A 71,774-nucleotide genomic window follows, 5' to 3' on the forward strand; every position below is an offset into this window, starting at 1 on the left:
CCGTCGCTTCAGTCCTGACGTCGCCATAAATGGGGACACGTGGCTGGTTGCCATTGGTCATCGAGCAGCTAACCCGCCGTTTTTGCCAGAATTTTGAATTTGGGCGGCCTCCCTCTTGTCTATACATACAGGACCTCCCAAACTTCACCTCCTCCTATTGTCATTCCGTTATACGACCCCAGTGCTCTAGCATCCTTGCCTTGGCCTCGTCTGCCATTCTTCGTGTTCGAGGGAATAGATCCTGCCCTTCACTGGTGAGTCTTTCTACCCCTATTTTGTTGCTATTCTCTTTCATATTACACACATTAGGGCACAAAAACGTAGCTCTTAGGGCATAGGCCATAGAAACCATCCCAAGCCTCCCACTGTTCTTGGTGTTCTTCATCTTCCTGAAGAACACTGAAGAACTGGGGCGAACCGGGCTCCTGGTCTTATTTTGATCCAAAAGACCAATCTAACCGAGCAAATAACAAGTTTGTCTTGACCTCAGCAAAAATCGAGATAATAAAAGGACTTGGTCGCTCAACCGGGCTAATATCTGGTCTGCTTGGGCGACCGGGCTCCTTAGTTAGAATAGACAACCGAGGTGGTTTGGCACTCTTGATGACCGAGCTAAAGTCCAGCTCCTTTTGCGCGACCGCGCTTACACTTACACTTGCCATCCTTTTCCTGCAGAGTCCAAGGGGACCACTGTCATTCCTGAGGCTCTTAGGACCGAGCAGCAACCAAATACCATAGTGCCAAACCCCTCAGCCGGGCTATACTAAGCCGGCCACAAATGGGGAAATTCCGCTTCCTAGTGGATACTCCGGCCGCGCTGGCTGCGTTCAGGGAGGAGTACGGCGTCCCAGCCGATGTCCACCTGGAGCTCGCAGAAGAAGAGACCACGCCTTGGGGAAAAACAGAACAATGCCCCTTCACCGTGCTGTCGATGGTCGAAGGAGGGCTCCGCTTCCCTCTGAACCCACTCATCACCGAGTTTCTACGCCGAACCGGGCTGGCACCCACCCAAGTGTCTACCAACACTTACCGGATAATAAACAGCGTACACGAGCTAAACAACCGGTTAGGCATTAGCCTAGGTTTAGCCGAGATCCTGCGCCAATACACCCTAGGCCACACCGGCGACGGTCTCGCCTATTATCTCAAGATTAGACCGGGCAGAGAGAAAATCGTGACCGGCACACCAGACAAGGATCTTCACGACGATGATTTCTTCTGGGTGTCTGGCAATTACGAGACAGCCGAGGTACCGGGCTAGATGATTAGCAAAAACTTTGGCAGCACATGTAAGCCGCGCAAATTACCTCGGTTAATACACTTTCTTGATATTTCTGTACCTTAAATCACTCTCTTTTTTTGTTTCTTTTGCAGCCATCCAAGCCTTGCAAGCCAACTATAACTTCCCCAACGTAGAGGCAATCAGGATCGCGCTTCGCTACCGCGACCGAGATTGCAACCAATTGCTCGGCTACAGTCCCACATATAGATACTCCGCTCCCCGCTGGAGTAAAGTTACTGACTTCCTCCGAGCTCCCACACCTCCACCAGATCCAACTCTGCCAGACGTTCCCCTCATTCGCCTGACAGAGGAACAAGAAATGGCCAAGTGCAGCAGAATCAAGAACCTGCTCACCGCCACATCCGCCGAGATGCCGAGCGTTGTAACTTGCTCGCCAGCCGCCAGTCAATCCAGTGGCGCTGTGGTCGCCCTTGCCTCTCAAGCGACCGGGCAATCCAGCCGAGAACCCGCTGCACGACGTGCCGGTAAGAGAACTCGGGCAGACCCCTCCGCCGAGCTAGTCGCCGAGCTGACTACCGAGCTTCAATTGTGGACGCCAGGCCAGCTGGTCAAATCATCAGTGAAGTCTATGGCTAGGGTAAGTCGATGTTCCTCTGAAAATTTCACAAGTGTTTGCCCGGTTCCTCTTCTAATCAACTTTGCTTCTTGCAGGCCATTCAGAAACAGCATCTCGTATTAGAGCGCATCCATAGGCTTCGGCAAAAAGCCAATGACACAGCCAGCCAAGTGGAAAGCCTCCAAGCCGAGCTCGGCCGAGCAAAGTCTTCGCTTGAAATTGCAAACGCCGATAACAACAGACTGCTCGGTCAACTGGATGCGGCCGAGAAAAAATGGGATGAGCTCCAAGCCGAGGTAGACGCGCTCAAAAAGTCAAAGAAGAAAGCTTACCGGGCTGCCAACAACGCCGGCTTTAACGAAGCCGAGCAGAGCTACAAGAAGCAAGTCTTTGCAACACAAGACATCTACTTCAAGGCTGGCTGGAAGTCCGCCTGCGAACACCTCGGCCAGGGCTCTGACACCGAAGTATTTGCCAACCCTCCTCCAGCTTCGCTACCGGTCTACCTCGTGCCTTATGCAAACGACGTCTTCAGCGCTTTGCAAGCTGAGGCCGAGGAAAGGCTTGAAGAGGGAGACTTTGAGACAAAATCTAAGGGAGAAGAGGCCGAGGTGCAAGAGCAGCCCGGCAATGACGAGCCCGGTGCCCAAGACATAAGTCCAACCATCAACCTTGATGCCGGTGAGGACAAGTTTACCAATCTCTCCCCCCTAGTTTAGTTTTCTTTTCTTTTTTTGTATTTTTGCTTTCAACGCTTCTGATATAACCGGGCTCTGTCCCCACCTTTTGTATTGATTTTCTTGTCAATGAAAAATTCAAATTTTGCCAAGTGTTTGCACGGTTGTCATCAATTCCATCTTCAGCAAAACATCTCGGTATAAATCATTGTTTGAACAAAACACCTCATCAACCGGAATTCATAACTCGGTTGAAGTACTTAAGCAGAACAAACATCAAATTCATAAACCGAAATAACCATCTCGGTTGGTAATAACAAAGTTGAACAAATCATCAACACTTCCAACCGGATTAGATCATCTCGGTTGGGAATCCGAAGTTGGACAAAACACCAACTCTTCCAACCGGAGTAAATCATCTCGGTTGGGAATCCAAAGTCGGACAGAACACCAACTCATCCAACCGGAGTAAATCATCCCGGTCGGGAATCCGAAGTTGGACAGAACACCAACTCATCCAACCGGAGTAAATCATCTCGGTTGGGAATCCGAAGTTGGACAAAACACCAACTCTTCCAACCGGAGTAAATCATCCCGGTTGGGAATCCGAAGTTGGACAAAACACCAACTCTTCCAACCAGAGTAAATCATCCCAGTTGGGAATCCGAAGTTGGACAATACACCAACTCATCCAACCGGAGTAAATCATCTCGGTTGGGGATCCGAAGTTGGACAACACACCACTTCTTCCAACCGGAGTAAATCATCTCGGTCCTTAGCATTAAAACAACAGTCCAAGTGCTAAAGCAAAATTACTTCTATAAATTGACAAAAAGAATTACATGCTGCAGTGAAAGCCAAAAAATTTCTTTGCACAAGAAAAGAAAGCAAAAGCTTAAAAATAATACAGTTTCAAGTTGGCCGCATTCCATGGCCGGGGTATTGCTCTTCCCTCTAAATCCTCCAAGTGGTAAGCCCCCTTGCCCGCCAGACCGGTGATCTTGTAGGGTCCTTCCCAATTTGCCCCTAGTTTGCCTTCTCCTGGCACCAGGGTGTTGCCCATAACCTTCCTCAAAACCCAATCACCAACCTTGAATGGTCTGGGGTGCACCGTCTTGTTGTATTTCTTGGAGAGCTCTTGTTGGTAGGCGGCCACATGGATGAGGGCCTTCTCCCGACGCTCTTCCACTAGGTCCAATTCCAAGGCAATAGCCTCGGCATTCAGTTCGGGCTCGAAACTCTCGCTTCTTAGGGTGGGCATGCCAACTTCCAGGGGTATGACCACCTCCATGCCATAAGCCAAAGCATATGGAGTTTCCCCGGTAGAACGTCGCGGGGTTGTTCGGTATGCCCAAAGGACGCTGGGTAATTCCTCAGCCCATTTTCCCTTTGCCTTCTCCAGCCGTTTCTTCAACCCATCCAGTATAGTCTTGTTTGATGCCTCGGCTTGACCATTAGACTGCGGGTAAGCCGAGGTGGAGTTGTATAATTCTATCTTCAAATCTTCGCAAAATCCTCTGAATAGGTGACCATCAAACTGGGTGCCATTGTCAGAGATCAACATCTTGGGGACGCCAAACCGCGTGACCACGTTCTGTCAGATAAACCGCTTCACGTCTTTCTCTTTGATGGTTGCCAAGGGCTCAGCTTCAACCCATTTCGTGAAGTAATCTGTGGCTGCGATGAAGAATTTCCGGTTGCCCAGCGCCGTTGGCAGTGGTCCTACTATATCTAGCCCCCACATGGCGAAGGGCCAAGGACTAGTGAGGGGAAGAAGTTCCCTAGTAGGCTGATGGATCTGATGGGCGAATTTTTGGCATTTTTCGCACCTGTGGACGTACTTTTGTGCGTCGGCCTGCATGCATGGCCACCAGTATCCCTGCGAGATAGCTCGGTAGGCCAAGGACCTGCCCCCAATGTGGCTGCCACAAATGCCTTCATGAATTTCGTACAAGAAGGCCTCCACACTATTCGGGTGCACGCACTTTAGATAAGGACCAGTGAAGGACTTCTTATACAACGTGCCAGATGGGAAGAGCCAAAACCGCTCTAACTTCACCCGGATTTTGTGCCCGTCTTTCTTGTCAGTTGGAAGAGTCCGGTCTCTGAGGAACAAGATCAAGGGGTCCATCCAGGAAGGACCTAGCGCGGCGCAGAGTACATCCGTCTACCCGGCGTCTTCAATGCTTGGCCGCGGAAGAAAGTCAATTAACAGGGGGTTTGGAGACGTACTATCCACCATGGAAGCGAGACCGGCCAGTTCATCAGCTCGGCTGTTTTCTTCCCGGCTAATCTGTTGGACTCTGGTTGCCTCAAACTGCTTGATATGTTCCCTGACCAGAGCTTGGTACTTCGCCATCCTATCGTCCTTTGCTTCATAAATCCCAGAGACTTGGTTAACCACAAGCTGGGAATCACTGTACACCAGGAGCTCGGCAGCCTTCATTTGGATTGCGCTCTTGAGCCCGGCGAGAAGTGCCTCGTACTTAGCCTCGTTGTTAGATGCTGGGAAGTCAGGCGTGATAGAATGTTCAATGGTTAGGCCATCCGGGGAGATAAGAACAATACCTAGGCCGGCACCGTGACGGTTGGACACGCCATCAACAAAAAGTTTCCACATTTCCCCCACAAAAAGCTTCCAGCAGTCTGATGGGTCCTGAGAGTTGCGAAGGGTAGTGGGATCACCACTGCTCGGCTATGCGGTTTCAAGTTCTGTGTTGACCGGTTCCAATTCAGTCCCCCTTGGTGATTCGGCAGCGGACTCAGCAAGTTGTTCTATAATGCTCAAGTCCGTGGGCGAATCATCAGGTGGCGGTGTTAAGCCGGCCGCAGGTTCTGAGCTGTGTGGTCCATTCCTTCCCCCCTTGATGATTCAGCACCGGACTCAGCAAGTCGATCTGTAATGCTCAAGTCCGTAGGCGAATCATCAGGTTGCGGTGTTACGCCGGCCGCAGGTCCTGAGCTGCGTGGTTCAATTTCTTCCCCCCTTGGTGATGCGGGACCGGACAGAGTGAATGGGTCGGTGATACTCAACTCCGTCATCACATCACCGGGTGGTATAACTGTGCAAACTGAGGGTGCTTCACAGGTGCGTGCAAACTCCGCGTCGCTACTCCCACCAACTCGTTGTATCTCGGATGGTCTTGCGTGCACCTCATCATCTGCCACGGTAATATCGATCGGGCACACCGGATGAGTGTCAGGTGAGAACTCGGCGACGAAGTCGGCCAAAGTCTGAGCTTTGATAGCAATGCGCGGCTGGAACTTTACATCAAACTGGCCCAACTCGACCGCCCACTTAAGAATCCGACCGGAGAAGTCTGCCCGTACGAATAAGGCTTTGAGGGAAAACTCGGTCAAGACGATGACGGTATGGGCGTGAAAATAATGCGCCAACTTCCTTGAAGCCATCATCAATGCCAACGCAAGCTTTTCTAGCGGCAAATATCTCGTCTCAGCCGGCAGCAAGGTCTTGCTGACATAAAAAATTGGGAAGTGCTTGATTCCTTTAGCGCGGACTAGCACCGCACTGACCGCGTGCTGGGAAACGGCGAGGTAAAGGTAAAGTTCCTCTCCCGGCTTTGGTGTTACCAATAGTGGCGGAGTAGACAGATATTCCTTGAGCTCAGCCAAAGCTTGGTCACACTCTGCATCCCACGAGAACTTTAACTTCAATGCGCGAAAGAAAGGGCAGCAACGATCTGATGACCGGCTTATAAACCGATTAAGCGCGGCGGCCATCCCGGCCAGATGCTGCACGTCCTTAGCCGAGCTGGGCTGTTTCAATTCTTGCACGGCTCTGATCTGAGTAGGGTCTGCTTCGATGCCTCGGTTCGTGACTAAGAATCCCAAAAATTTTCCGGATCCCACGCCAAAGGCACACTTTGACGCATTCAAGCGCAGCTTGTGCTTCTTTAGGATGGCAAACATCGCGGCTAAGTCGGATAAATGGTTTGCTTCGTGTCGGCTCGTTATCACCATATCATCGATGTAGGCCTCCATTGTTCGGCCAAGCAAAGGAACAAACATTTTGGTCACCATCCTTTGAAAGGTTGCCCCGGCGTTCTTTAAACCAAAAGGCATAACTCGGTAGCAGAAGAGTCCCCTTGGAGTCGTGAAAGAGGTGATCTCTCGGTCAGGCCCGTGCATGGCAATCTGATGGTAGCCGCGGTAGGCATCCAAGAAACTGAGCCTATTGTGTCCAGCCGTCAAGTCCACTAGCTGGTCAATGCGCGGCAAAGGGAAGCTGTCTTTGGGACAAGCTCGGTTGACTGTCTTATAGTCGACACAAACTCGTCACTTTCCATTCTTCTTTGGCACCACTACTGTGTTGGAAATCCACCGAGGGTAGTGCACTTCCTGAATTGCTCGTGCCTCAAGCAGGTTCTTAACCTCCTCTGCAACTACCTCAGCGTGATGCAGTGCCGATCTCCTTGTTCGCTGGATGACTGGCTTTGCTCCAGGGAAGACGTTGAGGTGGTGGCAGATAAAACTTGGATCGAGGCCAAGCATGTTGTAGGGCGACCACGCGAAGACTTCGATGTTGGCCATTAAAAACTCAACCATCTCGGTCCTCTCTATGGCCGTGAGACTGGAGCCGAGCAAGAAGAACTTGTCCGGCTGTTCCGTATCAATTCGCACCTCAACCAATTCCTCAACAGCCTTGTCTTCGGCCTTGGTGCCCACATCATCCAAGACACCCTGGTCCTTCGGTCCCTCAATCATTTGAACGAATCCTTTGGCAGCCCAGCTTCCATTGATAGCCACGAAGCACTGCTTGGACATGACCTGATCGCCCCAAATCTCCTCGATTGCCCCCATAGCCGAAGGGAATCTCATCACCTGGTGATAAGTCGATGCTACAGCTTGCATGGCGTGTAGCCATCCCCTTCCAAGGATAAGGTTGTACGTCGAAGGCACTTGTAGCACCCAAAACTCAACTTGTTTGACCACGGATCCTGCTTTGACCGGCAGGATAATCTTTCCCAAGGCCACTCTGGTTGTGAGTTGAATCCGACCAATGGCGAAGTTGCCGGAGCCAATTCTGTCTCCCGGAGTTTAACCTGCTTGAACGCATCATAGTACATGATCTCGACCGAGCTTCCCTGATCGATCAAGATCCTCTTAACCTCAAAGTCCTTGACGCGTAGTGTTACTACTAGGGCATCGTTGTGCGGCGTCTGGATACGCTCTAGATCCCTTGAGGTGAAACTAATCACGTCTTTTTCTTCAGTCTTCCCCCTTTTGATGGCAGGCTGTACCGACAAAACTTCCCTCATATGCTCTGCCTTTTTTATCATGCCCCGGAGTTCGCAAACACGCTCCGGTTCCACGATGCCGTGGATGACACTAATAACTCCCTGTGGTGGTGCGTCTCGGTCATCCTGTCCCCTGGGATCAACCGAAGCCTGATTCGGCTTCACGCCGCCATCAATGTAAAGGTCTAGATGCCCGGCCGCAACCAGCTCTTCTAAATGTTGCCACAAAGGCAAACAATCCTCAGTCCGGTGGCCTCTCTCCCGGTGGAACGTGCAACGATACCGCGGATTGTAGCCCTTTTGTCCATCGCCCAACTTAGCAGGAAACCGGACATACTCCTCGTCTCGGATTTCACTAAGTATGCGATAGATTGGAATCTTGAAGACCGTGGTTATGCCAGTCCTTGCCTTCATCCTTCTGTTTGCGTCCGCTACGTCATCTCGGGGGTAGTCATCCCGGTCATTCCGACGTCCTCTACCCCGGTTTTTATGGTTCGAGCCATGGTCTGATTCCTCTGCTCGGTCACTTGAGCGGCTGGACTCTTGCCCAACTGCGTGCACTTTGCCTGCTGTCTTCTTGTCTGTTGCTACCGGAGTGGCCTTCACGGTAGAAGCTGACGCGTCATCCTCTACTCGGATGTGTTCATTGATGCGCTGCATAAGCTGGCCCATGGATGTCGGCTGGTGCATGGTAAGCGAGTCCCGCAGTCTATGTCCGACCGGGAGACCACGCTTGTATTGCGTGATTGCAAGGTTGACCGGGCAGTCCAAGATCTCGTTGAAGGTTTCCCAGTACCTCGAGTTGTATATCTTTAGTGTGTCGCTCGGTTCCATCTTGACACTCAGCAAATGATCGACTTCCTTTGGTGTCTTTGTGTTGGTTTTGAAGGGTGTAACAAATGCCTCAGCCAGCTGATGCCACCTTTGTATGCTCCCTTCCGGCAACCTCTCGAACCACTTTAAGCCCAGTTCGCCCAAACTTGACGGGAAGATTAGGCACATAAGTCCGTCATTGCGCCTATGTCCGGCCATAACCTGTCGGAAGTGGCTCACATGCATATATGGATCGGTTTTTCCGTCGTAAAGTGTGAACTTTGGCTGGTGGAAGCCTGTCGGAAGCGGTGTTGTTTCTATTTCCAGGGAAAAAGGGGTGGCACTCAGCCTAGCCAAGTCTGTATCTTCAAAGAGCGGCACTGCTTGGCGGGGTGGAGGCATTCTGACCTCCTCGCTGGTGTAAACCCCGTAGGATAGCCGCTGGAAAGCAGGTATTCTCTGGGCTTCGTGCCGACGAGCCCGCTCCTTTAAGACCGCCCGTAAATCCTCTGACTGAGCGGAGTAAGAGTACCTTGACGTCGTCGCCGAACGTGAGGGTTTGTAGGTGCTGTCTTGCGCGCTAGACTTTTCTGCATGCGCGTCGGAATCACCAACCTGGTAACTTCTGGTAATAGATATGGACTGAGTACGTCGCTGACTCTGGCCGCCTGAACGACGGGATGGGGTACGCTCACTGTGGTCTCCCACTCCAGCTACTCCCTTCCCTTTGACATGCCGCTTCAGATCCTCCATCTCCGCCGCCATTCGCCGGATGACAGCGTCTTGATCCCTCAACTTATTTTCCAGACGTCTGGCGTGTGAGTCTCTCCTCCGCCGGTGACCGTCTGAACTCCGTGAATGTCCATGACTTCTTCCGCGCTTATCCCGCGCGTCTCCTGACTGGCCTCCAGTGGGCGTCCCCAAGTCCGCCATTGGATGGATGGCGGGAGGGCCTTCTCTCCTTCGGGTGAACTCCGGGGTAGCTCCATCTATGGCAGACAACGGAAACTCATCGTTGTTCGCCATGGACGGCGATCAGATGAACCTGGAAGACAAGGTTTTGTCTGTCAAGTTTCCCACAGACGGCGCCAATTGTACGGGGAGCAAATATTCCGGCAAGCCCGTACTCCTTTCTTCCGAGCTCCGTTTATGTCCGATCACCTGCGCACAAACAATGGTGAGCTACCCGGCGGTGTGTGGCCGGAAAAACCCTCTGACGATCAAGTTAGCACACACCTTAGGATAAAGAGAGAGAGAGAGAGGTATTTGAATGTAAGAAATTCCTTACAAAGTGTTCATCCGTCGCGTATGGGGGGCGCAGACATACTTATATACCCTCTGCGCCCCATATCCACTCCCAGTCATCTCCTGACACGTGGCTCCGCTATCCCATCCGTCAGCATAAACCTTGCCGATCATCACCTAATCACAACTGCCTGCCTTCTCAGCTGGAGCTCGGCAGCCGAGCTGCTCTATCCACGGCCGTGCTGTGCTTCATACCCAAGCTCTTCACTAGCTAGGCCCAGGAAGGACCGGGCTAGGCGGCATCTCGGCAAAGCCAAGCCCGGGGCATCTCCTGTGGTCGGCCTTTCTGCCGATCAAACGGTTTCCTCGGTTGACCATGCCTTTCCGGGCGCCAGTCAATCAGCTTGTCTGGCTTCAGCCATCCCCTGATCAAGCAGCTCGGTCCAACCGAGCACTGCCTTTCCGAGCTTCTTTACGGTCCGGGGCGGTACACACTTGGCCCAATTCCACCCGAGCCAAGTTCTGGCAGCCCATCTCCGGGCGGATAGTCAATCATCTCGGCCCCATGCACGGTTAGGCTCTCAACCTGCTCGGCCGTTGCCTCGGCCCAATTCCAGATCATAAATCACCCTCTCAGGGGCGCTGCGCCTCGATCCCCGTACATAGTTAGCGAAGTGACAAACGTAAATGCCTCAAGATCACAAACTCCTCTACATATGCACAATTCAGGTTAGATTCGCATCTAAACACTTATAGCCTTACTGAAATAAAAGAGCGAACAAAATTACAAATAAAATGAGTTTTGTCAAACATGATTGCCAATTACAAAAACCTAACATACCATTACAACAAAATGCACCTTTGGCGACCAAAATTGGCGATTAAAAAAATTTAGTCGCCAAAAGTTGTGGAATTGGCGACTAAAATTTTTTTTAGTCGCCAAAAGTACAACATTTAGCTACTAATTTTTTTTAGTCAGGATATATTAATTATTGCCGACTAAAAAAAATTTAGTCGCTAAAAATACTAGAATTGACGACAAAAAAAAATTTAGTCGTCGTATATTGAGTTTTGGCTACCAAAATCATTTAGTGGCTGAATGTAAAATAAAAAATTATTTTTTATCTTTGGCGACCAAACTTTTGGTCGCCAAAAACATATTTTCAGTGACAAAAAATTAGTTTAGTCGCCGAATGTAAAATTAAAAAATTATTTTTTATCTTTGGCGACTAAAAGTTTGGTCGCCAAAAACTAAAATATTTGGAGGGATTTATTTCAAATTTTGGAGGGATTTTATAAAACTAATTGGCGACTAAATGAGATTTAGTCGCTAATGGTGTAATATATATATATATATATATGTGGGGTTCTATACCACAAACAGCGCCTCTGTCTCTCTTCACGTTTCTCTCTCCCTCTCCCTCTCCCTCTCCGCTGCTCCTCTCCCCCTCTCTCACCGCCGCTCACCAGCCGCACCTCCGCCGCTCCTCCTCGCCGTCGCGGGCTACCGGAGCACCGATTCACCTAGATTTGTCCTATTTTCTCTCTCTAAACTCCATAGCCAATCCTGAAATTCAGATCTACACGACACTACCCATTTCAAATCTTCCATTGAACTGAGCTTCAATGGCGAATCTCGTGGTTCTGGTGGTGGTGATTTTGGGTCTGATCAATCGTGGGTATTGCCAAGAAACGGCTCAAGAAGCTCCATGGAGAATCCACACGTTGTTCTTCTCTGCGGAGTGCAACAACTACTTGTTCAGGTTTAGTTCAATTCTTCAAAAAGTGGTGCTAGATCTTTATATGTGTTTTTATTCTCATCAGTTTGGTATGTGATTATGTTTTGTTGTTCTTTTCTTTGGTGTTTATCCCTATCTATTTATAGAAAAGAAGGAATAAAGCATATCTGATATCATGCCTACCAGGTATTTGACAAAATGCCTCAAACTATGGTGGTATTGATTATATGGTGTTTCTGACTTGGTCTTTTTTTCTCAAACAAAGATGTATATTTCTGGAGTTCTGTATCTTTATTACAGTCCTGTTTCTTGAATGATAATAGTTCTTTTTCCTCTATAATTATTCCTTAAAATGCACAACAGGTTCAGTTCATTGACTGAAGTAGAAGAATATTTATTGATTTTAGACTTGAGGCGAGGTTTATCTGTCTAGTGAAAAGAAGGCCTCACAATGGATGCTCAAGCCAGAAAGAAGGCCTTGTATCGTGCTAAACTGAATACAAATAAGCTGGAGAAGCGCATAGAATCTCCTCTTGTGAGGTAATTTGCTTTATCCTTAATTACTCTTATGACATATAGCCCATGCTCCAATGCCAATGCACTAAAACCACAAAATACCCTGACTTCTTGTGTCTATTTGCATTATCCCTCTATGTTGGTATCAATGTCTTGGTGTTGTGTGTAATTGTGTATTGTGCCTTGAGTAACTATTATGCTTCCTAATTTTATTTTATTTTTTAGTTTAGTGGGAAATGATTTGGTAGAGCTGAGTTGTTGGCTTCAAGTATAATTGATGTTTTAGTATTTGTACCAAACGTGTGTGTCACGGAGTTTGTGCTAGGTGTTGAAGTTGTCAATAACATTAGCTTGAAGAGTCAGGGAAGCTCAGGTAATAGGCAAAAAATTACCTCTGAAAGCTAAATCAATAAAGCATGAGAAGATGCACTGCTGTGTCAGAAAATGGGATGCACACACCCAGAATTTTATAGTTTTAAGCTTAAAATGCATTATAAAAACAAAGAAAGCATTTTTTAATTATGAAGGTTTTGAGTCCTTGTTAGGTGAATAATATATATATATTTACATCTTCACAAAAAGAGTGGTTGTTTTCTGGCAAAATATAATGTTAGAATTGGAAAGGCATCAGAGAAGATGGAAGAACAGGTGGGTTAAAAGAAGGTCCTAACTAGAGTTATTTTTCACTTATAGTGGAAACTACTTGTGTGAATAATTTGAAGACTTCCCTGGGTTCATTTTCATGTGCTCATTAGTGTTAACTGTAGCCATTACTCAATGATATGCTAGAAATAGTTTATTTTGCAGGGATTCAAAAGAGTTCTTTAATATTTTCTTGAGAACTAGAGTCTCAAATTGAGAATGAAATAAAAAGTAGAAAAATAATTTCTTAGTGATGTTAAGTGGGAAGTTTTCATGCTTATTGTTTAGTTTCTATGTATTAGTCTTTACTTAACGCATCCCAAGCAACGCCCAAAGACTCTGATGGTTCTTTCTGTAGGTAGAAGTTAGAACTACTATGATTGGTCTAAACTTTGACCCTTATTTCTTCCAATTATGTTATGTGTTCTGCATTGCCATATGCCTTATATTCCCTGGAATGTGAGACTCATGATTTTGTTTATTGGATGCTGTCCTATGTTGTTCATTAGCCATTATTGTCATCACTATTTTTGATCTAGTTATGTTGACCTCCTTGTGTTCTGGAAATGATGCCAACCTTTCCAGTCAGTGTGGAGACTATGCTAATGGAGGGAGCTAATTAGCACACTTTTTAATTAGCTCCAATTGTTTGCACTTGCTAATTGATGCATAGGAATGACACTTTTTATTGATGCATATCACCTCAAGCCCATAATGAGACAGACAATGATGGTATAAATCAGTTTTGTATTTTTAGATTTTTGATGCAATAATATTTGAAACGTTGTCCATTTGTTTATGTTTTTTCAATCTTCTTTGCATGAGATATTCCAATTTGATTTTCCCTAGTTTGGTGGAGTTGTGTTCATTTGGAGAGAATGATTAGGGAAGAGAAGAGATTAAGAAAAGAGAGATCGGAGAAAATGAATTAGTAAATTTTCCCTTGTTTTAGTTGAGAACAAAGTAGATAAGAGTTGAGGGGAAAATATATTTATTTTGTTGTTCCTTGAGTATTGTTTGTACCTAAATTAAATTGAATTCCCTCCAAATTTGTGTTCAATGACACGTGGGAATAATATTTAATAACTTTCTCAATTATTTTTTTCTCTTTTCGTTTTCCTTCTACCAAACAAAGCATAACATTGTTGAGTATTGTTATTGCAGGAAATTTCTGCCCTGAGATGGAACCGTTCTGGAGAAAAGATTCCTTGATAGATAAAAATGAAATTTGCTTGTGTTTAATTCTAGTGACTTGATGAACCAATTTATGTTGTGAATGCACAACTGTCCAAAGTAAAAGAGAGATTTGTGCTGGGAATACAAGTTACGATCACGAGTTTGTTAGTTTGGATAGTATATGTATTTGTTGGATTATACTATATTTATGGATTTTTATTTTGTTGATATGTACGGTTAATAGTTAAGTTTTGTATGTGGTTGAAAATTGAATGGTACAAGTTGTGAAGAAATATTTTTATTGAATGGTTAAGAATTGAATGAATGAATGAATAGATGAATAATTTTGTATATGCATAGATTCTAGATGGCGCAAAAAATATTACAGAATAAATTATAAAAACTAAATGAGACCTTTTGGTGACTAAACAAATGTCACGGGTTGGCTTTTGGCTACTAAAACTTTAGTCACCAATTGTAAAAAAGTAAAACTTTTGGCTACTAAGATTTTAGTCGCCAATTCTCAAAAAGTAAAATTTTTGGCTACTAAATAATTAGCCGCCAAATATACATGCTTAATTGGCTACTAAATAATTTAGTCGTTAAAAGTAAATATATTTATATATTTAATTTTTTTTTTAAATATATGGCGACTTAAAAAAAAATATGGCGACTAAGGTTTTAGTCGCCAATAGGCTACTTTTGGCTACCAAAAAAATTTTAGTCACCGATTGTTTTCCCGACAAACTATAGGCGACCAAATATATTAGTCGGCAAAGCGATTGGCGACTAAAAACAAGACTTTTGTCGACTAAAATTTTAGTCGTCAAAAGTGAAATTTCTTGTTGCGTACATATATGATCTTTCTTTCTTTCTTTCAAAAGTAGAGCCTTTCATTTTTGTGTCCCTTTTTTTTTTTTTTTTGTCTTTATTAACTCCATAAATTGCCTTTTCAGTTTATTTGTATTTATTTTCTTTTTTGATAGAGATGTAAATATATGAATGTGAGATAGATGAAAAGAAAATGGGACATTAGTTTTTCAATTCGAATATAAATTTCAAAAATTATCTTCTATTCTTGAATTTTTTAATTAAAAAAATTATATGAAAACAATGTCTAAAATGCATTTATGATTTTTTAATGTGGTGCCTTTGCCTTTCATTTTTGTGTCTTTTTGTTTTCTTTTGTCTTTGTTAACTCCATAAATTGTCTTATCTTTTTATTTGTATTTATTTTCTCTTTTGATAGAGATATGAATATGTGAATGTGGGATAGATGAAAAGAAAATGAGACATTTGTTTTTCAATTTGAATATGAATTTAGAAAATTGTCTTCTATTCTTGAAAATTAAAAAATATATATTATATGAAAACAATGTCTAAATGATTTATGAATTTTTTTTATAAAAAAAAGTAGGGCCTTTCATTGACATACTTTAAAATTGTTTCATGTGACATACTTGAAAAGAAAAAAGAAAAAAAAAATTTGTTGTTGTCCTTTTGTGTTCTTTTACCTTTATTCAATAATAAGTTTCATGCATCTATTGTCTTCATTTGTATCTATTTTCTCTTTGATGAAAACATGAATATATGAGAGGGACGAATATATGAGAGGGAGGAGATGAAAAGAATTTCCATTAATATTTTTATATTTTTAAAATTTTATAGTGTGTTTTTTGATCTTTTTCCACGTGTTATGAGACAATTATAGTTAGAATTTTTAATTGAATATCATTTCAAAAATTGGGGGAAACAAATTAAATCAATACCTAACATGCATGTGTGGAACTATTTTAGCAAAATGTTTTTATAATTTTTTTAAATAACCTATTTTTTGAAAATAATTTTAAACTATATTCAAAGTTTTATAAAAATAAAAATAAAAAGAAGAAGAAGAAGAAGAAGAAAAAAAAAAAAAAAAGATCAAACTAAAAATAAAATTGCTAAAAAATTGAAAAAGAAAACAAAAATTGAAACTAATATTATGTGTTTCAATTGCAGAAATTCATAATAATTTGTATTCATATCGTTGCAATTTTGATAAATATTTGTTTACAATAATAAGTTAATTTATTATTGTTTTGAATGTTTTACAAAAAAGAAAAAAGAAGAAGATCAAATTAAAACTAAAATTGTTTAAAAAATTGAAAATGAAAACAAAAAATGAAAATAATATTATGTGTTTGAATTTAGGTCTCTTCCATCAAGGATGCTTGTAGAAGAAGAAGAAGAAGATCAAATTAAAAAAACAATGTTAAACAATTGAAAATGAAAAATATATATATATATATATATATATACACATACATATATTATGTGTTTCAATTGCAGGAATTCATAATAATTTGTGTTCATATCATTACAATTTTGATAAATATTTATGTACAATAATAAGTTAATTTATTGTTGTTTTGAATTTCTAATTGAATGTTTTTCTCTCAATTGCAATAACAAATTAATTTATGTTTTCTTTTTGCATGTGTTATGAAAATTAATTTATTATTAAATTTGCTAAGAACATAACTTTTGAATTTATTTAGCTCGGAGTCATTGGATATATGACATCAAAAGAGAGAGTTTTTATACTGTTATTAAAAAAATCATATGTACATAAAATTAAATTTTAAGCACATTCGATGTGACATGGGTATAAAACTAGAAATTGGGTCACTGTTGTGCTAAAGGTACAGTAGTGACTGTTGTGCCTCAATTTGAGATCTTATTTTATTATTATGAGCTTTTAAAAAAAAACTTGATAGAAATTAAAACTTGATAAAAGTTATTTTCAAACACACAAACTTATTTTCAATAAAACTTGATAGGAATTAAGTCCAATTATTAGAAACTATTAATAATTTACCTTTTAAAATAAATTAAATTCAGTTTTCATATAAGGAAAAGGATTAGGAATTTTATTACCATTAATTTTTTCCAATTTTTCTATTTTAAGTTCTCTCCTTCAAATTTTAGAAATTAAAATTTTATTTATTGTTAAAGGCATTTAAATTAAAATTTCATTTCACACACTCTTACTTTTAATTTCAATTTTAATTTTAATTATATGTTTTTTTAATATAAATTTCTTTATAATGATTACTTTCCACCAATCTATTTTAATTATTTTGAAGTGTAATAGTATTTAGGTGAAATGCAAATATGTAGCTAAAATTATTTTTAAAGAACATTTGCTACCCAACATAGGTCTATTGCTAGTGCATAAATAAATCGAACACACAATTTATTTTCTATAAGTAACACTTTATTTTTTGTCAAATTATATAAAGATATATTAAATAAGGATCTTACTAACAATTGTCTCTAGAATACAAGTAAAAGATAAGATATTTGTAGAACAAAATATACTTTTGACTAATTTTACTTTTTAACATTTTTACATATTTTTAAAAGATTTTTTATACATTTCTTGACATTAAATAATATATGAGGCACTTGTTAGTATTTGTCATTAAATAAATGTGATCACCTATGTGTAAGTTTATTAGATTATTAGTAGGTGACCATGTGATATACGAGAATTTATGTTTAAAATAAAAAATTAATTTTAAGTCATAATACTTTGTGTAAAAAAATTTAACAATTGAAAGTTTAACAAAAACAGATTTGCTAATGATTGATAAAAAATTTTGTCACTATATGTAATTTTATGTAAAAGGCTCATAAAAATAATTTTCAAAGTTATAAAAAAAAAAAATATGTATTCTCAACCTAAATTCAAATTCTCAATTGTGTTAATCAAATTTATCAAAATCGTAAATTCCATTTATATCAAAATATTTTTTTCTGAAAAAATAAAAAGAACAAAAAATTCCATAATATACAAATTATGACTTGGTCATGACCCATGGTGTATTATATTATGATACTAGCGTATGCCCGTGCCTGAAGGCACGGTATAAATAATTGTTATCGCAACACTATTGAAATTTAAGATTAAAATGCAATTATAAAAATCTATTTAATAGACTACACTTTACAATTTCAAACACATCAAATATAAAAAAAAAATTAAATATCAAATAATGCACACCAGCCAATACTCTGCAATTTAAAAGAAATTAAAATTAAAATGCACATCAGTTAGTGTTACGCCACATACATTAGAGCCAATGGAGACCAAAGTTATCATGTTCATACTCATTCAGAAACTGATTAAAGATACAATCTGTTCTTGAATGGGATTAAAGTAAAATTGAATCAGTTTCTGCAGATTGATTTTTTTTTTTTTTTTATAAAATATTAAATTAATTAAGTGTAATATAAATAATTTTTAAAATAATAACCTGTAAAAAAATATCTTATCATTCAGAAACTGATTAAAGATACAATCTGTTCTTGAATGGGATTAAAGTAAAATTGAATCAGTTTCTGCAGATTGTAATAGAAATCCAAACAGTAGGTACCCTCATAACAACATAAAAAAATAATAAAACAAACCCATTTCCCTATCCCCATTCCCTGTCACAAAAATCTCTATAACCCTCTTTGTTTTGTGCTTCTTAATTCTTTCTTTTCTCCATTTTCTGATGAACACAACAGGCTAACAAAATCTATTCGGTCTCCTATTATTCATTTGCTTCCTTTATTCTTTCTGTTAAAGGAGACCAAAGTCAAGTATGAACATGTGTTAAAGGAGACCAAATTATGAATATGTGTTAAAGGAGACCAAAGTCAAGTAATGACAATTATACCGTGTAAAGGATGTTGAGTATGAACATGGAGACCAAAGTCAAGTAATGATAGATTATGAATTTTCTGAATTTGGCTGGGTACGGCAGTGGAATAACAGCAAGTGGAGTTTGCAGCAGGTAAGGATGTTGTTGATCAATCAGAATTTTGGAGCAGATAATTGTCAAAACTCGAAGAAGAGAAAAACCCTAAAGCAGAGGGAGACCAAAATTACCTTGCGAAGGGAACAACCAAGGGTGGGAGAGAGGGAAGCTTGCGAGAGGTGATGATGAGCAGCGGCCGTTTCTGCAAATCAGTTTCTACAATCTGATCTGTTCTTGATCATTCAAAAAATACAACATAGAGAGGGAGGAGGACAGGAATACCTTGCGAGTGGTGATGAAGAGGAGCGGCTGGGTACGGCAGTGGAATAACAGCAAGTGGAGTTTGCAGCAGGTAACGATGTTGTTGATCAATCAGAATTTTGGAGCAGATAAAATTAAGGGAACAAACTGATGAGAACAGAGAAGGGAGAGGGATAAACATAGAAGAGAGACGTGTGAGAAGAGAGAGATAAAGATGGAATAGAGGGGAGACGTGGGGAAGGAGGAGGCTGAATCTTTGGGCGGGAAGATATATATTTAGGATTGATATAAAATTAAGGGGGTTATCTGAGCCATCCATGTGAATATACAAATGGATCATGGCCCTTGAAATGTCCTAGTAGGACAAATGTCTCTAGGATATTTTCAAAATCCGTTCTGCTTTATTATATAGATGTGTTACAAAAAATAATATTAATTCTAATTTAAAATAAAATTTTAGTTTTAATTATTTATTTTAATAATCTTATCGTTATCATTCAGCAAAACTGTTACTTGAATACTTATATATAATAAATTTACTTAAATAATTTGTTTATTTTGATAATTTTAGTTCTATTGTGCTATAAAATTGTAATTATCATATAATAAAATAAATTATATCATATATCATATAATTATCATATTATTTATTTTAGTTCTATTGTGCTATATATATATTAAATTATAAGATAGTAAAATAAACAGTTATTTTGATATTAAAAATAATGGTTAAATTAGAAAGAAAAAATTAATAATATAAAACTAAAAGTGATTTTAATTTTTTATTTTATTTTATTTTATTTTTATATTTATATTTATTTAGAAAATAAAAACATGTAGAAGTATAATTATATAAAATTTATTTAAAAGATTAAATACAAATATGTTGTGATTGGATTAAGAAGAAAATACATAAATTAATTATATAGAGTATTAACTTTTGGGATATTTACCAATAAATCTCATCTCATAAATAAGTACTCCAATTAGTTCCAACTTTTTTCTATTGATCTGTTAAATCCTATTAGTGGAAAGTTTCTTTCTGTGTGGTCTTATTTTTTATTTTGGTAGACAATTATACCATTTTATTAATGTGACAAGTATGATATGATACTCTGATATGATAGGTATTAATATGGCATTCCAACAATGTGACACTCTAAAAAAATTAAAAATTTCTTAATATACTTTTTCTAAATGTGACAACATGATGGGTATGATGTGACACTCCAAAACTTTTACTCCAAAAAAAAATAATAACTCCTTAGTATACTTTTTTCAAACATGACAACGTGCCAGGTATGATGTGAGACTTTTAAAAAAAATAAAACTCTTTAGTGTACTTTTCTGAAACATGACAATATGACAGGTATGATGTGACATTTAAAAAAAATTAAAAATTCTTTAGTACTTTTCCCAAACGTGACATATGACACTCAAACATGGCAGGTATAATGTAACACTCTAAAAAAATTAAAAATTCTTTAGTATACTTTTCCTAAATGTGACACTCTAACGTGATAGGTATGATATAATACTAAAAAACGCTTTAGTATACTTTTTCCAAATATGACACACCAATATGGCGGGTAAATGAGCCATTACATATTCAAAATGACTAAATGGATCACAAGAAAAAATATGAGACTATATGGATTACAAGTCCAAAATATGAGACTTATTGGTCAATCTCCCTTAATTTTTTTCAATAGTCTTTTTGAATTATTCATACATATTGTATTTAAATTAAATATAAATGTTTTGTAATAAATAATTTCATGTTAAATAAAAAATTAAATATAAATTAATATTAAGACATCAATAAGATAGACACACACAAAAATATAAAAGAAAATTAATTTTATCAATATTATGCATATAATTAAGCATATTCTGTCGTATTTATTTATTTATTTGTGCATTGAGATAAAAAAAAATTTCAAATGTCATAATAATTAAATTAAAATATCAACTATAAAAAGAAGTCTAATGACAAAACTGAATACACAATGAAAAATAAGTATTTATTAAATAAAGTCCATATAAAAGTTGACTTGAGCGATGCATATAATTAAAAACATTCTATCTTATTTATATAGCAACATAATTTTTTTTTCAAATATCATAATAATTAAATTAAAATATCATCTATACAAAAAGAAATCTAACAACGACAAAACTAAATATACGACGAAAAATATATGAAAAATAAATATTTTTCAAACAAAATTCATATAAAATTGGTTATTATAATTGAAATTGAACTTGTATATAACTTTATATATAAATAGAAAAAACATGCTGATATGGCCTTTTTATAAAAATAAATAAATAAATAGAACAAAAATTAAACTTTTAAAATGTGCCACATAAAATAAAAAAAATAAAAAAAAACTACTTTTATATATCTATATATGATATGGCTTCGTTCGAGAAGTGGGTTGGATTTTTTATTTTTTGATTTTTTGACTATTTTAGCCTAGTGTTAAAAATCTTGTTTGGGTTAGATTTTTTTATTTTTTTGACTTTTATGAGAAAAAAAAGTAAAATAATTATAATTTAAATGTAATATTTTATCTTATTAATTTTTTAATTTATTTTATCTTTTTATGACTATTTTAATTCTTAACCTTATTTTAGATCCATGTCGAACAAAGGCTATATATATGATATGGTAGGGTGACGTGAAATATTTATTAAACATTTGTTTTTTATATGTATAAATTTTAAATTTATTAGTATATTGTTATTTAAATAATTGAAATAAGAATAAAGTTCAATTAGAGAGTTGTACGTATTTGATTCTCAAAAATCTCAAGAGTAAATCTTTCTATATTTGTATACACCTATTTTTATAGGTTGATTTCGAAGTGGATTGACTTTTTAATTTTTTAATTATTTTATTTTGAAATTAAAAAGTTTTATTTAGAATAGATTTTTAAATTTTTATAAAAAAAATAATTATGAGTTAAATATAATATTTTATTATATTTAATAAAAATAACTTACTTTATCTTATATAATTTTTTAGCCCAAACAGGACATATATATATATTAAGAAAATGAGTGGGACATCCTTTCTTAGAGATTCCACAACCTCCAAACCTAAACAGGACATATATATATATATATATATATATATTAGGAAAATGAGTAAGACTTCCTTTTTGGGAGATTCCACAACTTCCAAAGTGGATACACTATTTATGTATGTATGGGCTCACATCATGGTGTAAATCATTTTAGGAGTTGGTCTCTCAACCGTAAATCTTCCCATATTTGTATACACCTATTTTAATGAGTTGATTTCGAAGTGGATTGACTTTTTAATTTTTAATTATTTTATTTTGAAATTAAAATTTTTTATTTAGAATAGATTTTTAAATTTTTATAAAAAAAATAATTATGAGTTAAATATGATATTTTCTATATTTAATTAAAATAACTTATTTTATCTTATATAATTAATTTAGCCCAAACATCCCACCTAAGCAGGATATATATATATATATATATATGTGTGTCTTGTTTAGGTTTGGAGGTTGTGGAATCTCCAAGCAAGGAAGTCACACTCATTTTCTTGGAGATTCCACAACCTCTAAACCTAAACAAGACATATACATATATATATATATATATATATATTAGGAAAATGAGTAAGACTTCCTTTTTGGGAGATTCCATAACCTACAAAGTGGATACACTATTTATGTATGTATGGGCTCACATCATGGTGTAAATCATTTTAGGAGTTGGTCTCTCAACCGTAAATCTTCCCATATATGTATACACCTATGTTTATGGGTTGATTTCGAAGTGGATTGACTTTTTAATTTTTTAATTATTTTATTTTGAAATTAAAAAGTTTTATTTAGAATAGATTTTTAAATTTTTATAAAAAAAATAATTATGAGTTAAATATGATATTTTATTATATTTAATTAAAATAACTTATTTTATCTTATATAATTATTTTAGCCCAAAAACCTCACCTAAACAAGACATATATATTAGGGGTGCAACTCGGGCGGGCTCAACCCGAGCAACCCGAGCCCAGCCCGAGTTTTTTTAGGGCTTGGGCAACTATATCTTGTAATCTGGACGGGCTTGGACAGATTTTTGATGTCCGAATTGCAATTCGGGCTAGGCTTGGGCAGAACCAATAGCCAACCCGAGCAACCCAAACCCGAATTGAATTTAATATATTATATAAATTATATAATATATAATATAATATATATATATATATAATTTAATAAATTATATAATATATATAAATTAAGTAAAAGAGTTAGTCTTAATTTTTATTTTTTATTTATTTTTTGGTTAGTCTTCTATTAAGTAAAAGAGTTAGTCTTAATTTTGATTTTTTATTTTTTTTTGGTTAGTCTTCTACCATTAGATTAGCATCTTTTATGTCTACCCTTAGATCTTGTAACACACGGATTTGTTCTTCCCAGTGGGTCACCCATCCTAGAACTACTCCAGCCTAAGCACGCTTAACTGGGGAGTTCTAATAGGGATTTCACCACTGGGGAAGAGGCCTCGATGCTATATAAGGGTCCAGGTTTTTACTTTTATAGCCCAAGAATTCCCCCTCCATTCCTGATGTGGGACACCGGGGCCTTACAATTCACCCCCCATAAGGCTGCACGTCCCCGTGCAGTAGCCTGCCAGCTCGCAAGCCCGCCCACATGCACCGAGAGACGCCAGGGGCCCACACTCGGTACTCCGGAGAGTCGGCTCTGATACCATTTGTAACACCCCGACCCTTCATACGTCATCGATATTGTCCGCTTTGGGCCACGCCCGCACGGATTTGTTTTTCCCAGTGGGTCACCAATCCTAGAACTACTCCAGCCTAAGCACGCTTAACTGGGGAGTTCTAATAGGGATTTCACCACTTGGGAAGAGGCCTCGATGCTATATAAGGGTCCAGGTTTTTACTTTTATAGCCCAGGAATTCCCCCTCCATTCCCGATGTGGGACACCGGGGCCTTACAGATCTACCTACAGGTTTCTGGACTCAGGCAATTCGGGTTAACCCGAGTTCAAAATACAAAGCTTGGGCCGGGCTTGGGCAGCAATGCACGGGTTCATGGTCGGGCTTGGGCGGGCTTGGGCACTGCCAAATACAATTCGAGTCGGGCTTGGGCAGACCCCCAACCCGACCGAACCCGCCCGAGTTGCACCCCTAATATATATATATATATATATATATTAAGAAAATGAGTGTGACTTCCTTTCTTGGAGATTCCACAACCTCCAAACCTAAACAGGACATATATATATATATATTAGGAAAATGAGTAAGACTTCCTTTTTGGCAGATTCCACAACCTCCAAAGTGGATACACTATTTATGTATGTATGGGCTCATATCATGGTGTAAATCATTTTAGGAGTTGGTCTCTCAACCGTAAATCTTCTCCTATTTGTATACACCTATTTTTATGGGTTGATTTTGAAATGGATTAACTTTTTAATTTTTTTAATTATTTTATTTTGAAATTAAAAAGTTTTATTTAGAATAGATTTTTAAATTTTTATAAAAAAAATAATTATGAGTTAAATATGATATTTTCTATATTTAATTAAAATAACTTATTTTATTTTATATAATTATTTTAGCCCAAACATCCCACCTAAACAGGACATATATATCTATATATTAAGAAAATGAGTGTGACTTCCTTTCTTGGAGATTCCACAACCTCCAAACCTAAACAGGACATATATATATATATATATTAGGAAAATGAGTAAGACTTCTTTTTTGGGAGATTCCACAACCTCCAAAATGCATACACTATTTATGTATGTATGGGTTCACATCATGGTGTAAATCATTTTAGGAGCTGGTCTCTCAACCGTAAATCTTCCCATATTTGTATACACCTATTTTTATGAGTTGATTTCGAAGTGGATTGACTTTTTAATTTTTTAATTTTTTTTTTTGAAATTAAAAAGTTTTATTTAGAATAGATTTTTAAGTTTTTATAAAAAAAATAATTATGAGTTAAATATGATATTTTATTATATTTAATTAAAATAACTTATTTTATCTTATATAATTATTTTAGCCCAAACACCCCACCTAAACAGGACATATATATATATATATATATTAAGAAAATGAGTGTAACTTTCTTTCTTGGAGATTCCACAACCTCCAAACCTAAACAGTACATATATATATATATATATATATATATATTAGGAAAATGAGTAAGACTTCTTTTTTGGGAGATTCCACAACCTCCAAAGTGGATACACTATTTATGTATGTATGAGCTCACATCATGGTGTAAATCATTTTAGGAGTTGGTCTCTTAACCGTAAATCTTTCCATATTTGTATACACTTATTTTTATGAGTTGATTTCAAAGTGGATTGATTTTTTAATTTTTTAATTATTTTATTTTGAAATTAAAATTTTTTATTTAGAATAGATTTCTAAATGTTTATAAAAAAAAATAGTTATGAGTTAAATATGATATTTTATTATATTTAATTAAAATAACTTATTTTATCTTATATAATTATTTTAGCCCAAACATCCCACCTAAACAGGACATATATATATCTGTTAAGAAAATGAGTGTGACTTCCTTTCTTGGAGATTCCACAACCTCCAAACCTAAACAGGACATATATACATATATATATATTAGGAAAATGAGTAAGACTTCCTTTTTGGGAGATTCCACAACCTCCAAAGTGGATACAGTATTTATATATGTATGCGTTCACATCATGGTGTAAATCATTTTAGGAGTTGGTCTCTCAACCGTAACTCTTCCCATATTTGTATACACCTATTTTTATGGGTTGATTTCGAAGTGGATTGACTTTTTAATTTTTTAATTATTTTATTTTGAAATTAAAAAGTTTTATTTAGAATAGATTTTTAAATTTTTATAAAAAAAATAATTTTGAATTAAATATGATATTTTATTATATTTAATTAAAATAATTTATTTTATCTTATATAATTATTTTAGCCCAAACACCTCACCTAAACATGACATATATATATATATATATATAGGGTCCAGCTTCTGTCCAGTCCGGGATCGGACTGGACCGTGCTGTTGGGCCCGTGGGGGTCCACCACGGGTCCCGTTTTGAAAATCTAAACCGTTCAATGTGCAGAACTCGTCGAGTACTATATGTTTATAAAAAATCACGTTGATTGGATATCGATAGCTATGTGATCAAATCAGTTTTGTATAAAAAAAAAATGGACGGTGAAAAAATTAACGGTTGATAAAAAATTGTTTTGTTCACATAGCTATCGATATCCGATCAACGTGATTTTTTACAGGCATATAGTACTCGACGAGTTCTATACATTGAACGGTTCAGATTTTCAAAACGGGACCCGTGGTGGGCCTCCACGGGCCCAACAGCACGGTCCAATCCGATCCCGGACTGGACAGAAGCCATGGCCATATATATATATTAGGAAAATGTAAGGCTTCCTTTTTGGCAAATTCCACAACCTCCAAAGTGGATACATTATTTATATATGTATGGGCTTACATCATGGTGTAAATCATTTTAGGAGTTGGTCTCTCAACCGTAAATCTTCCCATATTTGTATACACCTATTTTTATGGATTAATTTCGAAGTGGATTGCCCTTTTAATTATTTTATTTTGAAATTAAAAAGTTTTATTTAGAGTAGATTTTTAAATTTTTATAAAAAAAATAATTATGAATTAAATATGATATTTTATAATATTTAATTAAAATAACTTATTTTATCTTATATAATTATTTTAGCCCAAACACCCCTCCTAAACAAGACATATATATATATATATATATATATGTCCTGTTTAGGTTTGGAGGTTGTCAAATCTCTAAAAAAGGAAGTTAGTATATATATATTAGGAAAATGTAAGACTTTCTTTTTGGAAGATTCCACAACCTCCAAAGTGGATACACTATGTGCCATTTTGGGAAGAAGCTAAAAAAAAGCTACCTTGCCGAAAACGCCAATTGTTGCATTTGGCAAGTGACAAAAAAGCTGCCTTGTGAAATTACCTAAATACCCTCCATGTTAGCAAATTACCTAAAATTCCAAAATTTGGCAAGGGTATATTGGTCATTCTATTTTGATTTGATGCCATAAATAAATATTAAACCAAAAATAAATATAAAAAAAACTACTAATTTTTTACCAACTTTCCAAATCACCTCCAAAAAAGCCAAAAAACTTGGTAAAAAACCAAAAGTCAACTTTTTACCAACTTTCCAAAACACTCTATGTATGTATGGACTCACATCATGGTGTAAATCATTTTAGGAGTTGGTCTCTCAACCGTAAATCTTCCCATATTTGTATACACCTATTTTTATGGATTAATTTCGAAGTGGATTGCCCTTTTAATTATTTTATTTTGAAATTAAAAAGTTTTATTTAGAGTAGATTTTTAAATTTTTATAAAAAAAATAATTATGAATTAAATATGATATTTAATTAAAATAACTTATTTTATCTTATATAATTATTTTAGCCCAAACACCCCTCCTAAACAAGACATATATATATATATATTAAGAAAATGAGTGTGACTTCCTTTTTTTAGAGATTCGACAACCTCTGTAAGACTTCTTTTTTGGGAGATTCCACAACCTCCAAAGTGGATACACTATGTGCCATTTTGGGAAGAAGCCAAAAAAAAAGCTACCTTGCCGAAAACGCCAATTGTTGCATTTGGCAAGACTTCTTTTTTGGGAGATTCCACAACCTCCAAAGTGGATACACTATGTGCCATTTTGGGAAGAAGCCAAAAAAAAAGCTACCTTGCCGAAAACGCCAATTGTTGCATTTGGCAAGTGACAAAAAAGCTGCCTTGTGAAATTACCTAAATACCCTCCATGTTAGCAAATTACCTAAAATTCCAAAATTTGATAAGGGTATATTGGTCATTCTATTTTGATTTGATGCCATAAATAAATATTAAACCAAAAATAAATTAAAAAAAATCAGTTTTTTACCAACTTCCCAAATCACCTCCAAAAAAGCCAAAAAAACTTGGTAAAAAATCAAAAGTCAATTTTTTACTAACTTTCCAAAACAACCTATAATGTAATTTTGAAAATTGAATTTTTTTAAAATATAATAATTATATTACCAAAAAAAAATTGAATTTTCCAAAACTTTGGTACCATTATTTTGGTACATAGGAAGAGTATATATATTCATCTTTGGGACAGAGGGAGAGTAAATATTTTCATCTCTCTCAAATCTCACTTCTTTTCTCTGTCACCATTGATCGATGGACAAAGCAGCAAAGTGGTTTCGGGGCGTCTTCGGCCTGAAGAAGGACCACTCGCCGTCGCAATCGGCGGCGAAGCCTCCGAAGAGAAGATGGAGCTTCGTCAAATCACATAGAGAAAGGGACCGCACAGCTACAAAAAACACCACCACCGATGACGCCGTTAATCCGAGCAAGCACGCCATCACGGCGGCGGAGAAGATAACGAGCAGCGGGAGGTCCAATGCCACTATCGCTACATCCGCGGCTTACGTTAGCGAATGGGCAGTGATTACGATACAGGCGCACTTCCGAGGCCACCAGGTTTGTTTTGTATATTCTGCTATTCTGTTACGCTAGTTCATGAATATGAATTAAGTATCATTATATTTTCTTTATTCCTTTTCAAATCTTTGAACAAATAGATTTAAATAGTGATTTAGAAAGAAAAATAGAAAAAGTATCCATTCATATTTGAATTACATTTTCTTTTTCTTTTTTTTTTGGAAAAGGATTAAGTAAAATGCTTCTATAAGTGTACCTTTTTAATCAAGTGGATACTGAGAAGTTGGTTTGATGACTCTGTTTTGTGGGTAATTTGAAGGCAAGGAGAGCATTGCGAGCATTAAAAGGACTGGTGAAGCTACAGGCACTGGTTAGAGGTCACATTGTGAGGAAGCAAACTGTGGAATTGGCACAGATCCTGCAGGCGATGTATCGAGCCCAAGCACGTGCTTGTGCTAGGCGGGCTCAAATTTCTGAATCCCCACATTCAAGCAATAAGTCCTCTCAATTCCAGGCAAGTTTCAATCTTGCCTCCAATTATTTAAATATGATTTGTCTTATATTAAAAAAGAAGTTTGTCCCATCTAAAAAAATGATTTTTTTCTTTACAAGAACATTTCAAGACAGACTGAAAAAAATTGAAAAGAAGAAAAATGGCCAGAGAAAGTGTTATAAATTGTGGCTGGTAACCATGCCCACATAATGGCTCTGGCCAAACACTTTCTCTGGCCATTGGTTACATGACCAGAGTCCCAATATCTGATATTTAAGTTAAGGTATTCACTATTGTCCAGTGGGGCACTGCTGTAGTGGTGAGCCATTGTTTGATTGCCTTTCTGTTTTCTTTGCCATCTGATTTTAATCAAGTGAATACTGAGAAGTTGGTTTGATGACTCTCTTTTGTGGGTAATTTGAAGGCAAGGAGAGAATTGCGAGCATCAAAAGGACTGGTGAAGCTACAGGCACTGGTTAGAGGTCACATTGTGAGGAAGCGAACTGTGGATGTGGTACAGCGCCTGCAGGCTTGGTTACGAGCCCAAGCACGTGCTTGTGCTGGGCGGAACCAAATTTCTGAATCCCCACATTCAAGCAATAAGTCCTCTCAATTCCAAGCAAGTTTCAGTATTCCCTCCAATTATTTAAATATGATTTGTCTTATATTAAAAAAGAAGTTTGTCCCATCTAAAAAAATGATTTTTTTTCTTTACAAGAACATTTCAAGACAGACTGAAAAAAATTGAAAAGAAGAAAAATGGCCAGAGAAAGTGTTATAAATTGTGGCTGGTAACCATGCCCACATAATGGCTCTGGCCAAACACTTTCTCTGGCCATTGGTTACATGACCAGAGTCCCAATATCTGATATTTAAGTTAAGGTATTCACTATTGTCCAGTGGGGCACTGCTGTAGTGGTGAGCCATTGTTTGATTTCCTTTCTGTTTTCTTTGCCATCTGATTTTAATCAAGTGAATACTGAGAAGTTGGTTTGATGACTCTGTTTTGTGGGTAATTTGAAGGCAAGGAGAGAATTGCGAGCATTAAAAGGACTGGTGAAGCTACAGGCACTGGTTAGAGGTCACATTGTGAGGAAGCGAACTGTGGAATTGGCACAGATCCTGCAGGCGATGTATCGAGCCCAAGCACGTGCTTGTGCTAGGCGGGCTCAAATTTCTGAATCCCCACATTCAAGCAATAAGTCCTCTCAATTCCAGGCAAGTTTCAATCTTCCCTCCAATTATTTAAATATGATTTGTCTTATATTAAAAAAGAAGTTTGTCCCATCTAAAAAAATGATTTTTTTCTTTACAAGAACATTTCAAGACAGACTGAAAAAAATTGAAAAGAAGAAAAATGGCCAGAGAAAGTGTTATAAATTGTGGCTGGTAACCATGCCCACATAATGGCTCTGGCCAAACACTTTCTCTGGCCATTGGTTACATGACCAGAGTCCCAATATCTGATATTTAAGTTAAGGTATTCACTATTGTCCAGTGGGGCACTGCTGTAGTGGTGAGCCATTGTTTGATTGCCTTTCTGTTTTCTTTGCCATCTGATTTTAATCAAGTGAATACTGAGAAGTTGGTTTGATGACTCTCTTTTGTGGGTAATTTGAAGGCAAGGAGAGAATTGTATCGAGCCCAAGCACGTGCTTGTGCTAGGCAGGCTCAAATTTCTGAATCCCCACATTCAAGCAATAAGTCCTCTCAATTCCAGGCAAGTTTCAATCTTCCCTCCAATTATTTAAATATGATTTGTCTTATATTAAAAAAGAAGTTTGTCCCATCTAAAAAAATGATTTTTTTCTTTACAAGAACATTTCAAGACAGACTGAAAAAAATTGAAAAGAAGAAAAATGGCCAGAGAAAGTGTTATAAATTGTGGCTGGTAACCATGCCCACATAATGGCTCTGGCCAAACACTTTCTCTGGCCATTGGTTACATGACCAGAGTCCCAATATCTGATATTTAAGTTAAGGGATTCACTATTGTCCAGTGGGGCACTGCTGTAGTGGTGAGCCATTGTTTGATTGCCTTTCTGTTTTCTTTGCCATCTGATTTTAATCAAGTGAATACTGAGAAGTTGGTTTGATGACTCTCTTTTGTGGGTAATTTGAAGGCAAGGAGAGAATTGCGAGCATTAAAAGGACTGGTGAAGCTACAGGCACTGGTTAGAGGTCACATTGTGAGGAAGCTAACTGTGGATGTGGTACAGCGCCTGCAGGCTTGGTTACGAGCCCAAGCACATGGTTGTGCTGGGCGGACCCAAATTTCTGAATCCCCACATTCAAGCAATAAGTCCTCTCAATTCCAAGAAAGTTTCAATCTTCCCTCCAATTATTTAAATTTGTCCTTTTGATATGCAGCATTCTGTTTACGGTGTGCTTTTCTTTTAATAAGTAATGAATTATCAAAAATGCTTTTTCAGTAAGTAACAAATCAATTGCTAGCTGCATTGAATGCACAAAATTTCGGTCTTACATTTGATAGTCTAATTTAGAAATTGGTTCATATTACTCAGTTTCTCAAATTCTTTTCCAATTTTAGCAATACAATGAGTTGCATCACTCGAATCATTTTGGTTGACAAAATATATCTTGTATATGCTTGCAGGGCCCTGCAACTCCTGTGAAATTTGAACGTGCCATATCATCAAAGATTGCAAAACATGACCAGTCACCAATGCTTCTCAATGGCCCACAATTCTACTCGGCTTCATCAAGGAGTGGTAGCCCTAAGAGAGGTCCATTCACTCCCTCTAAGAGTGACGGATCAAGAAGCAACCTAAGTTGTCACTACCCCAATTGCATGGCTTGCACTGAATCTTCAAGGGCTAAGGTGAGGTCCCTCAGTGCTCCAAAACAAAGGCCTCAATTTGAGAGCTCTGTTTCATCCAAAAGGTACTCAGTTCATGGGTATGGTGAGTCCAGATCAAGCAGCCTAAGGGTTTCCGCCAACTTTGCAAACAAAGCTTATCTGGGGTCTGGTCGTTTGGAGAGGCTTGGAATGCCTGTGAGAGACGAAGTTCACTCTTTATGCCCTTTAAAGTCTATGCAAGGCAACACTGAGGAAAGCCCTTTCTGCACAGCCAACAATGGCCCACAATTCTACTCGGCTTCATCAAGGAGTGGTAGCCCTAAGAGAGGTCCATTCACTCCTTCTAAGAGTGACGGATCAAGAAGCAACCTAAGTTGTCACTACCCCAATTGCATGGCTTGCACTGAATCTTCAAGGCCTAAGGTGAGGTCCCTCAGTGCTCCAAAACGAAGGCCTCAATTTGAGAGCTCTGTTTCATCCAAAAGGTACTCAGTTCATGGGTATGGTGAGTCCAGATCAAGCAGCCTAAGGGTTTCCACCAACTTTGCAAACAAAGCTTATCTGGGGTCTAGTCGTTTGGAGAGGCTTGGAATGCCTCTGAGAGGCGAAGTTCACTCTTTATGCCCTTTAATGTCTATGCAAGGCAACACTGAGGAAAGCCCTTTCTGCACAGCCAACAATGGCCCACAATTCTACTCGGCTTCATCAAGGAGTGGTAGCCCTAAGAGAGGTCCATTCACTCCTTCTAAGAGTGACGGATCAAGAAGCAACCTAAGTTGTCACTACCCCAATTGCATGGCTTGCACTGAATCTTCAAGGCCTAAGGTGAGGTCCCTCAGTGCTCCAAACAAAGGCCCCAATTTGAGAGCTCTGTTTCATCCAAAAGGTACTCAGTTCATGGGTATGGTGAGTCCAGATCAAAGCTTATCTGGAATCTGGTCGTTTGGAGAGGCTTGGAATGCCTGTGACAGGCGATGCAATCTGGCTCAATGCTGGCCACTGGAACAGATTCTAGAATAGTCTTTTTTTCTTTTTCTTTTTTCCTTCCTATTTTTAGAATTGGTGTCCAAGCTAGTTTACGTTTACCTCAACTAAAATGCCTTTTGAGGGTTTTGAGTCCTCTTGTTTATCAAATTAATCTTCCTAACTAATGTACTTAGCTACAGTTTTTTGTCCGTTTTGCTAGGTGAATCTATGTTTATGCTTTAGGGTTAATTTGAATCTAACTAATTGTTATGAGTTCTGTATGCACTTCATAGACTTAATTTTTAATGAGTAGCAGTGCAGGTTCTGCACTCAAGAGCTGGTAGTTGTTTGACAGTTACTAGGTTTTGATGAAAAGCTAGTTATTTTTTGAAAGTGAGTTCACCTTTGATATGTAGATTTATTATTAAGAATCTGGATCCTTTTTAGGCTGTGATTGGTTTATGGATTTGGATAGGGATTTAAAAATGAAAAAGAAAGGGAAAGGAAAAAATAGGTCAAGTGTCAATGAAATATAGTTACATTTCACACATCTTCCACACACTTTTTTCTTTTTCCTTTCCAAATCTCTACTCAAATCCATGAACCAAATACAACATTAGTAGTCCACCTATAGAGCATCATGTACTGTCCCAAAACAAAAACTTACACACAAAAAAATAGAGCTCCCTTTTCATCTTCCCCTTTTCAAAACTTGTCCCGATCTAACTCCAGTAATGCTCGAAATTGCCCATACTTGTCCAAACTCGACTGGCCAACTTAAGGTATTTAGTTCAAGTGCTATTCAAATTCAATAAATTTAGCTTATGTTAAGCACGTGTTAATTACAAAAGACTGAGTTGTGCAATTGAACTTAATTTTTTTAAACTTTTTTTTTTTGTGTGCTAGAAAACTAGAATCTATTTTTTGAGTTGATTATAATTTGTTTATAAACCAAAAAAACTCATTCGGAATTTCACAATCTAAAAAAGAAGGTTATAAACAACAATAACAAAAAATAAATTATTCATAAAAACATGTTGCTTAACTAGTTAATAAGAATCAAACAACACGTTTCAAATATCGCACAAAATAGATTCAATTGTTAAAGTAAATTATATTTATAGTATTGCTCTAAATATATTATTTTCAATTTCAATTTCCTTCAAACTCGTGTCACATTGGTTAAACATTTGCTCTTGAAGACAAGAAATGGGAAGGGGGCCATGCAAACAAAAAAAATTTCAGTGCTCTATTCTAAACCATTGTAAGTAACAGGATAGTCTCAAACACAGGGGGGCCACAGCCCCCTATAGTCTACACTATGGTCCATTCCAGCACATTGGCCCCCACAATCATCGGGACCAACCATGTAGTCCACATGGACTCGGTGGTGGGTGCGTATGTGTTGCCTCTGCTCTTTGTGCCTCCTCTTCTCTCCAGTTCTTCGTTTGCCATTGTAATTTGAATTGAAATCTCAGGCACAATCTATACATACAAATTGTACTTATGAATCGATATATAAAAAATAAAAAATGAAGAAAGTTGAGAAGTGACTTGGAAGGGGTGTGCATCGACTTGGAAGTGGTGTGCAGTGAACCGTGTGGACCTCGAAGTCTATATTTGGACGTTGTGGTTGTGATAGTCTGTTCTCAGCTTTAGGAAAGTTGAAATCTTCATACATACTTTTGGGTTGTCAGTTCTTTGTTTGGGTCACTTTTTGGGAGATCATTTGCTATTCTCAACCTCACCATTCTATCTTGAGCTGTTATGTACTTAGAAAAAAAAAAAACAAATATATGTATATTTTTTTTTTTTGTTGGACACAATTATTAAATCCTTAATTGTAACACAAAATATCATTTTTAAGAATGAATAATTTGGTAGTATTATTTTTAAGGTGTCATTTATGAGTCTGTTAGTAAAAGTTCTAAGATTGGTCAGTGAATGATTTTTTTTCCTTGTTACAGTGAAGGTAGTTTCTTGTTTTCTTTGCCATCTGATTTTAATCAAGTGGATATCGCGAAGTTGGTTTGATGACTCCCTTGTGTGGGTAATTTGAAGGCGAGGAGAGCATTGCGAGCATTAAAAGTACTAGTGAAGCTACAGGCACTGGTTAGAGGTCACATTGTTGTGAGGAAGCAAACAGTTGATACGGTACGGCACATGCAGGCGTTGCGAGCCCAAGCATGTGCTTGTTCCGGGTGGGCTCAAATTTCTGAATCCCTACATTCAAGCAATAAGTCCTCTCAATTCCAAGCAAGTTTCAATCTTTGCTCCAATTATTTAAATTTGTCCTTTTGATATGCAGTATTTTGTTTGTTTATGGTGTGCTTTTCTTTTAATAAGTAACAAAACATGCTTTTTTATTAAGTAACAAATCAATTGCTAGTTGCATTGAATGCACAAAATTTCTTTGTTACATTTGATAGTCTAATGTAGAACTTGGTTCATATTACTCAGTTTCTCAAATTCTTTTCCAATTTCAGCAATACAATGAGTTGCATCACTTGAATCATTTTGGTGACAATATATCTTTTATATGCTTGCAGGGCCCTGCAACTCCTAAGAAATTTGAACATGCCATATCATCTAAGATTACAAAACATGACCAGTCACCAATGCTTCTCAAGGTACTTGCTAGACTCTTTGCTTTTGTAGTATGCTACCTATTATTACTACAATCCACACCTCAATGCATTCTTAACCTACAGATGCAGAGAAGCAGCTCAAAATCAATTGCCCGGGTGATCATTCATCAAGACAAGGCATATAGTGGTTGGATTGGGTTGGACCGCGAAATGGATGAAGGATCATGGGACCGAAAGTGGCCTCATGGTTTGGCTTCAGATCAATGTAGTCATAGCTTTAGCACTTCAAAAGACTCAACAGCCCATCAAACAGTTCCGAGCCCCTCTTCTTGAGAAGTTTACTCTCGAAAAAAAAAAAAAAAAAACAATGCCCAATTAGTACACATTAATGTGTACAAAGTGGTAGCCCCAAGACTTGAAACCATAACCTCAAAGTTATAATGCGAAGTTCACTCTTTATGCCCTTTAAAGTTTACGCAAGGCAACACTGAGAAAATCCCTTTCTGCATGGCCAACAATAGCCCACAGTTTTACTCAGCCTCATCAAGGAGTGGTAGTTCTAAGAGAGGTCCATTCACTCCCTCTACGAGCAACGGATCAAGAAGCAACCTACACTACAAGAAATTAGTGATTTAGGGACTAATATTTAGAGACCAACTGAATTTAGTCTCTAAAAACCATCATTTAGAGACCAAAATAAATTTGAAGAAAAAATTATACATACACCGTATATTCTTTTATGATAGCCCAAAAAAAATTATTTGAAGACTTTTAGGGACCAAAAAAGTTAAAGTTTATGTTGATTTGATCAGTTGACCCCGTATGTGAGGTAGGCAAAAGCTAGAGACGAATTAATTTGGTTGCTAAAGGTCGTCAAATACGCGCTTCACTCGATTGATCCCTCCTTCAGTTGTCAAATACGTGCATTCTTAAGCTGGATTCCTTCCTTCACTACAATCGGTCTCAGTTAGGGCTCAATCAATCTCAGCTATTTCCTCTGTCTAGGACTCAATCAATCGATCTTGAGCTTCGATTGATCAATCGACTCAATCAATTGATCTTCAGCTTCGATCGATCTCAGCTAGGACTCAATCGATCTTCAGCTTCAATCCGAATCGATCTTTGTGCCGCCTCGTATCAGAATCGATCTTCACCTCATTTCTGAATCGATCTGAGTTCTTTGGCTTCAATCCGAAGGTAAATAGCGATTTGGTATGTTTTCAATCTCTTTCTCTCTGCACAGACACATCATATATACATGTACATATCTATATATATACTCCTCTGTATTCATTCAAATTGCTTGAATTTGAAATTCTGTATTCATTCAGAGCTATATAGGTACTTGATTTCATATGTATATATATATATATATATTGTTGTACATGCATATGTATACTAGATTTGTGCTTTTGATTTTCGACGGGTATTGATGGGAAGATTAAGGCATGGTTGTATAATAATTTGGGTTCAAGAGTTGATTATGATGCCCCAGGACATTCTTGCACAACAATGGCTTACAGTGCTGATGGGACAAGGTATATATAGGATAGGCTGTTAATTCACAAGAGGATCTGTGCTTCATTTGCATCTTTTCTGATCATGTTGAAAACTCTGTAGGTTGTTCTCATGTGGGACTAGCAAGGAAGGAGAATCATACATTGTAGAATGGAATGAAAGTGAAGGAGCTGTCAAGCGGACATATCATGGTCTTGGGAAGCGGTCTGTTGGGGTTGTGCAATTTGATACAACAAAAAACAGATTTCTGGCTGCTGGTGACGAGTTTGTAATCAAATTTTGGGACATGGATAATGTTAACCTCTTGACAACTACTGATGCAGAGGGTAGATTACCGGTAATAATCAAATTGCATCTCTTTTAGATTTGCTTCCCATCTTTCTGGATTACCGGTAATGATAAAACTAGAGGTTAATACTGGAGGATTTATGATTGAATTGGAATGCTTATGTATAGATATGATTGAAGAATTAATCAACAGGGGACAGCAGGTTGATGCGGTCCACTTTACTTTCGAAGTTGGTCTTGAGGGCAAGTTCCCCCCTGTTCCACTGCTGAAGGCTTTCCTAAATGATGCCAAAAAGGCTGCAGATTCCATTTTGGAGGATCCTAACAATTCTGATCGAGCTGCGGTATTTATTTATTTTGTTCTTCATGACTTTTTTTTTTGTTGTATTGGTTTATATGCCTATAACTGTATGTTACAAAAGCAAATTCTGTATATCATTTTCAGTTTTTTCTTCTTTGTGTTGCATGTGATATGCCTCTGCCTTCAACCCCCAACACACACACACACACACACACACACACACACACACACACACACACACTTGCTATGTTTCTGTACTAGTGGTGCATGGACATTTAGTTTAATTTTTTTGAGTAGCATATCTTTTTCAATCTGTGTGCAATTTCTATGTCCTGTTGACTGGCACCAAGTCTTGATCCACCACTACCTGAAAAATTTCAAAATATGATTTAATAATATGTTGTTCATGCAAAGGGAGGAGAAATATTTTCCACTGCACAAAGTTTCTCTGTTGAGAGAGAACTTGTATTTATGATTCTTGGATTCCTCACAATAGATGCATTATATCTCCCTATTTGCATTAAATGTCCTTACGGTGCTCGATCTTGTTCCTCACCAAAGGGTCCTGATCTTGTTCTCTTTGATTAAAGGGGTTACATGCTCTAAAACGCTGGTAATTCTTTTTATTTCGCAGCATCTTGCTGCACGCAAGGAGCAGTCTGCACTCCGGGCTGTCATCAAGTGCGTTGAAGAGTACTTTAATGGAGACTGCTTTCTATCGGTGAGCCAGGAACATACGGCACAGGTTTCGCAGCAGTCTGCAGCAAGTTAAGTGATTTGGAATTTTTTTCAAGTTTCTCGGCTTCTTGATCTGCTTTGTGCAATAAAACTGAACTCGTAGATAACTTTACAGATTACAGTTTGGTGGGCTGGTCTAATGCGAGGAGCTGTCTCTATGGCGCTTGCTTATAGTCAGGTAAAAATGTTGAAGAACTGACTATATATTGCTTGTTTATAATTAGGTAAAAATGTGTATGGTCAATGGGCTACGATGCAGGTTTAGATTTAATTTGCCAATAGAAGAAAGTTGTGGATTTCTTCTAGCTGTAATTGTAGCCAGATTGCATATGAACGAATATTTTACTGATGCATTTTGTAACTGCTGATATTGTTGCACAAGTTAATTGCATTGAATACATATCTTCGACGCGGGATTGTTTTTGTTTTTAGAATACATGATAAGTGTTTACCAACCATATGTATTGTTATGGGGGTGATATTTTGCACGTTGAAGCTTGATTTTCTGTGCACATGCAGTTTGTGAAGTCTGGCCATACACAACTGCCAGGAAATGCAATCATGATCACCAGCACCATCACTGTCGTTCTTTTCAGTACACTGGTATGTCCATTGGTTAAAAGGATCTTTTTTTATGAACGGGAAGTCTTCCAATCCAAATATTTTCTGCCTTAACTCAGGTTTTATTTTATATTGTCTTAGTTAACTGATATAACAAACATATGGCATTCTTTGTGAGTAGATTTTTTATTAATTAAAAATCTTGTATATCTAGATAAGTATGTATCTATCCAAAATAGATGCAATAGAATTTTTGTATTCAGCATGAACTACTGGCTCTAAGCCATCTTTGGCGTTAAATCGATTAATCAACAACTCGAAGTGATTGTTTTGCATATTCTTGATAAACCATCCTTTATATATGTAAGAGGATCTATAGCCCAACCCTAGACACTCTAATATCCTTTTCACGCCTGCTCCCATTTCGAGTCGAGAGATGAAATCTATTGTTGCATTTTTATTATTACACCTTCGATATTGATAGTAATATTACCAATCCGCACCTGATTGTTGATACTTTGTTTGTTTGTTTGTCTTGCTTCTTTTTCTTTTTTTTTTGTTGTTGTTGTTAATAGGTGTTTGGAACGTTGACCAAACCTCTTGTAAGGTTCTTGCTGCCTCCATTAAAACACTCGAGCAGCATGACCTCCTCTGAACCATCTAGTCCAAAATCCTTCACATTGCCACTTCTCGGCAATGGGCAAGAAGATTCAGAGGCTGACACGGGTATCCATAGTATACCTCGTCCAACCAGTGTACGCATGCTCTTAAGCACCCCAACTCATACTGTCCATCATTACTGGAGAAAGTTTGATGATGCTTTCATGCACCCTGTGTTTGGTGGGAGGGGATTCGTGCCGTATGTTCCTGGCTCACCGATAGAAAGCAGTCTCCATTAAAACCTGTGCAAGTTTTGTTGCCACTGACCTTCATATGTTCCTGGTTTCGCAGCAGTCTTCATATGGTTATTTCGCAGCAGTCTGCACTCCGGGCTGTCAGCAAGTTTTGTTGCCACTGACCCTCCTCTTGCTGGGTCTTATCAAGTAGCTCCAGTGAACTACTCTCCTTATGGAGGCTATGGAAACGTTGCACCAACTTATCAGCAAGCCTACTACCGATAGACTTGACTCTGGAGATGGTGAAACACTGATATGATGACCCTGATCTCGAATGTTCTCTAAATGGTTTGTAATCACTAACCTTTTAATGGTAGCAATATCTGTGTGTGTTAATCCTTAATACTGATCTTTAATCTGCATCTTGACTCTTGACTTGACTTGACTTTGTCAAGGACAGGTTCTCTTTCTAATGTTGATTAAACTTGTAGTACTAGGTGAATGTGGAAAAGTAATTAAGAAAAAAGCTTCTTAACAAAAGACATGGGGTACTAGTACTACCACTGATGTCATGTCATCACATGAGAGATGCTTAATATTTATTCATTTTTGTATGGCAGATAAGTTTGGGTTTTCTCCTTATTCAAAGTTTATTGTTATTTAGGTTGTATTTGGTGGATGGAGTTGGATAGGCATTTGGAAAGGGGAAGGGAAATGGTGTGAAATGTAGTAATATTTCACTTACTTTTTTTCTGTCTCTTTTTAAATTTCTACCTAAATCTATGAACAAAACACAAAGAACATGTTTCCTAATAACAATGTCACAAAAGTTGGATAGGCATATAGCTGCTGCTATTACTAAGCATTTGGGCATATGGACTTGATTTCTTTTGAATATATTTTTACACTTCATGCAGGAGAAATGTCAAAAAAACAAGGAAAATCGGTTTGAGCTTAAAGTCCTCCATACAGCTGGCTCAAAGGCATTTAGAAAGGTGCAATACGATGAGGTAAATAACTGACCTTTAAATCATAGGGTCTACATGGTACTTTTTTTATTTCTTTTATTTGGTGATGTATGTACTCCATAGGATACTAACTACAAAGTTTTTGACAGCGAGACAAGGATGGAAAGGAGCTTGGACTTGTTGATTTGTATCACAAGACACACTTTAGTCAGAAAAGGCAAGCATGGGTCCATAATGAAGCTGAAATTAGACATGTAAGAATTTTCTAATGTTAAATATAAGTATTTTCCTATTAATGATTACTTGACTAAGGCTCATGTGTTGTAAATCTTTAGCACTAAGAATGAACAATGTAAATGATTAGGACTAGATCATCCAAGTGGTTTTTGAGTTACAAGTGGCTACTAGATTATGTCCTTGCTGCCCTGGCTGTGTATTTGGTATTTGGCAATATAGAGAAGGCTACCTATTGGTTACGTGCTTAGATTATGATAACCTTATTGTGTTGATTCTAGGTGACTCACTTTCTTGTTGTGTTGATTCTTATTATAGTTGATTCTTATTATAGCTCACTACTACTCCAAGTACACTGAGATAACGTGTTTTTTCATTATTTGTAACTTATTTGATTATGAATGACTATTGATTATTTAATGAGGTTATGTTGTGTTGATTCTTATTATTTGATTTTTCTTTTTGAATTTTGGATTGCAGGGATGTCCAAAGGGTGTCACACCTAAGTACAGCTTGAAGCCTCTTGTGCCAAGGCTGTCTGATATAAAGCCTGATATTGATGTTGAGAAAATGTTTTTTTAGAGATTCTCTTTGAAGAAACTATTGCTATTCTTCATTTAAATTGTTACTACTTTGATTTGAATTTGGAAGCTTTCAGTTTTAATTTTTGTAAAATTTTACTTTCTATATACTCATTATGGTTTGGGAATAGAGTGCGTTTGATATGTGAATGTCAATTTTTTTTTAATATGATTTGATGACATTTAATTTTGTGCATTTTAAGCTATGAGATTAAATGATTACAAAATTTTAATTTTGATTTTTAGCGACGAAAATATGTTGTAGAGCAAGTTATGTCTTTTAGCGACCAAATATCATTGTCATTAAAAATGTCATTATTTTGTTTTTTGCGACCAAATTGGGACATTTTATGACGAAGTATTAGCGACCAAATGTTTAGTCTTGTAAAATTAAATATTTTGTGACAATATAAAATTGGTCGCTAATTGTCATTTTTAGTGACATTTTCAAAAATTTGTCGCTAAAGACTTTCCTAGACGCACTTTTAGTGACTGTTTTAGTGACGGAATTAATTTTGTCACAAAAACTATTTAGAGACCAAAATAATAGTTTTAGGGACCAAAATAATTGGTCGCCAAAAGTCTTATATGTTGTAGTGCTAAGTGGTTGCTCAAGCCACCTGAATTACATGGCTTGCACTGAATCTTCAAGGGCTAAGGTGAGGTCCCTCAGTGCTCCAAAACAAAGGCCCCAATTTGAGAGCTCGGTTTCATCCAAAAGGTACTTGGTTCATGGGTATGGTGAGTCTAGATCAAGCACCCTAAGGGTTTCTGCCAACTTTGCGAACAAAGCTTATCTGGGGTCTGGTCGTTTGGAGAGGCTTGGAAGGCTTGTGAGAGGCGATGCAACCTGGCTCAATGCTGGCCACTGGAACAGATACTAGAACGTCTTTTTTTTTCTTTTCTTTTCTTTTCTTTTTTTTTCTTTCTATTTTTATAATCAGTGTCTGGCCTAGTTTACACGCACCTCGACAAGAATGTCTTTTGAGGGATTTGAGTCCGTTTGTTTATCGAACTAATCTTCCTAACTAATGTATTTAGCTACAGTTTTTTTGTCTGTTTTGCAAGGTGAATCTATATTTGTACTCAAGGGTTAATTTGAATCTAACTGATTGTTAAAGAGTTCTGTAATTAATTTTTAATGAGTAGCAGTGGAGGTTATTCACTCAAGAGCTGGTAGTTATTCGACAGTAACTAGGTTATGATGAAAACGGTAGTTTTCTCTTTTTAACGTGAAATTCACCTTCCATATATAGGTTTATTATTAAGAATCTGGATCCTCTTTAATGCACCTTGTAGTGTCTCAAAACGATTTCGTTTTGGGCAAAACTTACACACAAAAAAATAGAGTTCTCCTTTCGTCTTTCCCTCCCCCTTTCCCTCTGGCGATCACCTTCTCCCACCTCTAACCCTGCCCTCTCCTCTCACACCACCGCCAACCCCTCCTTGCCTCGCGACCCCTACTTCTTTTTTCTCCTTTTCCTCCTCGTTTTCTGAGGCAAGGATGAGGAGCAAGAAGAGGAAAGAAAATGAAGAGAAAAGAGGGAGTGGGTAGGTTCATGACGGTAGACAACGAGCAGGGATAACGGTGAGAGGAGGCACTGCGATGGCGAGGTTGGGCTAGAGAGGGACGACAAGGGTTTGCGTTGCAGTGGTGGTGTTAGTAGGTGAAGAGAAGAGCTAGAAAAGGGTTAGGGGGTGGTGACCGACGCTAGAGAGGGATGAGGGTTGCCGGAGAGTGGCGGATAGAGGTGGTCAAAACTGCTAAGGTGGTCGCCCAAGGAGAAGGGGAAGACGAAAGGGGAGCTCTGCTTTAAAATGGAAAGAAGCCCCGAAATGATGTCGTTTTAGGACACTATAAGGGACAACTACAAAAGATCCAAATTTTTAATAATAAACCTATATATGAAAGGTGAATCACCCTTTTAAAAAATAACTACCTTTTTCATCATAACCTAGTAGTTGTCACATATATATATTATTGCATATATAATCACATGTTATTGGACAGTGATACCACCACTATCCGTCAGTGATAACGTGATATTATCGTTGCATTTAAATTTTTTTTTCATCTTGTAACTTGGTTAGAAAGAATAATTAATTTGAAAATTTTAAATTAAATTATGGTATGTTGACACTATCTTCAATAGAACAGTTCACAGTTTTACATTGATCCATATTTAATAGGGGTGGAGTGTCACATTTTGAAATAAATGGTCGAAAATGAATATAGGACTAATCACAACTCACTTGTCTGAGTAATTATCTTGTTTTTGAAAATTTTATATCAACCATATACCCAACTAATAATAAAGAGTCAAATAATTAAATGACCTTAAAATCAAAGAAATGGAGGACATAAAATATCATTAGACAAACATGACGGTGTGATATTCCAAACTCATGTCATAATTTTTACATAACATAGTGTTCCATAAAAAATTTAAAAAAATGAAATTCCACAGGGAACAAAAAAAAAAAAAAGTAATTTAACCAAAATCTAATCTTCTCCCAAATTTTCTCAACCAAAACAATGACTAATACCAAGAAAATGAGATGACTTTTGGCCTAATATCAATGCTTTTTCAGTGTTTCAGAACAACAATAGGCAGAGACTATTTTATATGTAGTCTATCAATACATGTGGATCAAAATTCAACCATATTACAACTATAAGAATACTTCCAACATTGATCATTCACAACAACCCATGTCTTGCTTCTCAGATAAATGTTACATCCCACAAACTCGCCTAAAATTGAGAAGGTATTTACTATAATAACACATGGTTTCAAGCATTTAGTCAATAAGTTGCAGCCTAGACACTTGAGTTTGAGACTGAAATTACTGATCTTAGTTATGTATAGACACAAATCAATTGCGAAATTTTCATTCTCAGAGCATGTGACAACGGCAATAGAATTTTTAAAAAATAAAAATCACTTTCTGTGAAAACAGTAATTAGTCTACATAATGGGAATCTATGTAAATTTATAGAAACAAGATTTGCCAGATGTTCACACAGAAGAAGAGATGGGTCAGAGTATGAATGTACACAAGCAGAAGCATACAAATGAGATAAACAAATAACAAATAAAAGAAAAAGGAAAAAGGAATCAGATGGCAAAGAATAAAGGCAAAAACTGTTGAGAATTTCCTAATCAATTATTGCAGTTCCATCTTGAGGTAGGCACACAGCTGAGGTAATGGCACCAGCTGCAACGATTGTTTCCATTCTCCCCTCTGAAAAGCATTACCAGTCCCACCGTAAATCTGCAGCATTCATCACCAGGAAGGAAACAAAAAGGATGGAAATTAGGGTTTTCCACGAGCAAAATAAGGTTTTAATCAGTACTACAAAGCTCAACAACGCAAGAATCTAAAACCACCATCCAGAACATGAAGGGCAGTAAATAAGAAAAATGGCAAATATGTTTTATGGATAAAATTGTGGAAATAAAATCGTCCTTCTTTTCTTCTTTTCTTTTTTGGTTTCAAGTAGGGATGGAAAAGTGTGAAAAGGTATCTGGCCAAAATTAAGGCTTGTCGTTAATGTCTTCGCTGGTGTGGGTTCGAGTCATGGAAATAGCCTATTTAGAAATGGAGGGTGAAGCTACAACCATTATGAACATCTTGCCCTTCCCAAACCTCACTTTAGCAGGGGCCTCATGCAATGGGTCGTCCTTTTAGGGAAGGAAAAGTGTAACTTTTTATTTTTAATATGAATTGACCATACTCTATATGCTTCATGAAAGCCCAATTTTTTCAACTACTGCAATCATTTTGTATGGAACCACACTTTCCAAGCAATGAAAGTTTGGAAACAAGATAGATGATGTGCCTTTAACTGCAATAATTTCACTCCATGAGATAATAAAATTAGGGTTTGAGGTGATAATGCTTACCCAGCAATCAGCAAAACCAGAGCAACCACCAAGAATACATATTGGTAAATCGTGTGCTTGGATTTGACACGAGCATCAGCTTGAAGATGTTGGCGCTCCGGCCAACCAAACTGGGGCCGGAGTAGCAATAGGAAACCAAGGAGGAAACCTGTCAAGAATCCTCCAAGGTGTGCAAAGTTGTCAACATGCGGAAGAATTCCAACTGCTAAGTTGATGACAATGATGATCAAAAGGGTAAATAGAGCAGCAGCCTACAAAATTAAAGAAGATGAATTACAAAATGTGACAAGACAGTCAAATTTCCTCATCTTCAAAGCCTGAACAAAGTATTTTATAAACCATTTAAACAGGTAGAACTATTAATCTACGCTCCAGCCACTGTAAAGAGGACCAGCAAGTTAAGTGATCTCAAGCTTCATGCTTTGCTTCTCACTGGTCATCTAATACAGAGATCTAAGCCTAGTTACAATTATCATGAACCCAAGATCACCCATCACTTATTCTTCTTGGAAGAGAGAGGGAAAAAGAACTAATACTTCAAGAAAAATCAAGCATCTACTGAATCTACCTTATTGGTATAAATAGTCCAATTAGTAAGTAGCTCAGATAGCATCGCTCCAAGAAGTCCAAATAGAGCACCGGAAGCACCAACAGAAATACTGCGTTGAATGAAAAGAGCAGAGAGTATGCTCCCACCGAATCCTGACAATAGGTAGATTGCCCCAACTCGCACTGGCACATACCAAAAATAATAAATTAAGGAGGAAGAAGAAGAAGAAGAAGAAGAAGAAGATTATATGGATGTAAGAGAAACATTACAAAATTGTTAAGACAATAACAATGAAGGAACAAGAACCCCAAAATGGGTCCAATTATGGTACAACGGGGGTGCCCAAGATATCCATGTGGTAAATTAACCCTGTTTTGATTAGATTTTAAGGCAGAAATGCATCCAACTAAGAGAAGCCATTGAAAGGAATGCTTGCTAAAAGAGTGAGTGAAAAGCGAAAGGAAATTAATTATCAATGGTTTCACTTGTTCATATCCAAAGTCTCATGCATAATGCTAAACACTGCAATTGTCACATAATACTCAAAGGGATTCGTTTCGAAGCTCAGCAAAGATTTCATTCCCATATGACATCCTAAACAACACCCACATCATCTCATCTCTTCAACAAGTTAAAGTGGAAAAGTATAATAAAACTTCTTTTTCACATACTAATTTGAATTAGGGACAAATTTAGGCTTCAGCAGCATGAAAGAAACTAACATACCAAACCCAAATTGCTGTTCAAGTCGGATCCCAATAAACACCAAGCTCAACATGTTCGCTAGCAGATGAATAACACCAGCATGCAACCAGATACAAGTGATAAGTCTCCATCCTTCATGTCCATACACTACCTTGCTCCACTCTAAAGCTCCCAATTTTTCCAATCTGCAAAAGTAGGGGTAGATTTAAAATTAAGAATATCTACAATTCAACAGCTACAATTTTATTTATTTACATATTCACAGTAAAAGAGAACAATAAATTGTGCTTGGTCTGGGAGGAGCATAAGAGTGAACCCTATGAATATAGAAAGCATTGAATTCCAGTAGATATATTACCATTTCTACACAAATGTAGTAGAAAAATGAAAATATTTCCCAGTTTCTTTCTATTGAAGTCGCGCCCTGTGATACATTTTCCACAGTGACAATTAAAACAATTAGATTTTATAATTACATGCTAATTAAGAACGAGAAAATGGAAATATTAAGAAGAAAAAAAATCAATAAGGAAATCATCACATCCACAAAAGTTTCCCAGCAAGAAACCACAATACTAAGTCAATGACTATCCTAGATACCCATAACATTCTTTTAATGATATGAATTTGTTAAATCCTTTTACCAATTTAGAATCACCTAAGTAAGTGTTTAATTGAAATAACATATTCCATGAAACCACATGCATTCTTCACCAAAACTTTACTTCCAACTTCACTTTACTTGGGGCTATTTGAGAACCAATGTGTTTACAACAGTAAGCAACGAGATATCTAAAGGTTATCCAGAACCATTCTCATCTAAAGTAGCACCTTGTATGCTTAATTCATGATGTCTTGGATAGTTCTAACAATTTTCAGCCTCCTCAGGTTCATCAAGGATAGCGTTTCTAAGTAACAGCGTTACATTTCACTAAAAACTAAGAGATTAATAATGCATATATGACAGTCCTAAAAATGATAACAATCAAGGTAACAACACAAAATAAATGCCCTCACAAAATATCCAACCTATGAGAAAGGTGAAATTGGAAGGAAATCCCAGCATTCCACAAAGGGGAAAAAAAATTACCAGAGCCCTCAAGCACAAGATGTTTAGAGGATTTCAACAAATGGATTTTGATCAACACAAGAAGACATGGCCAGATACAAATAAATAAAAATAATAGCAAAAACTTCTCCAATCAAATCCCCAATAACTTTCTAAAAGTATGCCATAATTAATCTCAAAAAACATGAAGTTTCAAAAACCCCACCAACCTATACTCATTAGGAAGATCTCCAGACAATGAATCAAAGACAAATCCAATTCAAAAACAAAAGACTTGCGCATAAACAACTCACATCAAACACTTACAATCCATGAAATTTTCATTAACCCAATTGCCTAAACTCTTGCCGAGAACTCCCAATCATTGAATCAAGCCCCAAACAAGATCAAACAACGAGAAGAAAAACCCAAAATTGAGAAATTAGTATGCTAGAAAAACACAGAAATACAGAAACAAGGCACAATTCACATGCGTTGAACATCATCGATAAATCAAAGATAACCAAAACAATTAACATGAGTTAAGAGATGAGCTATCCCCACAAAGCTCTTGCTTACCCAAGATTTAGATGGTAATATTCAAACTAAAAATCAAATAAATCAAACCCAACACCAAAATCAAAGCAAAAAACAATTGAACATCGATGAATCAAAGCTAAGCAAACCAATTAACATAAGTTGAGAGATGAGCTCAGCAAGAAATCTCCCCACAAACCTCTTGCTTACCCAAGATTTAGATGGTAACATTCAAACTAACAATCAAATAAATCAAAACCCAACACCAAAATAAAAGCAAAAAACACTCAAATTGAAGCGAATTATGAAATGTGTACAAGAAATATGGGAATTACGTAGAAGAAGAGGGCCCAAAGAGAGGGTTTTCCCGGAGAGGCTCGAAGGAAAGTCTACCGAGAAACTTGGCCACACAAGTCCCAGAAGCAAAACCCAGACTGTTGTTCTTGGGACAATTGTTGAAGTACATGATCACGATGAACATGCCCACATTGGCCACCACAATCATCGGGACCAACCATGAAGTCCACATGGCCTCGGTGGACTCTATGAAGTAAGAAGGAGAGTAATAGGTAGGTGGGTATGTGTTGCCTCTGCTCTTCGTGCCTCCCCTTCCCTCCAGATCTTCGTTCGCCATTGTTATTTGAATTGAAATCTCAAACACAATCTATATATATATATATACAAATTGTATGTATGATTTGATGTGATAAAAAAATGAAGAAAGTTGAGAATTGGCTTGGAAGGGAGTGAAATCTTCGATTGAAATTTGAATGCAAGAGAGATAGAGAGAGAGAGAGAGAGAGAGAGAGCTATGGTTATGGCGATATTCGAGTTTGGTTGTCTATATGTTATGGGTTAGGTGGCTCTGCCAGAATGAGACCCCATTACCGATTCCTATTTATTAACAGTGCAAGAAAAAAAAAATACAGCTATTGCTTTGCATTTTTCTTTTTATGGAAAATTAAAATATATATTGGGGTTCTTTTTTTTAAAATTTCGGTTACAGAATTAATTTTTAAAATTTTTTAAAAAAAATAAAAAAATAATTTGAGAAAAATAAATATTTCCTCTGAAAAAGAGAAAATTATATGAAAATGTGTTACTTTTCCCACCAAAACTAGATTTTAGAATTTTTTGAAGAAACTTTATGTTTTTTTTTAATTTATTAAAACTATTTTGATCTTGACCACAAATACATCTTTTATCAACGAGTCTACACAATGGAAAAATTATTTCATTATTTAGAGACACATGGAATTAACTTTTTTTACCACTCATAACAGATCACGAGTTTGTACTCCAAGATCATTATACAACGAGGACTAATTATTTCATGCCTTTTACAACATAGCTAGGTAATTCCTTAAAGTTTATGTAATTGGTAAAAATAGAAAGGCCATAATTTTGTGTGAAATGACAAAAAAAAACAATTAAGAAACATGATTCCAAGGCACCAAGTAATTTTTCCACAATGGGAGGTAACCATTAGTAACATTTTCCCAGATCATAAGACCTCCCAATTCGAGTTAAAACAAGATTCCATGCCGATGTTGAATATAACATCAAAACATTTTAGCAATGACCATTTTTTATCTTTCTTCTTCTTTTTTTTTTTTAGTCAATTAATGAGTAGGATTTGAGTAAAAAAAAAAATCAAAAATAAGGCCCATTTGATTGCAAGTCTTGGCTTTTTTATTTTCTTTTAAATCAAATTAATTCTATGTTGACTTTTATTTATATAATGATGTAAAACCTAAATTGAATCATATCTTGGGTTTTTCATTTAATAATTTTTGGTTTAGTGATTGTCTATAGCACCATTTTGTGATGTTAGGTTATTGATTCAACTCCATAAGAAGAGAAATTTGATATTATTTGAGGAGTTTATTTCTCTCCCAGTATTGGGGTTGTCTACGTTGAGCTAGTGGTGATTGTTGGACTTTCTAAGTATTGTTTAAACCTAAATTGTCTAATTTGATTTAATATTATTAATATTTATAATTGTTCGCCTATCAATTAACTAAAAAAAATCTACTAGATATTTATCAATTAGTCACTCTTGTACATTTTTAATTGAGAGGTCAATGAATCAATCATTATCTAACACAAAATATATATATATATATATATATATTTTATTTGGTTTCAATTTTTTGAAAATTAAATTTTATATTTTTTTTTGTTTGTAGTGAATTTTTTAATTTTTTAAGCAATTTTTTTTACTTTTTATTGTAACAACACTCCAGTTGTTTATTTGTTCTTCCCATGAGACTCTTTATTGTAGTTATTGTTTTTGTAAATATTCTCCGACCGGTTGAAATTTCAAAATAATAATAATAATAATAATAATAATAATCTAAGTGGTGAATCAAAATAGATAAACAACAAATGTCTGTGTTTTCTTTTTGCAATTTCAAATTAACATGGAGTTAATTTGAACTTATAAAAGATATAGAACTTAAATTAAACCGTATATTGAGATTTTCACAAGAACTCTTCTCGTAACAACTCAGCTTTTTAATTATTTTGTAAAATTTATATTAATATTATTTAATCATAGTTAGAAAAATATACGATTGATTTTGTATTATTATGTGTAATTTTGTAAAATAATATAATTAGTAAAAAATTTAGGGGTCAAAGTATAAATAAATAATAATATTGATAAAATAATAATGGATGTGGTAGTAAAATAAAAAATTAATTTTCTGTTAATATATGATAAAGTGTAATTTAATTAGAAATTAATTTATTTATATAGTTATATTAAAAAAATGGACCACAATATAATTATTTTAAATATTTATTAAAAATAAGAATGAATCTATGAAATTTGAATAATGATTTGTCCCCCGAAATTCTTCCTCCCAAATCTCCCTAATGGCCAAAACGACGTCGTTTTGGCCATTTTTTTTTTTTTTCTTCTTCTTCTTCTTCCATTTCGACTCTGAAATGCAGGAAGGAGAGAGAGAAAGAGAGAAGAAGAGGGGAAGAGAGAGAGAGAGAGAGAGAAGAGAGCCCAGCCCGTCGCCGTCGTCGCCCAGCCTATCGCCGTCGTCGGTCGTCTGCCCAGCCGCCCCGCCGTCACAGCCTCTGCCCAGCCCCGCCTCCGCCTCCGCCCATTTTGATGGCCCCCTCCAGTTCCTCCTCATCCTCCTCCTCCTTCCCCTGCTTCTGAAAAAAAAAAAAAATCGAGGGATTAGGGGTCGCTCAGTTTCGAGCGACGTAGCATGACCCATGAAATTTATTGTTGAATCTGGAGAAGATTTGCACAGGACACGTAATGCTCTCACCTCCCTAGGGAGGAACTGGGCCGAAAGAAAAGGAAAAGAAGAAAAAAAAGAAAAAAAGAAAGAGAGAAAGAGAGGATGGATAAAGGAAAGAAAGAAAGGAAAGAATAGTACAAGTCGAGAGAGTCTTTGATAGTGGAAAAAAAGAGTGAGGTATTAAAGTTAAGATGAGTTATATTATACCTTGAGTTACCATAATATATTTTACGTATGTTTTGACTTACCATATTTATTTTATATAAGTTCTGTTTTATAAGTTATTATAAATTATATTAATATTTCAATTATGTTGATTAATTTCTGAACTCTGTTTATTAAAATGAAATTCATGGATATGTTTATTTATATTTTAAAGAATATTTGACTATGACCTTATAAATAATTATACTTTGTAAGTACCACCACGGGAGTCTCACACCTTGGGGGACTTAAATAATTGTTGGTCTCTGTTTAGACACTTTGTGGCCCTCTATTGTCATGGATCTGTTGACCTCTATTCTGTACAGAGTAAAGTGTTGTGCGGAGATAAGTGCTACGCTATTGTGGGAGCAACCTCTATAATCCGTTTGAGCCACCTCTTGAATTCGTACTTCTGTATTGTTATGAATCCATTGACCCTCTAATTTCTGGTGTGGAGCAAAGTGTTATGTGGAGATAAGTGTTACACTATTGTGAGAGCCACCTCTATAATCCGTATGAGCCACCTCTTGAATCCGTACCTCTGTTCTGACTGTCACTTCTGTGACCTCTGTTCCGTTCTGTTCAGTACCGTGATTATGGATATTTATTTACATAATCTCAGCTTTGCTATTTAAATGATTATTTGTTCAAACTAAGTTATTTTAAATATTTTAGTTACATGATTATCCATGGTTATTTTGTATCCCTTATACTCTTAACATAATAATATTTCTCACTCTGCCATGTACTTATAGTTGTTTACCAATTTTCAAGAAACAATACAATTTAGAAATAGCTTTTGGAAAGTCTTAGATGCGGGGCTGCGGAATAGACACACACAGCACTTTTATGGATATGTTTATATGTAAATATCGTCTTTTTTTGTCAATAAATTTTGTAATAAAAATAGAAGCTCCAATGATTATTTTGGTACCCTCACTTAAATGTTACTTCCGCTCGTGTTTATTAATTTGTTTAAGAATTGGCCGGAGGTAACCTCAGTTACTGGCCATCACGATACTTAACCTTAGGTACGAGGAGCGGGTCATGATAAATGGTATCAGAGCAATGATTTTTTTTTAAGAAAAAAAAAATCATCATTGGAGCATAAGACACACACACATTTAAGGATAGCGGGTAAGTAGTACCTAAATATTATATTTTGTTAGTCGATTTAATTATATTATAATTTTATATGATTTTATATATATATTTTTTTTTTGTGCATAATTTGTGAGGGATATTAGATATAATTTATATTTGTTATAGCAAAAGAAGGAAAAGAAACAGAGGGTGTCGGGCTCAAGCACTCACCAAAATTATAATATAATTAAATACATAGAATTTCCAATTTAGTATTTAAAAAAAATTATTTTGACTTTTTAAAAGTGGGTTCAAATTATAAAGATACTAATTTTGAAACTATTTTTCATCAGTGAAAAGTTTACGGATAAAAGAAATAGGAGTTTATCTCAAATTCCTTCAATTCCTGTATATGATTCTTTTATTTCACTTCCAGTCGCTTGTTTGATTGTGTTCTCATTTTATTTTTTTTAGAAATAAAGCTAATGAAAAGTTTTTAAAATCACCGATTGTTTCTCATTTTGGCCCAAAATAATTTTTGACAACTAAACAGTAAGTTGTTTTTAGTAAAGTTTTTTTTTGAGGTAATATTTTCTATCAGATTAATCATCTAATATATATATTTACCAGAGTGTACAGCAGATACCTTACACATATGACAAATTTCGAGAACGAAATTTTAAAAGAATGGAAGATTGTAACAACCCAGATTTTTAATTATTCTGTAAAATTTATACTAATATTATTTAATCACAGTTAGGAAAACATACGATTGATTTTGTATTATTATGTGTAATTTTGTAAAATAATATAATTAGTAAAAAAATTAGGGGTCAAAGTATAAATAAATAATAATAGATAAATAATAATAATAATAATAATAATAATGATGGATGTGGTAGTAAAATAAATAATTAATTTTCTGTTGGTATATGATAGAGCGTAATTTAATTAGAGATTAACTTATTTATATAGTTATATTGGAAAATTGGGCCAAAATATAATTATCTTAAATATTTATTAAAGATAAGAATGAATCTATGAAATTTATTATCGAATCTAAGAAAGATTCGCACGGGCCATGTAATGCTCTCACCTCCCTATAAATAGGAAGGAGTTGATCCACCTGTGGAAGAGAAAAAGGAAAAAAAATAGTGAGGTATTAAAGTTAAGGTGAGTTATATTATACCTTGAGTTACCATAATATATTTTACATATGTTTTGACTTACCATATTTATTTTATACAAGTTCTATTTTATAAGTTATTGTAAATTATATTAATATTTCAGTTACGTTGATTAATTTCTGAATTCTATTTGTTAAAATGAAACTCATGGATATGTTTATTTATGTTTTAAAGAATGTTTGACTATGACCTTATAAATAATTATGTTTTATAAGTACCACCACGAGAGTCTCACATCTTAGGGGACTTAAATAATCATTGGTCTCTTTTTAATTACTTTGTGGCCCTCTATTGTCATAGATCTATTGACCTCTGTTCTGTGCGGAGCAAAGTGCTGTGCGAAGATAAGTGTTACACTATTGTGGGAGCCACCTCTATAATCCGTTCGAGCCATCTCTTGAATCTGTACCTCTGTATTGTTATGAATCCATTGACCTTCTGATTTCTGGTGTGGAGCAAAGTGTTTTGCGGAGATAAGTGCTACACTATTGTGGGAGCCACCTTTATAATCCGTACGAGCCACCTCTTGAATCCGTACCTCTGTTCTGACTGTCACTCATGTGACCTCTGTTCCGTTCTGTTCAGTACCGTGGTTATGGATATTTATTTACATAATCTCAGTTTTGCTACTTAAATGATTATTTGTTCAAACTAAGTTATTTTAAATGTTTTAATTACCTAATTATCCATAGTTATTTTGTGTCCCTTATACTCTTGGCATAATATTTCTCACTCTGCCATGTATTTAGTTGTTTACCAATTTTCAGGAAACAATGCAATTCAGAAATAGCTTTTGGAAAGTCTTAGATGCGGGACTGCGGAATAGACACTTACAACACTTTTATGGATATGTTTATATGTAAACATCGGCATTTTTAGTCAATAACTTTTGTAATAAAAATAGAAGTTCCAATGATTATTTTGGTACCCTCACTTAAATGTTACTTCCGCTCGTGTTTATTAATTTGTTTAAGGATTAGCCGGAAGTAATCTCAGTTACTAGTCATCACGATACTTAACCCTTGGATACGGAAAGTGGGTCGTGACACTTCTTCCTAACAAACAAAAATGGATATGAATCTTTTACACATTGTCTTGCCACATAATGGACTACCTATCAATATGGTGTATTGAGTAGTTAGTAAAAAGTTAACTTTTTAATTTTTTTTTATTTATTGTATTTTTGTGAGTAAAAATTGTAAGAAGTGATGTGACCCAAAATAAGTAAAAAGTTAAAAATTAACTTTTTATTTTGTTTCCAAAACACCTTTATATATATCAATGTACCATATTATAAATGAAATTTAATAAATGGTAATTACAATAAAAGTCAAATATAATATTAGGGGTTGTTTGGAGTGTCCTAAATAAGTGCACTTTTTCTCTTTTTGAACTAAAAAATTGAGAAAAAAAATATGAATGTTTGGGTTAACTTTTTGATTTTTTAAAAAAAATGTGTATTAAAAAATTGTATAAATTAGTGTGTAGGAAAAAATTAAAATTAAAAATTATGCAATCATAATTGTTAACTTTTGATAAATAATATTAACATTTTAACTTTTTAAATAATTTTTTGACTTTTTATAAACTTATCAAACTTGACCTTAATATTGAATCCAACATCTTGTTAGCGGGGAAATCAATGAAATGTCCGTCCTCTTTATACTTCTTTAAAAAATGCCACAAAACAAGAAGTAAACTTTGGCCAAGTGGAAGGTTGGCATGCTATGACAGCTTAAGATCAGACCTAGTTTGCTTGAATTGGTTGCAAATCCATGTTCATGACACATGTCCAACATGAATTGGTTTTAAAATGCCTAGTCAAACTCTTTTTTTTGGTCCAAAAAAAACTTTTTTTGGGGTGGTTTTGAAATACAAATGTGTTTGGTTTGAGTTTTCTAAATTAATTAAATTTTTTGAAAATTGACTTTTTTAATTTTTGTATTTTTTTATTTTTAGTAAATATTTTTTAAATTTTAAGCATTTTTTTTACTTTTTTAGATGCACCTTACTTAGATGTATCTAAAAAGTAAAAAATTTGTGAAAAAATATTTTAAAAAATTAATAAATACATAAAAATACAAAAACTATACTGAATTCTTGTATTTTTTTGTATTTTTAGTATTTGGTGAATTTTTAAAAGATTTTTTTTATAATTTTTTTACTTTTTAGGTGTATTTATGTTAGATGTGTCTAAAAAGTAAAAAAATTATTGAAAATATTAAAAAAATTTAGTAAAAACAAAAAAAATACGGAAAATAAGAAAGTAAAATTTTCTAAAAAGTGTTTTTTGAAAAGTGGAAACAAGCAAGGTGATATTCCTTTGCAGTTTTAGTAATTACAAATACCCTTTATCAGAATTTTTTATTTAATAGAAAAAAATATAATTTTTAACTACCCTCCAATACAACAATATAATTATATGAATCGTTAATTGAAATACATTTCTAACATCATTAAAAATCCTTAATTAACTTGATAGTTTATTAATAAAATAGATTATTTGTTATGCGATTAAAATTTTGAAAGGGCAGAATGTAATTTTTGAAATCACAAAAGACAATCAAATTTTAAGCTAACCTCACAAAGTGTATTTATAATTTGTCTTTTTTTTTTTTTTTTTGGTTGATAAATTACACTTACCTCTCCTAAGAATTGGAAAAAATATTTTGAAAAGGGTACATGGCTTCCCCCAGGCTACTTACTCCCGAGATTAGTCGAGGTGCGTCACTCCGAAAGAGTACTGGTTCGGATGCTCGATTATCAAAAAAAAAAAAAAAAGAATTGGAAAAAATATATAATTAGTTTCACACTTTTAACATAATTATACTAATTTTTTTTTTAGTAAGATTAAAGTGACCAAAATTAATGTAGGGGGGAGGACATTGAAATAAACAAAAATAAATATAGATTTTAGTAGAAAATAGATTACAATATCATTTTTTTATTATTATTTATATGACTAATAAATTACTAATGAAAAAAGACTTACTATATTAATTAAAATCTCAAGAGAGACTACTGTAATTATGTTTAAAATGTGCGAGTAATTGTATATTTTAATAAACCTTAAGAGAAGTGATTTATTTATTTATTTTAATCCAATCTTGATTTCAAAAGTTCTCAAGGTTGTTAGAGCATGCGTGATTAAGTTCGATTTTTTCATTTTTCTTCTATATATTTCTTTTCAAATTCAAAATCATAATTGATATTGTCATTGTCTAATATTTGGTTTTATACAGATGTACAATTAAGAGAAAAATAACAAAAAAACTTCTATTTCATTTTTTTTTTCCCTATAAACTCCTTTTCAAATTCAAAATCATAATTAATATTGTCATTGTCTACTGTTTGGTTTTATAATCATGATAGAGATGGACAATTATTAAGAAATGTGAGAGCCTTGTGTTTCTTTCAGATAAAAGACAACCACTATGGTTTCTAGTGCATTGGGTCCACGCGGTTTAAGTATAAATGGACGATCTTTGTATTGTAGGGAGAAGTTAAAAAGGACAAAGAAGCAAAAGAGATTTCTTCATACGGTATATATTTTTTGAGTATTATATTTTTTTTTATCACGGGGTATTCGAGTTAGTTTGTGCATATTAAGAGTATTTTAACGGTAAATTTTTTTTTTCATTAAATTTAAGAAAAAAAAGAATGATTTTCTCAGTTTGATACCACTGGCTCTAACGGTAAACTTTCATCAAATCTACGCCGGGACAACCGGTTGGTCGACCGGTAAGGGCAAAAAAATATTTTTTTTTAAAAAAATTGTTTGAACCTTTTTTTGAACTGTTTGAACCCTTTAGTGGTCGACCGGTAAAGCAAATTTTTTTTTTTTGAATTGTTTAAACTTATAAATTTGAACTGTTTGAACTTTTTAATGGTCGACCGGTTGGTCAACCGGCCGGGCAACCGGCTGGTCGACCGGTTCCTCTCCCCCAACAGTAACAAACAGTAATTTGCTGAAATCTGGACGTGTTCTCACTTTGGTGAAATGTTTGGTGAATTCTCGATTTGCTACCGATTTGGTGAAACCGTTGGAGCTCCAAACAGTAACTTTTTCACCAATTTTCAAATTTGATGCCAGGTTTAGTGAACCTTTAGAGATGGTCTAGGGGGTGTTTTGAAAAAGTAGTTAAAAGTTAACTTTTAAATTTTAATCAAATTTTTTGATTTTTTAAAAAAGTTTTGGAAAGTTAGTAAAAAGTTATTTTTTGACTTTTTTGCTTAATATTTATTTATATTGTCACATCACAATCAAATGACTAAAATGTCTCCACCCAATTTAGAAAATTTACATTTTCACACATATGGCTCATTTTGCAACTAAAGGGTATAATTGTAATTTCACAAGTAACTTTTAACTACCTTCCTAAATAGTTTTGATGCCAAAAACGTAAGCTTCTAACTTTTTACCTAAATTGCAAAATGCAGCTTTTATCTTTGTTCCCAAATGGCACCTAAAGCTTGAAATTAATAATCGGACAAAATTCCAATGACCTCTTAAGATGATTTGAATTAAAAACCTTAAATGTTATTCTCAAATTTTTATTGCTTAGCCATTTTGTTTCTTACTTCATATGCTATAATCCCAAAGAGAAATTTGCTACAAATTCATGGAGGGATTTAAAAAAAAAAAAAAAAAAAAAGGCTTTATTGTCCACTATCTTTTCTAATTAGACCTAGCTTTTATTGAACAAAATTTTTTCCATACATTTCAGCTTTTAAACTTGATAATGCTTTAACAAGAATTCGAATTTAGTAATTAATAAAAGATTGAAACCTTCAAAAAGTTTTTTAATTTGTAAAAAATTTAATTATGCAGAACTCAATTTGTTTACCATGTCATTATGAGTAAATTGTAAAGATCCAACATTCTTTGTGGTTAACAGTAGGACTACCCTTATCCAAAAATTTTGAAGAGCCTCACGTTCAATGAGTATTTTAATTCAAATTCCATGAAGTATTAAAAAAAAAATTTCCATCTTAATACCAATACACTTGTAATCTCATCATTCAATCATATCATATTCATAATTTCAATCAATTTAATATGGCAATCAAATATGGCCTAAAGGCCTTGTTTAATGTAGCTTATTGTTTACATATATATTGGAAATTTTTACAAGCATATTTAATACAACTTCTACTTAATTTAAATAAGTTAACAAATAATTAATTATCTAAAAAATAATACTTTTTATTTTTATTTTCTAATTATTAAATTTTAACTTAAAAAGAATTATACCAAAGCATATTCCTTGAAGAGTAGCCAGAGGCATAATATTACTTTGCAATGGCCAGTTTCAAAATTATTTGATCATCTTGGCACTGTTTGGGAAGTTGGGTTTCAGGGTTTTTTTTTGTTTTTTTCACAAAAAGACAAATTGGTTACAAAATCACAAAAAAGAAATCCAAATAAAATATCACATCAAACCCCATAATTATTTCACTTTTTCTCTCACAAACATCACATCCAACCACAAAAAAATTCAATTATCTTCCTAAACACAAAAAAAAAATTTCTCCAATAATATCCTACAACTAAAAAAAACTACAAAGCCTCCATTTGAAAAGTGGGTTGGCTTTTTGGCTTTTTGGCTTTTTTGGCTATTTTAGCCTAGGCTAAAAAGTTTGGTTTGGAAAGGGCTTTTTGACTTTTTGACTTTTTTTGACTTTTTTTATGAGAGAAGAATGTAATGATTATGGATTGGATGTGATATTTTGTTTTTTGTGGCTAAAATAACCTATTTTCTCTTTTGTGACTAAAATAGCCAAAAAATCTCGTTTAGCTCTTGTTAAACGGAGCCAAAAAAACTCACTTGCCAAACACCCACAGTTTCATGAAATCACTCCTGCACCGAAAAATTGAACTAGTTTACCAACTTATAGCACCTTAAATGAGAGTGAAGTTCAACCTAGTTTGTGGACCAATGATTTAAAATGCATGATAAGAGTTATGTTGCATAAGAATATATATATATATATATATATTGGAAAAGAAGAATGATCATTCGGTTTGAAACAACTCTTTCTTTTCAAAACCACATCAATATTACTTGTGCATTAGTTGCATGAGTGATAACTGACAAACTAATATCTACTCCAATACTTCTTCTGTTTCATATTATTAAGAGTACTGCTATTAACACCTGTCAAAATTTTTTGAACACTCTATTTTATAATTTTTTTTATTACAATTATACCTTAAAGTAAAATTACATTAAAAGATATTATTAAATGGAACATCTACCTATTAATAAGAACTAATACTCTATAATATTAGACATCCACCCCCACCACCACTTCCAACTCCAACTATACGTATTCTATGTTTGTAAATCCTAAACATATTACTTTTCATAATCAACTAATATAAACCTTAAATCTATTATTTTTCATAATCATCTTAAATCTTGAATGTGTCATCTTCATTACCATCATCAACGCTATTGAACTTGAAAGTTTTGCTTTAAGTATAACGTATACTTCATCATCTTATAAGTTTATCTGTCTTGCATTAACATTCTCAGTCGTTTTCGGTCGTTCTTGTTTCGTTCAAGCTGTTCGGTATTGGTTTGCTGACTGTTAGAATTATGTTCGGTAATACAGTGTTGAACATAATCCTTTCGTTCAATACATAGGTTCCGAACATTAATGCAGATAGTCAGTTATGTAATTTTCTTTGTTAAACTAACTTAGAATGGAAAAGAGTGAATTGGAATAGATTTAAAATATGTATTTTGAATGGATTTAATTCATGTTTTTTAAGTTGTGAATTGAAATGGGTTCAAGTTACATAGTGATGAACAAATTTTGTTTGGACATACAGTGTTGACAGGATCATTATTGTTCAACAAAACAGTTCTGAACAAAATACATTTTTTCGGCTACACAATGGTGAACAAATTGTTTTGGGCTACATTCAGAATCCTGATGGCGATTCAGACGATGATTCTGATGGCAATTCAGACGATAATTCTGTTTTTCCTCATTTTGCAAACGGTTATACAAATCCCGTAGAAATTGGAGTATCTTCGATCGATCTCAGCGATGATGAAGATACAAAAAGCAACGAAGAAGATGATTATGAGAGAATGAGAGAGGTTACTGATTCGGCGATACGGAGAGCGTTCAGAGAAGATGAGAGTCGTCGGAATGCTCCGTTGACGGCCGAGACGGCAACAAGAGTGATGGAGGGTTGGGATCCAAGAATTCTATACTGGACCAAAGCTCCAAACTCTGAAGATTGAGTGAGTCAGAGAAGGAAATGGATGAAAAAATAGGTGGGTGTGCATTTCATTGTGAAAATATTATGAATATAGGTAGATTTGGTAATAAGTGGGGTGTTCAAAAAAATATTATTAAAATTTAGGGTTTAGGGTTGGGATCCAAAGAAATGGGAAGTCCAAAGAATTTTGGTAGGTACCAATAGCAGCACTAATTATTAATCTTTTTTAACAAAGTTAAAATATAAAATATTATAATTTTTTAAATTATTTCTTATAACTCACCATGAATATATCTAAGAGTGATAATAAAGGTTTAAATTGAGAAACTAATAATGTCGTTTGATTTGAATTTCAATACATTGATTACATGTTAACTAAAAATTTGAAACTTCCAAAAGATATGAACATTGGTAGCCTCTTTGCACATTCTTATCTAGAAACCACCTACTCTGAGTTTATATATACAATCTGAAAGGTCAAATATTTATTTAGTCTGAACTACTCAAGCACACCTATTAACCATTGATGGAATACATAATTGGAGCATTATTTATTTATAGTCCAATATTACACTATATGAGGGTCTTCCATTAACTAAGTTATGGTCCACATGCACTTCTCATGATAATGCTCCAATTTTAAAATTACTAAATAATTTTCTAATATAGTAATTATGTATTTAATTTAATGAATAAATAAAGGTCGGCCATGTCAGAATCACATGTCAATAAGGGTCCAAGTCCCGACAAAAGTCGGTGAAGTTGTTGTCTATAAGATTTAAGACCATCTCCAACGGTGAATCAAACCTGGCATCAAATTTAAAATTTGGTGAAAAAGTCACTTTTTTAAGCTTCAACGTTTTCACCAAATCGATATCAAATCCAAAATTCAGCAAAAATGGTACCAAACTGAGTGCAGGCGAAGCCTTTCACCAAATCACTGTTCCTAACCGTTGGGATGAGACGAACGGGTCGACCATCCGGTTGACCAACCGGTTAACCAACCGGTCGCCCCGAAGAAAGTTCAGACAGTTCACAAAAAAGTTGAAACCAGTCCAAAAAAAAAAAAAAATTTGCCTAGGTGGTCGACCACCCGGTCGACCACCAAAAGTTCAAAAAGTTCAAAAAAAAAAGGTTCAAACCAGTAAAAAAAAAAAAAAAAAAATTTGCCGTTACAACCAACCGGTTGTCCAGCGCAAATTTGATGAAACGGATTTGATGTTGAACCGTTGGAGCGCGAAGTATCAAAGAAAATGACCCCTTTTTTACTCAGATTTGATGAAACATTTGGTACACCGTTGGAGATGCTCTAAGTAACAAAAAATTGCTCAACCCCGTTGAATAATCAAGAAGGTGAAATATCCAAACAGAGCTCTGCAAAATATGACTAGTGAATTCATACACAATACAGTCTGAAACAACAAATAATCTCCTATCACACAAGCTAACCGTTGGAAATGGTTAATTTTTCCTCAAGTTTGGTCTATTTTTTAGGTGGGCCCCGAGTGTTGATTTACTCGGGTCAAAGTGGTAACACGTTCTATGCCGCGTTGTGATTCACGTGGTATATTTGGTTGCTCAAAACCATTACCGAGTGAATGGGAAATTGAAGCCAAAGTGTGCTCCATGGAAATGGAGTTTTGGTGGAAATTCCTTAAGGTTATAAATTGGCTTGTCCCACATTGTTTTGGTGGGAGGTTTTGAAAGGGTTTATAAGGCTTAGGGTGAGATACTTGGGGTGTGCCCCAAGGGGTACCCAAGTGTTTTAGAGGGAGAGGTTATGGGCAAAATGGGCTAGACCCATTGGACCCAAAAATCACCACACGCGCGCGCCGCCGCCGTCCGTCCGGGCTGGGCGCGTGGTGTTGTGGTTGGCCTTCTAATCTTTTTGGGCCAAAAACATTTGAATTTAATTTTATTTTTTATTAAAATAAAATCCAGAATTCAAATTAAATTAGTCTTCCCCGTTTCAAACAGAATAAACTGTTTTGGAATTAATGCACACCCAAACAGGGCCCTTCCCGTTATTGCTATCTGTTTGAATTCAAAACCCAACAGGTATGATAAGAGCTACATACCTGTTTAATTCAAATCCTAGAGCCACCTTCACATCTATAAATAGGACCATCCTCATTTGATATTTTACATTCAGAAATTTCGTATTTCACCTCTGTTAATTCTATTCTTCATCTTGCTGCATTTTATTTCCGAAAGAAAGAGTGTAAACACTTAGTGTGTTCGTAAGGCAAACAATTTGTAGTGCTGCTATTGTTTGTGGTAGATCATTTCATCCTGGGAGATAGACGTCCATATTCTGAAAGCACCGTGGAGAGGACGAATCTGTCTTAAGGACACAGTGTTAAACACTGGACTTGATCAGAAAAATTATTCATATAAATTAACCAAGTAAGTTGTTTAATTTAATTCTGGTTTTATTTGTTTATTTAATCAGATTTTAATTTTGTTTTTGTAACAAAATAAAATCTGTTGTTTTATTTATTTATTATTATTTCGAGTTTGATATTTGTAATCAAACAAATTCTCTCCTTTTATCTATTTCTTTTATTCTTGTTGTTGTTTTGTACACAACAGAATTAAATCTATTTAAATACAGTGAAGATTGTCCAACACTAACTGCTAACACAGAAAAGAGAGAGAGAGAGAGAGAGCTTTCTTTGTCTTTTGTCATCTTTGGGTTTCCATTTTTTATGCATGGTCAAAATTCTACATCATTCTTGTTATGGACTCCTCCTAGCTCATTCAATTATTAACCATAATCATCAATATTGTTCATTCACTGCTGTGGTAAATACACAGCAGTGACTATTGTGCTTCATTTTGTGATGCATTATAGGCTTATTTTTATGATCTGAACCGTTCATTTTGTAGGATTTGTTAAGTACTTCAAGCCTACCAAAAATCATATTAATCGGATGTCAACAACTATATGATCGAGTTGCATATTTTTATACTATTTTTTAAAAGAAAAACTTCTTGTTTGTTTTTTTAGTTATCAATCATATAGTTATTGGTATCCGATTAATATGATTTTTGGTAGGCTTGAAGTACTCAACAAACCTTACACAAAATGAACGGTTCAGATCATAAAAATAATCTCATAATGCACTATAAAATGAAGCACAATAGTCACTGCTGTGTATTTACCACAGCAGTGACCCCAAATCCACAATACTTGCTAAAGTGATTTGATCATGGATTATTTTTTGTGATCGGCTAATTCACTTTGGATCATTAAATATAGAATGAGATGAATTAACCTCATCATTTCATTTATGAGTTCATATATCAAAAGTACCACATGTATGTTGTGCCTAAAACTCAAATGATCACAACTATATATATGAATGAATGTTGAAAACTACTATATCCATATGATCTGAATTCAATTTGCAAAAACACAAGCTCACAATACTTGCTAAAGTGATTTGGTCATGGATTATTTTTTGTGATCGGCTAATTCACTTTGGATCATTAAATATAGAATGAGATGAATTAACCTCATCATTTCATTTATGAGTTCATATATCAAAAGTACCACATGTATGTTGTGCCTAAAACTCAAATGATCACAAGCAAGAACACGTAAAGATTTACGTGGTTAGGCAATACGCTTACGTCCACGGACAGTGAATTTCACTATATGGAAAGAAATAAAAAGATTACAACAATGGAGAATGAGACAATACTCTCACTGTACTCTCACATTCTTTCAGTTGCTTACACTCTCTTCTGATTGCCACACCAAACCCTTCTCATTCACTAACCATTTATAGATGCAATGTGAGAGCCAAAGTTTTCAACAAGCCACCACCGACAACATTTATGGCAGCCACCAACGGGATCTGAAGATCAGCCACCCTACCATGGAGTAACTCAGCTGAATCTTTAATCCAAATCTTCATCTTCTTTATTTATCTTCAATTAGCAGCTATTGTTGACAAATCTTCAACAATGTATTCATACTCTCACTCCAAGACAAAGAATAATAATTTTTTAATCAGTTAATTACATAATTAATAAATGAAAAAATTGAAGGTCGGCCATGTTAGAGTGACAGAGCAACGAGGAGCATCCTATTTCAGTGTATGCATATAGAATGAATTAATAGAGTTATGAGGACCATTGCTTAATTAATCACTAGCACTGTTTATAGTTGTAAAGCATTTCCCTATAAACAAAGAAAGAACAATTTGCTCGGATGTTACTCTCAAACAAAATGAGCTCACATATCGAAAGTACCACATGTATTCATACTCTCACTCCAAGATTAAGAATAATAATTTTTTAATCAATTAATTACGTAATTAATAAATGAAAAAATTGAAGGTCGGCCATGTTAGAGTGACAGGGCAACGAGGAACATCCTATTTCATTGTACAATATAAATACAGAATGAATTGAGAGAGTCATGAGAACTATTGCTTAATTAATCACTAACACTATTTGCAGTTGTAAAGCATTTTCCTATAAACAAAGAAAGAATAATTTGATCAGCAGTTACTCTCAAACGCTACCTACCTTTCCATATCCATTACACATCCAATTCACACCACAATAGCCATATATATATATATATATATATATATTCAAATGAATGACCTATTATTCATTATTCATTCTTTTCTTTAACCACATCAGCATGCATATGATGGCTTAGTTTTATCACACTTTGACCTCATCAACCAGATGTGCCAAACAAATTACATAACTACCAAAAATGTTTTTTTTTTTTTCAAAATGACAGCTCCTTTAAAACATATTTCTCTGAAATGGGTTGTTTTCATCATATTTTTACCAAATGCATGCTATTTTTTCTTAGAGTTGTGTTTTTTTTTTTTCCCCCTAAAATTGAGCTCCTTAAAAACATGTCTCTGAACATAGTAATACCAAACAATTAAAATTTTTATTTTAAATTTTACCCAAAAACATTGATGTGCGTCTCAAATTTATTGTATGAACCCCATAAAATACCCATTATATCTCAACCACACAACAATTCTTGACCATTTCTAGGTAAAATTCGCCTGTAAAATTGAGGTTAGTATATACCCATTATATCATGAAATCATCGTTTACAAAATCAAGATTAGTATCTACCCAATCATATCATCAACCCGAAGGCACTCTAAGGCTATAATGAACAACTACTCTATTTAGAATACTCAATACCTTTTCTCAACAAAAAAAAAAAAAGAAAAGAAAGAATACTCAATAACATAAATACTTAAATTTTTTTATTTAAAATTTATTTTTCTTTCTTTTTAAATTATTATTAGACTTTTAATTTTTTTTTTTTTTCCCGAATATAGTCAAGGGTCTAATTGAAATTGAAATATAAATTGAAGGATAAAATAGCATTTAAAATGAAATTTCGGTGACTCATCATAAAATTTCATCTAATTATAGACGATGACAACAAGGATAAAGTTGAAACAAAATCAAATAATTTAAGTAAAAAATTGATATAATTAAAAAGACAGAGGTTGAATTAATTTTTAAATAATAATATGGATGACAAAATAAAATTTCATCTATTTTTTTTAAGAATTGTGAATTGATAACACAACTTCAAATAACAATACCTTTTTAGGGATATAGAAATGTTTCTGAGTAAGTCTGAAAATCAAGCAAAAACTAAATTCATAAAAACAAGTACATAGTTAACCATTATGGTTTATACAATTAAAACACCACTGAACACCGACATGATAAATAACATCTAATCAAATGAAGAGACAAGAAAAAAAAAAAAAAAAAAGAATATTGATATATTAATTTTAAAAATAAAAACAACCGAAAAAGAAGAAAAGACATGCTCAAACGACATGCCTTTATAAAGCAATACAACATGAGTTACTCGAGCAAATCTTAGATAATATATGAGAAGTTATAATTTGCCAATTGTATAATTTCCAGTAACACAACGACGACGGAAGTTATGTAGGTTGAAAACACTCGCACGGTACTCCATTCAGAAAGAGAAGAAAACTAAGGTAAGAGTCGTAAGATATCTTGCAGAATGGAATCATCCTATCATGTTCTATAGTAATTGAGATGAGAGAAAGTGAAATTCTAATGCTTTTGTAATAAGCTCAGGCTCTTTCATGTATGAAATAATTTCAAGAAAAACTTAAATTGACAATCTCTATTTTGCAGTTTGGATAAAATCAACAGTGTAGACAGAATGACCATACAATAGTCCGCTAAACTATCTTTGATTGCCTGATATAAAGATTCAAACCACATTACTTTCTGAAAGAGAAGAAGAAGGAGGGAAATAATAAGAAATGCACAAAACTGTGGTTCCTCTGTCTAAAGTGAACTACTTTGGTCTGCAGATGGAACTTCCATTCTCTTCCTCTCTCTCAAAATTGTGGAACAAGAGCAAGAAATTGGAGATTGGCTATAGGTAACGGATTTCCCTCCTAAAAATCTTGAACCAGAGTATAACATTAAGTTCAAAAAATTAATCAAATGTTCAATTTTATAAGATATAGAAATTGTGCCAACAAGCTCTATCATGTTTTGAAAGAAAGAACTTGAAAAACAAATAAATAAATAAAAAGCAGCAGATGATATGAAGGATACAATACAAGCACAGACGGATTGGTTTGCATATTTACCAATTTGAGTTCATGGATTTTAACCAAACGAATACTTGCAGAGTGAATCAGCAGGCTGATCTCCAAAAATGGCTCCCTAACCAAATGAATCATGGCTCAAATCATGTCAACGACATGTTTTGACATGTACGTGACTACCGAATGCAATTACATGCATTTGATTATAAAATATAAAAAATAAAAATAAAAACTACCTAAAGGAAGAGTGTACAAAGTCGATGAAATTGCTCTCTTTGATTTAAGTAAGAAAAGTTGCTCATCCCCTAATGAATAATCAAGAGGGTAAAATATCTCAAACAGATTTCTGCAAATATGACGAGTCGATTCATACAAAACAATCTAAAACAGGAAATAATCTCCGATAACCAAATCTAATTGTCGGGGAAGAAATGAGCAAAACGATAGAAAAATCAACGCTTTCCACCGCCACCTCCAAGTTTAGGACCTTTTGGTGCAGCACCCTTGGGCACGTTACCCTTGGTTGTCTTCTGTGCCTTGGCCATAACCTCTGCTTTCTTTGCCTTCTTGTCATCCTTGGTTTTCTTGATCCTCTCCTTGATTTCACTGGGGATAACAATTTTAATCAAGACATAGTATAAGTTGAGCAACTACAATTCAATAGCAAGCAAGTTAATGAATTGACAGCAAGAGAACATTCACCACTAAGAAAATTTTATCTATCGAAAGAAGGGGAAGGAAAAAAAAAAAGCATACCGCAGCGCAGCCTCACGAGCAGCATCTCGGACCTCGGGCTTCTCAGTTCTTCTCTTCTGTATAACTTCCAAGGTGGCACCAACTATAGACCTTGAGTATGGTTTCTTGGTGGCTCGTCGCCTCTTCTTCACAGCCTCAGCAGAAACATCCTATAAGCAAGCGCAAAAATGGTTGCAAGTTTTCAACTTGGTGACTAAATTTAACTACAACAGGGAAGTTGATTTGTACTATAAATATAAGGAAAAGAATATCTGTGTAAATCCAGAGGACAGTGAAAAGATTAATCACCTTCTTGTGTTGCTTCCTGTACATTGCTGTCCAGCAAAGCTTTGATGGCTTCAAGCGATTGTGGAAGTAGTGCTTGCACTTTGAGTTGACAAAAAGGAAAACCTTTGGCAAAACCAGATAACTTCTTTAGTCTAAATTAAATCTAATGATAATTTAACAAATAAAAATAAAAAATATTTTTAAAAAACTGTGAATAAGATGCATAAAGTGACAATACTGACTCCCTCTAACAAAACCACACCAAAAAAAAAAAAAGTACAATAGAACCCGAAAAAAAAAAGAGTATAAAAATGATAAGTTTTATCATATATAACTTTGTCAAATAAAACACAATGAACCTTATAAGATACGAGTAAAAACAGAGAGTGGTAACACAACACACCTGCGAGTCCGAGCGAATAAATCTGATACCCCTGCCAGGGTATATCTTGGCACCACTGAAGCGGCAAAGCTCAGTCCTGATAGCCCAAGATCAATTAGTCAATTATATTTCTTGCAACTGAAAGTATTTAATGCCGATTTAAAATGAAACAGTCAGCAGTCACCAATGGAAAAGCAAAAGACAGTGAGGCACTATTTCCACTTCGTAAGCCCAGAAAAGTTCACGCTAAAATGGAGTATGAAACAGCAGCACAACAACATTGCACCTTACTCATTCCTTAAAAGCTATCAAGCATTTCAAGACATTAAAGGGGATGCATATACTGATGAACAACATAAAGAGAGAGATTTACATTCATGATTATGTTCCCAACTTCTCAATAGTTTAATTGTAGACATATGACTGCAACATGCTCGAATTAGCTATCATTTTTCAGAATAATATCAATGTCTAAGGAGTTCTTATACTATATTAAGGTCATTTCCAGCTTTTACTCAAATCTAAGTAAAAATGAAAAAAAAAAAAAAAACCCAAATCTGAGTGAGTAGAAGTTTTTGTGAAGCTCTCCAATGGACAACCGAAATTAAGTTTGTAATCTGGGAGGACAAAACGAAAAATAAATGAGTTGCCATGTCATCGTTTTTAGCCGTTGGGGATTTGGAAATGAGTTTCCCTCAATTTGGCTAAGAAAGCGTAAAACTCAATTTGATATGGCTTTGGGTCAAGAAATAGAGAGGTGTTTTGGGTAGTTTTTACTAAAATTTCAATTTGAGCAACGGTTCGAGTTAGGGTTACCAATCTGGGGTTGGCTAGAACTGAAAATCTTGCGAGGAAATAGAAGTTTAAACAAAGATACAAAAATTTAGTTCTAAATGAACACAAAATTAGTCATAGCACCATAAAGCTTGATCAACTCATTAGTTGAGAAGTAAAAATTAATCACCATTAAACCAAACACTCTCCCACCTCCCTCCAAACACTCCTCCAATTTTTCCCCAAAAATTCCCAAAAGACTAGATGTCCTCTGCAAACAGGGTACAGCTGTTGCTAAACATGTTCTATCAAAAACAAAGAAAAATAAAAAGTGATGCAATGGAAAATGAACTGATCTGCTCATATGCTCTCCATGATAGAGAGAGAGAGAGAGAGAGAGAGAGAGAGATTTATGGTTAGTAAAACAGCTCCATCTCTAAAAGTTCCACATCAACCAGATATATTCAAATCACAAACACAATAGCCATTGCAATCCTATAGATGAAAAGTCCAGCACTAAAAACATGTTTTCATTGCATATTCACACACATTACAGATCTACTAAAACAATACATATATATATATATAGAAACCATGATCTACATACATATATATGACAGAATATACTATCAAAACATGAGAAATATACGTACTTGAGAACCATTGTAGCTGCTGATGGTGGTGCTGGTGATCTCGCCGCTCTCTCTCTCTCTCTCTACCCTGAAACCCTAACTTTGATAAAAACCCTAGCGGACCCAGAGGACGAATTTAACAGTTCGGACTCGTGTGAGCATCTGCGTGGACAAACGGCGTCGTTTCTGGGCTTTTCGGCCAGAAGAGTAAATGAGGTTGGGCTCAACTAAAAACCCCATTTCTAAGGCCCAAGTAGCAGCAGCAATCAATAGGCGATGCAATATAAACTTTTTTTTTTAAAAAAAAAAATTTATCTAATCACTAAACGGACAAAAATCTTGGGCTTCACATGTGTTTTATATAAATTTCACTACTTTTATGCCTAGTGGTGAGAAATATACTGAGAAATATGTTTATGCATCTGTGAGTTTAATAGGGTCAATATAAAAATTTAAATATAATGTTTCTGCTTAAATGAAAATTGATTTTCTATTTTAAAATTATGTTTATGTCCATATGCAATTTTTTTTTCCATTTCTTCAAATCGTATCCTTATAATCCCTTCCTTTGTCTTTATAATGGTGGGCCAAAAGTGGTGAAGAGAAGAAGGTTGGCGGAAAGAAGGTTGTGCCGACATGGGTGGTCCGAAAGTGGTCGAGAAGGAGGTTGCGCTGACATGGGTCGTGTGGGAAGGGATTGGAGTCCTGTCAAAGTCTTAAGAAAACTCTGCTGTAACGACAATAACAAATTGAAAAACAATTGAATTGTAACTTATTGAAGTAGTTATTTGAACAAATAGAAAGAGTCATTCCAACAGGTGCAACGGAAAACAAGTCAGGCAACAACGATAGCAGACAATTGTGTAGAATTTAAAAACCGACTCTGTAATTTTGCTTCCCTCTTCAAGGGCATTGCTGCAACACCAACCAAAAACAAGTGTAGATTAAGTTTTTTTAAAGTGTTTTTTACTTGTTATGTGGTAAAAAAGTTCCCTCATTTCAAACTAAAAAGCTTGATTCATTAATATCCCAATTGTTCATGTAGCCCCCTTATAATTCAAGTACAAAACAAACAGTTTAACCACATAATACTTTCTGGTTCCTCTAAACAAAAGCTCGACATAGAAGCCACACATGTCATCCTATAAACGAAACTTAACTTCAAAATGCCTCACTCATTACTAGTTTAAAATCTAGCTGCTGTCTACATTAT

General features: G+C 35.4%; 5 protein-coding genes and 1 long non-coding RNA gene across 6 annotated transcripts in view; 3 read left to right on the forward strand and 3 right to left on the reverse strand.

The window, feature by feature from the left end:
• Nucleotides 1-11,223: 11,223 nt before the first annotated feature.
• On the forward strand, nt 11,224-14,231 carry LOC114307184 (uncharacterized). Its single transcript, XR_014348956.1, has 4 exons — nt 11,224-11,615; nt 11,738-11,777; nt 11,955-12,131; nt 13,914-14,231. It is a non-coding gene; the product is annotated as an uncharacterized LOC114307184 (long non-coding RNA).
• Nucleotides 14,232-28,191: 13,960 nt separating this feature from the next.
• LOC114307289 (uncharacterized) lies at nt 28,192-33,059 on the forward strand. The gene is made up of 8 exons (XM_082900601.1): nt 28,192-28,569; nt 28,850-29,230; nt 29,325-29,342; nt 29,448-29,537; nt 30,047-30,241; nt 30,645-30,743; nt 31,147-31,341; nt 31,641-33,059. The coding sequence occupies exons 1-8, from the start codon at nt 28,267-28,269 to the stop codon at nt 32,862-32,864; spliced, it is 2,505 nt and encodes an 834-aa protein (XP_082756727.1). The 5' UTR covers nt 28,192-28,266; the 3' UTR covers nt 32,865-33,059.
• A 2,294-nt stretch (nt 33,060-35,353) lies between these two features.
• LOC114323760 (sodium/hydrogen exchanger 2) lies at nt 35,354-41,588 on the forward strand. The gene is made up of 11 exons (XM_082902416.1): nt 35,354-35,440; nt 35,522-36,936; nt 37,019-37,253; nt 37,373-37,548; nt 38,140-38,272; nt 38,359-38,421; nt 38,763-38,846; nt 39,380-39,988; nt 40,558-40,650; nt 40,758-40,862; nt 41,323-41,588. Exons 6-8 carry the CDS (start codon nt 38,383-38,385, stop codon nt 39,701-39,703), a joined length of 447 nt encoding a protein of 148 aa, XP_082758542.1. The 5' UTR covers nt 35,354-35,440; nt 35,522-36,936; nt 37,019-37,253; nt 37,373-37,548; nt 38,140-38,272; nt 38,359-38,382; the 3' UTR covers nt 39,704-39,988; nt 40,558-40,650; nt 40,758-40,862; nt 41,323-41,588.
• Nucleotides 41,589-44,348: 2,760 nt separating this feature from the next.
• On the reverse strand, nt 44,349-49,055 carry LOC114259163 (RHOMBOID-like protein 2). The gene is made up of 5 exons (XM_082902414.1): nt 48,507-49,055; nt 46,608-46,771; nt 45,900-46,063; nt 45,332-45,582; nt 44,349-44,699 (listed from the first exon to the last, which is right to left on the reverse strand). The coding sequence occupies exons 1-5, from the start codon at nt 48,803-48,805 to the stop codon at nt 44,588-44,590; spliced, it is 990 nt and encodes a 329-aa protein (XP_082758540.1). The 5' UTR covers nt 48,806-49,055; the 3' UTR covers nt 44,349-44,587.
• Nucleotides 49,056-68,007: 18,952 nt separating this feature from the next.
• On the reverse strand, nt 68,008-70,946 carry LOC114259167 (large ribosomal subunit protein eL24). Its single transcript, XM_028199164.2, has 5 exons — nt 70,583-70,946; nt 69,177-69,252; nt 68,795-68,896; nt 68,507-68,655; nt 68,008-68,356 (listed from the first exon to the last, which is right to left on the reverse strand). The coding sequence occupies exons 1-5, from the start codon at nt 70,591-70,593 to the stop codon at nt 68,203-68,205; spliced, it is 492 nt and encodes a 163-aa protein (XP_028054965.1). The 5' UTR covers nt 70,594-70,946; the 3' UTR covers nt 68,008-68,202.
• A 612-nt stretch (nt 70,947-71,558) lies between these two features.
• RFC2 (replication factor C 2) overlaps nt 71,559-71,774 on the reverse strand; it is a 6,283-nt gene continuing 6,067 nt past the window's right edge. The window contains exon 7 of the mRNA XM_028199163.2: nt 71,559-71,774. This exon is cut by the window's right edge and continues 107 nt beyond it. Within this exon, the coding sequence (XP_028054964.1) occupies nt 71,771-71,774 (4 nt within the window). The 3' untranslated portion in view covers nt 71,559-71,770.

Source organism: Camellia sinensis, chromosome 13, assembly GCF_055761805.1.
Source record: "Camellia sinensis isolate YWXY chromosome 13, ASM5576180v1, whole genome shotgun sequence".
In the NCBI taxonomy this organism is placed as follows: Eukaryota; Viridiplantae; Streptophyta; class Magnoliopsida; order Ericales; family Theaceae; genus Camellia; species Camellia sinensis.

Bases quoted from the DNA above. Each gene is read 5' to 3' on its own strand.
- LOC114323760 (XM_082902416.1), top strand. From the start codon at position 38,383: ATGCGAGGAGCTGTCTCTATGGCGCTTGCTTATAGTCAG. The intron at 38,422-38,762 runs GTAAAAATGTTG...GTGCACATGCAG, and splicing joins TGGCGCTTGCTTATAGTCAG to TTTGTGAAGTCTGGCCATAC. The intron at 38,847-39,379 runs GTATGTCCATTG...TGTTGTTAATAG, and splicing joins TCGTTCTTTTCAGTACACTG to GTGTTTGGAACGTTGACCAA.
- LOC114259167 (XM_028199164.2), bottom strand. The intron at 68,656-68,794 runs GTGATTAATCTT...GCTTGCTTATAG, and splicing joins ACAGGAAGCAACACAAGAAG to GATGTTTCTGCTGAGGCTGT. The intron at 68,357-68,506 runs GTATGCTTTTTT...TGTTATCCCCAG, and splicing joins GCTCGTGAGGCTGCGCTGCG to TGAAATCAAGGAGAGGATCA.
- LOC114307289 (XM_082900601.1), top strand. From the start codon at position 28,267: ATGGACAAAGCAGCAAAGTGGTTTCGGGGCGTCTTCGGCCTGAAGAAG. The intron at 30,744-31,146 runs GCAAGTTTCAAT...GGTAATTTGAAG, and splicing joins ATAAGTCCTCTCAATTCCAG to GCAAGGAGAGAATTGCGAGC. The intron at 31,342-31,640 runs GAAAGTTTCAAT...ATATGCTTGCAG, and splicing joins ATAAGTCCTCTCAATTCCAA to GGCCCTGCAACTCCTGTGAA.
- LOC114259163 (XM_082902414.1), bottom strand. From the start codon at position 48,805: ATGGCGAACGAAGATCTGGAGGGAAGGGGAGGCACGAAGAGCAGAGGC. The intron at 46,772-48,506 runs GTAATTCCCATA...CTACTTTTGCAG, and splicing joins TTTGGGCCCTCTTCTTCTAC to ATTGGAAAAATTGGGAGCTT. The intron at 44,700-45,331 runs GTAAGCATTATC...TGAATGCTGCAG, and splicing joins CTGGTTTTGCTGATTGCTGG to ATTTACGGTGGGACTGGTAA.